Below are 54,154 nucleotides of genomic sequence, written 5' to 3' on the forward strand. Positions count from 1 at the left end.
GAATTTCTATCAGGAAGTATTTTCTACTTCCTTCGGATATACCAATTACTTCATTTTCTCTCAGCTACTGTGACTCCTTGTTTAAGAAGAATATCCTCTGTTATGAGTATGCAGTCATTATTAAAACAATTAAAGTCTTGTTTAGAGAGGAAGATGTTTTTGTTATGCCAGATTATAGATCCTAAGATTCAATATTTATGAACTTAATTTATTATAGAAATGAGGAGTTTCAAGCAAACATACAGATTCTTTCGCCCCTATTAAAGCATATGCAACTTCTCCTATCTTAAGCAGCCTCAAAAGCAAAATTTTTCACCATTTACTCTTGGTATGACATGTAAGGAAGGTCAGACTTCCTGTTGATAAAAAGATTTCTCCTTCAGATGCACAATGATTATTTCATTATCAGTTGGAACAGAGCTGAACTGAATGCTTAGTTTCATACTATGATATGATGCAAGCCTTATAACTAAAAATCTGTTGGTTTTGTTTTTTGTTTTTTGGTTTTTTTTTTTTTTTTTTTGAGACCAGGTCTCCTTCACAGTGTCACCCAGGCTGGAGTGCAGTGGCATGATCTCAGCTCACTCCAGCCTCCACCCCCCAACTTAAGCAATCCTCCTACCTCAGCTTCCTGATTAGCTGGGACTATAGGCATGTGCCACCATGCCCCGATATTTTTTTGTATTTTTAGTAGAGACGGGGTTTTGCCGTGTTGCCCAGATTAGTCTCAAACTCCTGTACTCAAGCGATCAATCCACCTTGGCCTCCCAAAGTACTGGGATTACAGGTGTGAGCCACCACACCCGGCAGAAAAGTCTGCTATTTTAAAGGGAAACAGAGGAGAAGAATCATTTGTAAATATCATCTCAGCTTTCTCCTTTGTGTGTCACACTAGATTATTTTACCCCTAAGCTTCTCTATGCCACAGGGACAATGCTGAGTGAAAAGTGCCCTGGCATGGACTATGAGACCCTAAGTTCCTAGTCTAAACCCAGCATTTAAGTTTTTTCTGGTCTGTTTTCTTCATATACAGGAAGAGCTTAGACTAGGTACACACTATGATAATATGCATTGTATTTAACTCTGTGATTATTGGATAATTGGAGTTAATAGGAAAGTGAGTGGTTTTCAAGTGACATTTCCTGAAAGCTGGAAAATGAATTGTTCCCTCCTCTATGTTCCCCTTCGATTTGGTGCCTACCTGTGGAGCAGCCTCTAACCACACTGTGTCATGGTTATCATGGTAAATGGGGCCACCACACATAGACCCCTTGCAACAGACCCACCCTCCTGTGCTGTCTGGAGAGCTGTCCTTCATCCTAAGGCCAATCCTTCCCCTGTGCTTTGAACATGCCTCCTCTGTCTCCTCAGGAAATTTAGGTGTTTTTTCTCTTATATTTTAACCTTGCCCTCTAACCTGGATCCTTCCTGTCAGCCTTTTTTTTTTTTTTTTTTTTTTTTTTTTTTTTTTTTTTTTTTTTTGAGACGGAGTCTCGCTCTGTTCCCCAGGCTAGAGTGCAGTGGTGCAATCTCAGCTCACTGCAGACTCCACCTCAGCATCCGCCTCCCAGGTCCCAGTGATTCTCCTGCCTCAGCCTCCCAGGTAGCTGGGATTACAGGCACCTGCCACCATGCCTGGCTAATTTTTTTGTATTTTTAGTAGAGATGGGGTTTCACCATGTTGGCCGGGCTGGTCTCGAACTCCTGACCTCAGGTGATCTGCCTGCCTCGGCCTCCCAAAGTGCTAGGATTACAGGCATGAGCCACCATGCCTGTCCTTTGTCAGCTTTTAACATGCACAAGACACTACCGTTAATTTTTTTTCCCTTCTCTCGCAACCCCTGCAGCTCCCCATCATATGTCTCTCCCTCTTCATGGCCAAAGTTCTGTGGCTGCAACCTCCACTTCTCCATCTTCCTTCCCTCCTCAACCCTCTCCAGTCAGGCTGAGAGTCCTACTCCAGGCGCCAGTGGTTTCCATCCATCCTCCTTTCTTTCTCCTCATCATCTCAGCCTCTCAGCAGCATTTGATGCAGTTGGCCACTCTGTCCTTGGCTTTTGTGGCACCACACTTTCCTGCTTCTCCCCAGTTTCCCTTCTCATTCCTTCTCAGTCTCCCTTACAGACTCATCCTCTTATCCCTGAATGATAAACGTTAAAGGACCTCAAGGCTCAGTCTTGTCCCTCTTTCAGTCTCTCTCCCTTCTCTCTCCCCAGGTGGGTTCTTCAATGCCTATATCAATGATCACCTACCCTCCTATGGCTCCCAAACATGCCTCTCCCTCCAGACCTCTCCTCTGAACTCCAGACCCTTCTATCCCACTGCCCACCTAACATCACCACTGGAACATCTCCCAGGCACCCCAAATTCTGCATGTTCCAAACTGAACACCTTCTTCCAGGTTTTCCCTGTCTTGGTGAATGACATAACCATCCTCCCGCTCTCCTAAGCCTGGATTCACCCCTTCATCTCCTTCTACCTCACCCTCCGTAATCATCAACTTCTGACCATTTTGCCTTCTGAATAGATTAAGATTCCTTCTGCTTTGTTCCATCTTGACAGCCAGCATCATGACTCACCTGGACTTCCTGCACCCACTCTATTCATTAAGCAGCAGCAAGTGGTATCTTTGAAACACAAATATATTCACATCATATGGCTAAACACTCAAGTGGGCTCCCATTGTTCCTAAGAGAGAGGTCAAATCCTTAAAAGGATGGCTTAACTGATAATGGTGCAGGAGTTGGTCATCATCCTGTTTGTTCTCACTTTCTCTGACTTTGGCCTTCTCTGATCTGTATCTCCAGGGACTCACGCCATACAAGCTCTGCAAGTGACATTTCCCAGCCTCGCTTGCCCTCTGGCTTCTAGCCAGGCTCTGCCAATGAAGAAAGACACCAGGGCATCTCTCCCCATCTCACTCAGCCTCATGTGTGACCTCTGGGAGTGGCTACATCTCCTATCTTTCAGCTCCCACGTGACAGATTTCCTGCGGTCCCAGCTCCTACCAGACAGCCCCTGTATTAGTTTCCTGTGGCTGCCATAATGAATTATCACAAAGTATTTTTGAAAAGCCAGCAAGGTTCTGTTTGTTTGTTTGTTTGTTTGTTTTGAGACAGAGCTTTGCCCTGTCGCCCAGGCTGGAGTGCAGTGGCGCAATCTCGGCTCACTGCAACCTCCGCCTCCTGGGTTCAAGTGATTCTCCTGCCTCAGTCTCCCAAGTAGCTGGGATTACAACTGCCTGCTACCATGCCCAGCTAATTTTTGTATTTTTAGTAAAGACGGGGTTTCACCACGTTGGCCAGGCTGATCTCAAGTAATCTGCCTGCCTCGACCTCCCAAAGTGCTGGAATTACAGTGTGATTAAAGCCTGTCCTAGAGGTAGGTATCAGATCCAACGGGCACATTTCAGGAAATGTCAGTTGAAAACCACTCACTTTCCTATTAACTCCAATTATCCAATAATCACAGAGTTTATAAAATGTCTGTTACCTTAGTGTTTACCTAATCTAAACTATTACTGTACATGAAGAAAACAGACCAGAAAAAAACATGTGCTAGATTTCAACTAGGAGCCACCTAGCGAGCCACTACACCCGGCCAACAAGGTAGTTTTGATTACTTCAAATTATTAAAAGTCTGGCCAGTTGTTGCTGGGAGGGTAAAGACCCTTTTGCTGTACTTTCCAGTAGAGGGCTTTTACTGAAAGAAAAAAGCAAAACAAAAACAAAAACAAACCTTTGCTGTGGAAGGATTCAAATCAGACATTGTCAAAAGAAGACATACAAATGGCCAGCAAGCATAGAAAAAATACTCATCACCACTAATGATCAGAGAAATGCCGATTACACAATGATACCACCTCACACCAGTCAGAATGGCTGCTGCTAAAAAGTCAAAAAACAACAAATGTTGGTGAGGATGTGGAGAAAGGGAATGCTTATACAGTTTGGGGGATAATGTAAATTAGTACAAACTATGCGGGAAACAGTATGGAGACCAGGCATGGTGGCTCACACCTGTAATCCCAGCACTTTGGGAGGCTGAGGTGGGAGGATCGCTTGAGACCAAAGGGGTCGAGGCTGGCTGCAGTAAGCCATGATCACACCACTGCACTCCAGCCTGGGTGACTGACTGAGACCCAATCTCAAAAAAAAAAAAAAAAAAAAGTAAAAACCAGTCTGGAGAACTGCCATTTGGTCCAGCAATCCCACTACTGGGTATCTCCTCAAAGGAAAATAAATCACTACATTAAAAAGATAACTGCACACATATGTTTATCACAGAACTATTCACAATAGCAAAGATATGGAATCAACCTAGGTATTCACCAATGGGTGACTGGGTAAAGAAAATGTGAGTGTGTGTGTATGTGTGTGTGTGCGCATGTGTATGTGTATACATCTGTACATGGAATACTACTCAGCCATAAAAAAAGAATGGAATCATGTCTTTTGCATCAATGTGGATGGAACTGGAGGCCATTATTATGTAAGTGAAACAATTCAGAAAGAGAAAGTCAAATATAGCATGTACTCTCTCAATAATCAGTAACTAAATAATGTGTACATATGTACATAGAGAGTAGAATAATAAACACTGAAGTCTAGGAAGGATGGGAGGGTAGGAAGGTGGGAGTAGGGGTAAGGGATAAGAAATTACTTAATGTGTATAATGTACATTATTCAAGTGATGGCTACACTAAATGCATAGACTTCATCATTATGTAATATAGCCATATCACAAAACTGTACTTGTACCCCCTAAATCTTTTTTTTTTTTTTTTTTTTTGAGACTGAGTGTTGCTTTGTCACCCAGGCTGGAGTGCAGTGGTGCGATCTAGGCTCACTGCAACTTCTGCCTCCTGGGTTCAAGCAGTTCTTCTGCCTCAGCCTCCCAAGTAGCTAGGATTACAGGCACCCGCCACCATGCCCAGCTAATTTTTGTATTTTTAGTAGACACGGGGTTTCACCATGTTGGTCAGGCTGGTCTCAAACTCCTGACCTCAGGTGATCCACCCATCTCGGCCTCCCAAAGTACTGGGATTATAGGCATGAGCCACTGCACCCAGCCCCTAAATCTATTTTTAAACAACAACAACAACAAAAGTTGTTGAACTATCAACAACTTGAAGCTAAAGAACAACCTGGGTTCTTTGGGTATTTTGTTTTATTTTATTTAATTAATAAATTAATTTTTCCCAAGACAGAATCTTGCTCTGTCACCCAGGCTAGAGTACAGTGGCACAATCTCAGCTCACTGCAACTTCCGCCTCCGAGGTTCAAGCAACTCTCCTGCCTCAGCCTCCCAAGTATCTGGGATTACAGTAATGTGCCACCATATGCAGCTAATTTTTGTATTTTTAGTAGAGATGAGATTTCACCACGTGGGCCAGGCTGGTTTCAAACTCCTGACCTCGTGATCCGCCCATCTCAGCCTCCCAAAGTGTTGGGATTACAGGCATGAGCCATCGTGTCTAGCCTCTTTGGGTATTTTAATGCTAACATATTAGTCTGCTTCACAACTTAACACTGCTCAAAATAGCTTCTCTGTGTTTCTAAGACCATATAGCACTGCCCTATATTACTTCCTAATTCTTGATCTTCAAATAGATGTGCTATTGGACCATGCAGAGAATTGTGCATTTTAAAGGATGGTCAGTTTCTTATTAGAAACTTAGCTTTACTATTTTCCTTAAACAGTTAACCTTAGGATGTATTTTCAGAGAGAAAATTTTAAAATTAAGAACACGTACATCATTAATAATGCTTTAAATGATGCAAAGGCTAATGAAAGACCTGGGCAAGAGCATTTTTTCTTTTCCCTAGGTTACAAAATGGGTCCCAAAAATACTAAAATATTTAAATTGCTTTCTACTGTCATAAAAGTTATGATTTTTCATTCAAAATGAAACATCCCTTAATCTAAAATAAAAGTTGAGGTCGGGTGCAGTGGCTCATACCTGTAGTTCCAGCACTTTGGGAGGATGAGGCGGGCAGATCACTTGTGGTCAGGCGTTCAAGACCAGCCTAGCCAATGAGGTAAGACCCTATCTCTACTAAAAATACAAAAATTATCTGGGCGTGTTGGCATATGCCTGTAATCCCAGCTACCTGGGAGGCTGAGGTACGAGAATTGCTTGAACCTGGGAGGCAGAGGTTGCAGTGAGCCGGGATCATGCCACTGAACTCCAGCCTGGCCAATAGAGCGAGACTTTGTCTCAAAAAAAAAAAAAAATTGAAAAAATAAAATAAAAATAAAGAAATATATCTTCTTTTCATATGACAGAGGTTAGTCTTCTTTTTGTGGTGGAATATAGTAAATTGTTGAGTTACAATAGTGTGTTAGAAATCTTGCATGATATTTAATAAATCTGACCTCCCTGTCTTCTAGCTGCATGGGGCATCACAGCTTTCCAAGGTCACGTGCAAATGCTGAATTGGCTGCGCTATACTAGTTGTGCACGGGACACAGGAACCCATCTTCTTCTGTATCGCTTAGGCCTTTGTCCTCTCCAATCTGCATATTAGAAAAGCAGAATTTTGGACTAAATTTTAATGATTGATCATCGTGATTTATTATTATTATTAATTTTTATTTATTTATTTATTTTTGAGACAGAGTCTTGCTTTGTCACCCAGGCTGGAGTGCAGTGGTGTGATCTAAGCTCACTGCAAGCTTCGCCTACCAGGTTCACACCATTCTCCTGCCTCAGCCTCCTGAGTAGCTGGGACTATAGGCACCCGCCACCACGCCCAGCTAATTTTTTTTGTATTTTTAGTAGAGACGGGGTTTCACCGTGTTAGCCAGGATAGTCTCAATCTCCTGACCTCGTGATCCACCCACCTCGGCCTCCCAAAGTACTGGGATTACAGGCGTGAGCCACCATGCCCGGCGTGATGGTCGTGGTTTAAAAGCTAATACTTTTGATCACTTCTTTGTGCCAGGCATTTGGCATTTAATTCTCTCAAAGCTTACCCAAGAATCAACATTTATTACCTGTTTTATAAATGATGAAACTAAGGCTCAGAGAAGTTAAGTAACTTGCTGAAAGTCACACAGCTAGGACTTGCTAAAGCCAGGATTCAGATTTCCCAAGCAGTGCTGGATTTAGTGCTTGTAACTCTTGGGCCACATCTCCAACCCCAGGTTTCTGGTACGTTTCCCCACTTGGTGCAAGGGATGTTGACTGTGCCCAGCACTTTTGACAAAGTGCGTGCTCTGCTTCTAATATAAGAATTCAATGCTGTTCTTTAGTTGAACCTATAATTACTGTTTCACTAAGTTGGGAAAAGCTCTGGATCCTATTGTTAGCAATCACAGAAAGTGTTCCAGCCGGGCATGGTAGCTCATGCCTGTAATCTCAGCAGTTCCAGAAGCCGAGGTAGGTGGATTACGTGAGGCCAGGAGTTTGAGACCAGCCTGGGCAACATGTCTCCACCAAAAATACAAAAATTAGCCAGGTGTGGTGGTGCATGCCTGTAGTCCCAGCAAATCGGGAGGCTGCGGTGGGAGGATCCCTTGAGCCCAGGAGGTCGAGGCTGCAGTGAGCTGAAATTGAGCCACTGCACACTAGCCTGGGCAACAGAGTGAGACCCTGTCTCAAAACAGAAAAAAAGAAAAGAAAATGTTTCATTTTAAATAGACCTTCAAGGAGTTCATAGCATACATATTCACCAGTGAAAGCATGTTTTTCCCCAGTGATAAGTTTAAATATCTCTGTGATATCGATGCTACCATTTTCTCAAGGTTCTACCCTCCTAGGCTGCCACTACATTCCTAAGAACCACGGGAAAAGGCATTTGCTCCTCCGAAGAAATTCTCAGACCAATTTTTCACTACTGAACAATGTGGACCGGGGTAACATAAAGAACAGAAAAGTACCAACATTTCCTGTGTGGGTTTCAAAGCAGACAGCATGGTTCAGAGCAGCGGGCACCAGTGCAGATCACCCAACTCCACGGCAGAGGTGATAGTTTCCAGCGCAGCGGTGCAAAGCCAAAGGGCACCCACGAGTTCATTACATAATTCCTGGTAGCATGAGGCCAAGTGTGTATCTGCTCTAGGGGAACAGTCAGAGGCTCTGACAGGCAGAGCAAGGCGGTCATGACTATGTTTTCACAAAGTGTATGCTAGCGGTTGTTTGTTTAGAAAAAGACTGACCAGCTTTTTTCCCCCTCCTTCTCCCTCTTTCTTTTCTTCCCCTTGTAAACACTCTGGCATAATACTGAATGACTTTGTTTTTAAGCTGCCTTAGCCTTGCTTTGTGAAGAAAAAGCCTGAGTATCCTTTCCCTGTGGGACACAGGTTGTTATTTTTGGAGCAGAGGTTCTTAGCCTGATCTCTGTCTAGATCAATTTCTGTCTTGATGAGGCTGAGGTCTGTGACAGCTCCAAGCATCGTCCGTTGAGGGAAGCTTCCTCGCTTGGTGGGGCGCATGGGCAAAGATGTCAAGGGACCACGTCTGAAACTTCACTGCTCTTGATCTCCTCGCGAAGGCTCCTCAGCATTCAGAGTCTGCTCGTTAGATTGTACCCTTGGAACAGTCGCGACCGCATGCCGGGAGTGACGTGCTTTCTGTCTTTGGGATCATGGAAAATTCTTGTCTCATTCAGAGCCCAGACACTCCGGGCCAACTCCCTTCATTTCAGGAATATGGCTTTTTCTGCTTATACTGCTTCACGGTACGTTTTGGGTAGAGATGGCCCCCTCTTTTAACCCAAGGTACTCCAGGTCACAGACTCCTCAGAGCTAAGAAGGCTGGAGGATTTTTGCAAGCTATTCAGGGTGCATCTGCACTGGCCAACACTGGAGTCCTTAGGGCCTCTGGGAACACATCTCGGGACTCAAAGCTCAAAACATCCCCTCTAACCTGCTCTTTGTGTCAGGCTGCTAGACCCTGGGAGAAAACTGCTCCGACTTCTCACAGTTCCTCTGCCTGACCTGCTATTCCTGGAGTTTACAAAGCTTGAGCCTGGTAGGAAACAAGTAAAATTAGAAACAGATTAAACTACTGCATCAGCAACAAATTAGATGACAACAGTATGATCACTTCCTTGAACAGGGTTCTAGCTAGATATTCAGGGTACAGGGCTATGTGGAGAAAGATGCTAAGATGAAGGGGCCAGTGGGGGAGGTGGCCCCAGCAGGTGTCCCAGCAGCTTTCCGCCTTGGCAGGTGGGAGCATGACCTGTCATGTGCAGTTCCCGGCGGGCTATATATAGCCAGTCAAAGCTTCTTACAAGAGAAACCTCTTTCACACCCTCCATGGGTCCTACCCGCAGGCCACAGGGCTCACTGTAAATCCCCCGGACGTTGTCTCACCCAGGGAAGGGAAAGCAGCCAGCAGCCCTCCAGTCCTCTTGTGCTTTCCCTGGGAGTGTGGCCTGTGCTCAGCCATGGTGGACATGGGGGCCCTGGACAACCTGATCGCCAACACGGCCTACCTGCAGGCCCGGAAGTCTTCGGACTGCGACAGCAAGGAGCTGCAGCGGCGGCGGCGCAGTCTGGCCCTGCCCGGGCTGCAGGGCTGCACGGAGCTCCGCCAGAAGCTGTCCCCGAACTTCCACAGCCTGTGTGAGCAGCAGCCCATTGGTCGCCGCCTCTTCCGTGACTTCCTAGCCACTGTGCCCATGTTCCGCGAGGCGGCAACCTTCCTAGAGGACGTGCAGAACTGGGAGCTGGCCGAGGAGGGACCTACCAAGGACAGCACGCTGCAGGGGCTGGTGGCTGCTTGTGCGAGTGGCCCTGCCCCAGGGAACCCACACCCCTTCTTCAGCCAGGCTGTGGCCACCAAGTGCCAAGCAGCCACCACTGAGGAAGAGCGAGTGGCCGCAGTGACACTGGCCAAGTCTGAGGCCATGGCCTTCTTGCAGGAGCAGCCCTTTAAGGATTTCCTGACCAGCCCCTTCTATGACAAGTTTTTGCAGTGGAAACTCTTTGAGATGCAACCAGTGTCAGACAAGTACTTCACTGAGTTCAGAGTGCTGGGGAAAGGTGGTTTTGGGGAGGTAAGTGTCTCCCAGTAGCCAGGCTAGAAGGTGAAACATAGAGCATGAAAGGGGGTAATGTTGCCTTTCTTTTTTTTAATCTCGTTACTTAGAACTAATTTCAGGACCACAAGTGGAGAATTTCTACCCCCGTCTCCCCAGCCCCCTTCCTTGTAGCCATGGTGTGAAATAAAATACAAATGGCATGAGAGAGACAAGCAAAATGTAGACTTGGCCGAGACTCTGTCATGGGTCTCCATCAGGAACGTGCTGAGATGCCCGGACACTTCGGAGAATGATAGCAATGTGTGACAGAAGATCTCCATTTCCCCTAAATTATGATTATGAAGGTACTGCGAGAAAAATGGATATTTAAGAAAACACTCTAACTAGCTGGGTGTGGTAGCATGCCTGTAATCCCAGCTACTCGGGAGGCTGAGGCAGGACAATCACTTGAGCCCGGGAGGTGGAGGTTGCAGCAAGCCGAGATCATGCCACTGCACTCCAGACTGGGCAACAGAGCGAGACTCTCTCTCAAAAAAAAAAAAAAAGAAAAAAAGAAAGAGAGAGAAAAAAAGAAAGAAAGAAGGAAAGAAAGAAAGAAAACACTCATCTTGAAGGAAGGTTGAGAACCTGTTTTGTACCACTGTTGTGCCCAGCTTTCTGTTTTTAAGTAATAAAAAAATTTCAGATAAAATTTGCTTGATATAAAACTAACCATTAACCATTTTGAAATGTACAGTGCAGTGGCACTTTGCACATATGCAATGCTGGGTAACCAACACCTCAATCTAGATCCAAGACACTCTCATCACCCCTGTGCCCATTAATAGTGCCTCCCCATCCCTCTCCTCCTCCAGCCCTGGCAACCACTAGTCTGCTTTCTGTCTCTAGGGATTTGCCTATTCTGGATGTTTCACACAATATGTGACCTTTTGTGTCCGGCTTCTTTCACTCATTAGACTGTTTTGGGGGTTCATTCACACTGTAGCATGTGTCAGTACTCCATTCCTTTTTATGACTGCATAATATTCCATTATATGGATATACTACATTTCATGTAGCCATTCATCTGTCGATGGACATTTGGGTTGTTTTCACCATTTGGCTATTGTGTGTGGTGCTGCTATTCATGCACAAGTATTTGTTTGAATACTTGTTTTCAATTCTCTTGGATTTATGCCCAGGAGTGGAATTGCTAGGTTATATGGTGATACTATGTTTAACTTTTTAAGGAGCCACCAAACATTCCACATTTTTTATTCCCACCAACAATGCTTAAAGGTTTCAGTTTCTCCACATCCTTGCCAACACTTGATATTTTCCTGTATTTTTTTATGAAGGTCTGCCTAGTGGGGTGAAGGAGTATCTTACCGTAGTCCCTACTTTTTCTTGAGAACACTTCTTATTTACAGCTTCTCCTTTCTCCAATGCCTGACATCTTTCCACCCACCTCCTCCTTTATCATCTTCTCTCTACCTCTCTCCAGTATCATGTACTTCTACCTCTTTCTCTTCTTTTCTTTCTCCTTTAAGGTATGTGCCGTCCAGGTGAAAAACACTGGGAAGATGTACGCCTGTAAGAAACTGGACAAGAAACGGCTGAAGAAGAAAGGTGGCGAGAAGATGGCTCTCTTGGAAAAGGAAATCTTGGAGAAGGTCAGCAGCCCTTTCATTGTCTCTCTGGCCTATGCCTTTGAGAGCAAGACCCATCTCTGCCTTGTCATGAGCCTGATGAATGGGGGTGACCTCAAGTTCCACATCTACAACGTGGGCACACGTGGCCTGGACATGAGTCGGGTGATCTTTTACTCAGCCCAGATAGCCTGTGGGATGCTGCACCTCCATGAACTCGGCATTGTCTACCGGGACATGAAGCCTGAGAATGTGCTTCTGGATGACCTCGGCAACTGCAGGTTATCTGACCTGGGGCTGGCTGTGCAGATGAAGGGTGACAAGCCCATCACCCAGAGGGTGAGTGACTCTCCACCTGCCCCAAGTGTGGGGCACAGAGTTGGAAAAGAGTGGAGAGGGCTTTTCTATTCCCAGGGCAAATAGAGCCTTGGACTTAATTCTTTTGGTTTTTTCCCCTAAAGCGCTTATGTTGTCATCTTGCCTTAAGAGGAGTGTTGTATAAGAGGATTGGCTTCATTGGCTATTTGGGGGCTACTTTGCTGTCCTCTCACGGGGGACGGGGGAGCCTCCTTTGTGAGTTGGGGATGGCCTGTGCTTTCATGATGAGATGGAAAGAGCTGAATCCATAGTCAGGGTCCGGGTGTGTCCCATCAATAACCACCTCTATGGTGCTGTGTTCCTGAGCCAACAGAGCCTTGGTTTCCTTTTCTGGAAAATGAAGGGGTTGGACTCTAAAATTCCATGATCCTAGGAGGTAAACTTTAATCAGATAAGAAAAAGAATGATCTGGCTGGGTGTGATGGCTCACGCCTGTAATCCCAGCACTTTGGGGAGGCCGAGGTGGGTGGATCTCCTGTGGTCAGGAGTTTGAGACCAGCCTGGCCAACGTGGTGAAACCCCATCTCTAGTAAAAATACAAAAATTAGCTGGGCGTGGTGACAGGTTCCTGTAATCCCAGTTACTCGGGAGGTTGAGGCAGGAGAATTGCTTGAACCCGGGAGGCTGAGGTTGCAGTGAGCCGAGATCACACCACTGCACTCCAGCCTGCTCAACAGAGAGAGACTCTGCCTCAAAAAAAAAAAAAAAAAAAAAAAAAAGAAAGAAAGAAAGAAGGAAAAAGAATTACCCTCTCACAACTAGAACATTAAAAGAAAAATCTCTCCTTTCCTCTTTGGTGTGGAATTGGCAAATGTTTTGCATTGGATGAAGATGAAATTTAAATGAAAATATATAGAAGAAAACAAAGGCAACTGATGTTTATTTTAATCAGTTTGGTTCAAAGTGACTTGCTGAAAATTCTTTGGTTAAAAAGGGAATTATAATGAAGCGATTATGTTAGGTGAACAATGGAGAATCTCTGGAATTCCAACATCTTTACCTCTGAGGCTCTGTGCACAAAGGTGGGAGATTCCACAGCAAGACAAGGGCTCAAATCTGGCTCTTAAATGCTTACTTAAAACCTTATTTTTGTACAGTTTTCAGCCTACAGGGCCCCAAGGAAATGAGAAAAATCATGGCAAGTTGGAGAAACTGCTGTGGTGATTTTTTTTTTTTTTTTTTTTTTTTTTGAGTCGGAGTCTCGCTCTGTCACCCGGACTGGAGTGCAGTGGCCAGATCTCAGCTCACTGCAAGCTCCACCTCCCGGGTTTACGCCATTCTCCTGCCTCAGCCTCCCGAGTAGCTGGGACTACAGGCGCCCGCCACCTTGCCCGGCTAGTTTTTGTATTTTTAGTAGAGACGGGGTTTCACCGTGTTAGCCAGGATGGTCTCGATCTCCTGACCTCGTGATCCGCCCGTCTCGGCCTCCCAAAGTGCTGGGATCACAGGCTTGAGCCACCGTGCCCGGCCTGCTGTGGTGATTTTATATAGCTGTGAGGGAAGGGATGTTGACAAGACTGAAGGACTGGGCTTCCACAGGCGCTGGAATGCCTTCATGTAGGGGAAGACGGGATCTTGAAGGGTTAATTTAAGAAGGGAAATGACATGATTAGATTTCTGTCTTAAAAAGACCAATGCAGCAACAATTTGGAAGGTAGATGGTATATGTAGGGAAGTTAGTTAGGAGGCTAAGGTAGTGAGTGGCCCAGGCAAGAGATAATGGGGGTCTGTACAGGACAGTGGGATGAAAGAAGTGGGAGCAAATTGGAGCTTTTGGAAAGAGATCTGATGGAACTTCAGGAGCGGCTGGGTATGGGGGTGAGGGGAAGGTGAGGGTCTCTAGCGCCAGTGGCCAGAAGGAAGAGCAGATTTGTGGGCAAGCTGGGGAGTTAACTTGTGATTATGTTGTCTATGAGGTTCCTGTAGAAGGGGCAGGCAGAGATGTTCACTGGGCATTTAGACCTATAGGCCTGGTGCTGTGGAGGAAGAGCTGGGAGAGATATGGAGATGTGGAGTCACCATGGTTTGTGAAGCAGAGGGCACTGCTGAGTCACTGGGAAAGAGTAGGGGAAGAAGACCAGGAACAGATGCTGAAAAACACCAACATGTAGGGGATACAGAAGAAAAGAGGCCCTGAAGAGGTTTAAGAAGTAGGAGGAAAGGCAGGAGTGATATAGTCACAGGAGCTGTATCAGTTAGAGATGGGTTTCAGGGGCATATCCTAGAAAACACAAATAACAGCAGATTAAACAAGACAGAGGTTTGTTTGTCTTATGTAACAGGGTGTGGAAATAAGCACTTGCCAGCATTAGTTCAGCAGCTGCAGAATAATGGGATCTGCATCTTTATAATTCTAGCCTTTTCCATGTGTTGCAGGATGGCTGCTGTAGCCCCAGCCATCAGGGCCCTGTTCCACAGAGGAGAAAGGAGGAAGGGTCAGGAGTCAATGGACATGCATGCAGCAGTTGAGTGTGGCCCCCTTTAGGAGCTTTCCTGGAAGCTCCATCCAACAAGCTTTCGCTTAGATATCACTGGCTGGGACTGTGATCTGGCCACTCCCTAGCTGCAGGGGAAGCTGACAAATGACATTTGTGAAATTTTTTGGTTAAAAGGGGAATTATAATTAAGCGATTATAATTACTGAATTATATCTGGGCTGAGTAGAAGATCACCCGGCTCATGTCCAGGCCGTGTGTGCCTACGTCGTAGATGTGGAACTTGGGGCAGGGGTGAAGGAGGGGGTTCTAGTTAGTAAGGATGAAGAAAGTCTGGATATTGAGCAGGTAACTAGCAGCCTCTGCCACAGGAGCCAGAGAAGAGGATTTCAGGGAGGAGGGTGTGGTAAGTGCTGCAAAGAGGTAACACCACCTGTGGGATTTGGCAATCAGGAAATCAGTGTCAGGGAAAGGTGAGGTCTCAACGCAGACTGTGGAGGTTGGATTGATCTTGAAGTAGGTAATGAGACTCTGGAAAGGGGAGACTGGTCCCTAGACGGGGACACAGTGGGGAAGTGGAGTTTTGAGATGGGGAGGGCAGAGCAGGTTTAGATGGTGAGGCAAAAGCCAGCAGAGAAGGTGTTGCTCCTGTGGGAAGGAAAGACAGTAGACAATGGCAGAGAATGGGGAGGAGCTGAAATAACACTGTCTCCTCCGTGGGCGGGAAGGGGGAGCAGACCAGGGAGGTGACAGAATGTTTGCCTTCTTGGGACATTCCTATGAACACAGGAACGCGGTGAATCATAGATCCACGTCCACCTAGGCTGGAGAAAACTGAAGTGCAGCACTTCACAGTTCGGCATTTGTGTTGTCCATTGTACCGAGCAGGAGCATTCCTTCTGAGTCGCCCATGGACATGTATCACACTAATGGTTGCTATATCTCAACCTCGCTGGAGGCTTAGGGGACACATAGAGTTTTGGCTCACTCCAGTCTCCCTTCTCAGTCTCCTCAGGCTCTGTTCATGGGCCATGGCCATTTGGAAGGACAGCTCCTCCTCTGGCTCCTGGGTGCAGCTCTCTGGCTCGTCTGGAACTTGCAGGAAGCTTTCTGTGCCTCCCCAGTGCTGTCCACTACCAGGAACGTATTTAGTAGAGAGGTTCACTGCCTACAGACCCTTGGCCCTTTCACCTCTGTGTCCCTCTCTGTCCACACTTCAGGGTTTAGGCCACTTGCCTCATCCAAGTTTTATGCCCCAGTTTCCGGGCTTGCCATGGAAGCCCAGGGGACCATCAGGAAGGGTGAGGGGAGAGAGATGGAGAACAAGATTTGAAGTCATAAAAAACAAAGAGAGGAGAAAGGAAGGCCTCCTTCCTTCACTGTTTACCCTTCTACACAGCTAAGTAAACCCCCTTAGTTTCCTATTTATTGCAGCTCCCACACATATAATTGGGCTCACAAGTAGATTGTAAGGTCATTATATTCACAACATTTCACAGAAAGAAAAGACAGATAACATAGTTACAGGGCTTCTGTAACACATTCAGTTGTGATGTCAAGATACTATGTTACAGAATTACTGTGAACATTAATTCTGTGGTTTGAATGAGTCCTCAAAATTTGATGTGTTGGAAACTTAATCTCCAGTGTGGCAGTATTGGAGAGGTGGGGCCTTAAGAGGTGAGTGGATCATGAGGGCTCTGCAGTTGTGAATAGATGAGTGGATTAACGGGTTATCACAGGAGTGGAATTGGTAGCTTTATAAGAAGAGAAAGAAAGACCTGAGCTAGCGCATCAGCACCCTCAGCCCCATATGATGCCCTGAGCCATCTCAGTACTCCTCAGAGAGTTCCCACCAGCAAGAAGGCTCTCACCCTCTCACCAGACATGGCCCCTCAACCTTCCTTTCCTTTTAAAATACTTTCCTTATAAAATACTCAGTCTCAGATACGCTGTTATAAGTAACAGAAAACAGGTTTAAGACCGAAGAGGTAACAAGGAAAAATCACCCTGATGATGGAGGTTGAACTCTAATTGAGTCTAAGCGGTTCTTCCAGAAAAGTTAAGGCATTGTGGCTTTGGAAATTTGGCTAGTTTCTTCTCATTCAGAGACTCATGTAGTCTTGTATAAGTTGGGATTTCTTTCTGCTAAATATAACAGAATACCAGATTTTGGTATAGATTTGGCAGTTCAGCAATCTCACGGACAAGACCTGTTAAAAATCTCCTGGCTTGGGCTGGGTGTGGTGGCTCAGGCCTGTAATCCCAGCATTTTGAGCCCAGGAGGACAAGACCAGTCCATAGTGAGAACCCCATCTCTTAAAAAATTTTTTTGTTTTGCTTTAGGCTGGGCATGGTGGCTCACGCCTGTAATCCCAGCACTTTGGGAGGCCAAGGCAGGTGGATCCGCTGAGGTCAGGAGTTTGAGACCAGCCTGGCCAACATATTGAAACCCTGTCTCTACTAAAAATGCAAAAATTAGCCGGGCATGGTGGTGGGCGCCTGTAATCCCAGCTACTTGGGAGGCTGAGGTGGGAGAATCATTTGAACACGGAGGTGAAGGTTGCAGTGAGTCAAGATCATACCACTGCACTCCAGCCTGGATGAAAGAGAAAGGGTCTGTCTCAAAAAAAAAAAAAAAGTTTTGTTTTAAACTTATCCAGGTGTGGTGATGCATGCCTGTGGTACCCGCTTCTTGGGAGGCCAAGGTGGGAGGATTGCTTGAGCTCAGGAGTTCAAGGCTTCAGTGAGCTATGATCATGCCACTGCACTTCAGCCTGGGTGACAGAACAATACCCTGTTTCAAAAAAAAAAGAAATCTCTTGGCCTTTTCCTCCTTGTCACAAGTGGCTGTTGCAACTCCAAACATTGAGTCTACATTCCAGGAGAAGAGAAAAGAGGAGAAAAGAACAATATCCACAGATATCTGCTTATAGCCCATTAGCCAGGACCATGTCACATGTTCACCTCTAGCAGCAAAGGAGGCTGAAAAATATAGTATTTCATTTTCCAGTCTCTGTTTTGGGGGATATTAAAGGAGAGGGGGAGTGAGATTAGGTGCTGGGTAAGCTGAGAGCGTCTGCCACACCAGGCCCCAGGAAAAAAATATTGATGAGGATTAGGAAATCAAATTCAGTTTCATTACTTGCACGACACTGGGACTAGAGAATGATTGTGCCAATGGTGTGGTAGACAGAATTCTAAGATGGCCACCCCCATCAATGACCCTTGCTTGCCCTTGTATAATCCTCTCCCCTTGAGTGTAGACAAGACCCATGAGTATGATGAGATATCATTGCCATGGTTATGTTATGTTACAGGGCAAAAGGGACTTCAGAGTTTTAATTACAGTTACTAGTGGCCGGGCGTGTTGGCTCACGCCTGTAATCCCAGCACTTTGGGAGGCCAAGGCAGGTGGATCATGATGTCACGAGGTCAAGACCATCCTGGTTAACACGGTGAAACCTGGTCTCTACTAACAATACAAAAAATTAGCTGGGTGTGGTGGCGGGCACCTGTAGTCCCAGCTACTTGGGAAGCTGAGGAAGGAGAATCGCTTAAACCCATGAGGCAGAGGTTGCAGTGAGCCAAGATCACGCCACTGCCCTCCAGTCAGGGTGACAGAGTGAGACGCTCAGAAAAAAAAAAAAGGTTACTAGTTAGTTGACTTTGAGTTCATCAAAAGGGAAATTATCCAGGTGGGCCTGACCTCATCACACCAGTCCTTTCAATATGGGTATAGAGGCTAGAGACAGCAGAAGTCAGAACTGTAAAGCACAGAGGGCCTCCGTGCACCCTGCTGGCTTTGAAGATGGAGGAGCAAGGTATGCAGGTGGACTGCAGGCACTCAGAGCTGCCTCTCCCTGAGAGCCAGCAAGGAAACAGAGGCCTCCTTTCTACAGCCATAGTGAACGGAATTCTGCCATCACCATGTACGCTTGGAAGAGGACCATGGGCTGCAGATCAGAATGTAGCCTGACCAACATCTCCATTTTATTAGCCTTGTGAGATCCTGACCAAAGAGCCCTGCCTTGCTGTGCTAGAACTTCTGACCTACGGAACTGCAAGCTAATAAATGAACTGTTTTAAGCTACTAAGTTTGTGGTAATTTGTTACACATCAGTAGAAAACTCATACAAATAGTTAATAAAGGAAGGTAGCCAGGGAAATATTGTAGGGTAGCATCAAAATTAATGGAGAAGGGCCGGGCGCTGTGGCTGATGCCTATAATCCCAGCACTTTGGGGAGGCTGAGGCGGGTGGATCACCTGAGGTCGGGAGCTCAAGACCAGCCTAGCCAACATGGCGAAACCCCATCTCTACTAAAAATGCAAAAATTAGCCAGGCATGATGACAGGCGCCTGTAATCCCACCTACTCAGGTGGCTGAGGCAGGATAATTACTTTAACCTGGGAGGCAGATGGTGCAGTAAGCTGAGATTGTGCCACTGCACTCCAGCCTGGGCAACAGAATGAGAGTCTGCCTCAAAAAAAAAAAAAAAAAAATTAATGGAGAAGATATCCAGGTGCTGGACATTGTTGGAGGGATAATGTATTCCTTTCTCACAGGGATCAGAATACCTACCACGAGTCAGGTGCTGTGACTCACACCTGTAATTCTAACACTTTGAGAGGCAAAGGTGGGAGGATCACTTGAGGCCAGGAGTTTGAGACCAGTCTAGGCAACATAGCAAGACCCTGTCTCTTAAAAAAAAAAAAAAAAATTACCTGGGCATGATGGTATGCACCTGTAATCCCAGCTACTCAGGAGGCCGAGGCAGGAGGATTGTTTGAGCCTGGGAGTTTGAGGCTGCAGGCAGCCGTGATCACACCACTGTACTCCAACCTGAGTGATGGAGCAAGACCTTGTCTCTAAAAACAAAACAAAACAAAACAAAAAATAATGCCTACTGCTTATTTTAATAGAACTGGAGGCTGTAATTGAATTTAGAACTCCAGACATGATTCTTCCAAGTGGGTAGCTCTTCCCTGGGTATGAGCTGTGCCTCCCTGGGGGACACAGGTCCTTTCTCACCACTGAAGGACACTCGGTGAAGTACTTTGATGTTGTTCTATAGGCAGCAGGGAGCCATTGAAGGTTTGTGAACAAGCAAGTACCAGGACCAGAGGAAGATGATTCTGACACTATTTAAAATGAAAAAGAAAGAGACTAGGGCTGGAGAGAAACGGGAACCTGCAAAGAGCTACTGTAAAGATCCGCACATGAGGTAATGCGGGCCTGAGGCTGGATCCTGGGCTCTAAACAGAGCTCAGTTCCGTGGCCTCTTACCTGGGCTCCATCAAGATCCAGACCTTTACATGCTTCTCTTAAAATGGATCTGTCCTCAGTGGAGGGCTAGGGGACACAGAACCGCTCCTAGAACACAGTGACTTCTGCCCTGTGGGGTCTCCTGGAAGCTGGTAGCTGGGTAGTGACTCCAGGAGGTGCTTCAAGGGTGGAAAGGAGCAGGTTTGAGAAAGACTGAGGCAGACTTGTGAGGAAAGGCAGGGGCTGAAGAGCATTGGCCCGAGGCTGAAACCTGAGTTCTTGTCCCGGCTTCATCACTCATTCACCATGCCTGCCCTCTCAAGTGGGCCTTAAGACATCTCTGCAACTGCTACCACTTTTGAGTCTATGAGATAGTCTTTGAATCACCTGGAGGAAAGAAGTTTGCTGGTTTGAGACAGTTTCATTCTGTCACCCAGGCTGGAGTGCAGTGGCGTGATCTCAGCTCACTGAAACATCCACCTCTCAGGTTCAAGCACTACCACGCCTGGCTGAGGTTCAAGCGCCACCACACCTGGCTAATTTTTATATTTTTAGTAGAGATGGGATTTCACCATGTTGGCCAAGCTAGTCTTGAACTCCTGCCCTCATGTCATCCACTTGCCTCAACTTCCCAAAGTACTGGGATTGCAGGTGTCAGCCACTGCACCTGGCCTAGGAGGAAGGAAATTTTAAACTCAAAAGATTAACAGATAGAGTAAGTTACTGTGATTACTGGACTATCAATCAGAGTTCTTATGGGACAGAACTATGTTACTTAAGAGAAATGAAATTAACGGTTTACATAACCAGGAAGCCCTGGCCTGATCCAGGTGTCTGAGCAGTGTCCCTGGGAGTCCCTGTCTGTTTCCCAGCTTCGCTCTTCTCTGTGTTGCCCTCACTGTCAGGCAGGTACTCCCTGCACGGGAGCCACAGACGCTTCATACACTTCCTACCAACTGAGCGACTCCCACAGAGGGAAAACATTTCTTTATGAATAGTTCCTTCACAGTTCCCAGAGAGGGTGCTCACTGGACAAGTCGGGTCACATGTCCAACCACAACCAATCCCATTGGCCGAGACTAGATCACTGCCTGTCCTAGGAGCCAGAGGAAGGTCTGTCCCACGTAGATCTCCTGGATCAAGAGCAGAAGAATGTGTTCTTCACAGGAAAATCACAATGCAATAAATGAGGACTGGATGCCAAATGGCCAAAAAAAAACCAAAAACAAAACAGTGGAGGCCCCTAATAACTGCTGTTACCTCAATGGTTTGAAAAGTTTAGAACCTTTCTGACCCCTTAATCACGGGATGATGGGACCTGAGAGTTCCAAGTAGGTAACTTTTTTCTACATATGAGCTGAGCCTCTTGGAACCCTTTACAAAAAGATTCTGAATGAGGTACTGTTCTTAGCTCCATTGTACAGTTGGGAAATTGAAACCCAAAGTCACAGTACTAGTATGTGATACGATTTCAGGCACATCAGATTTAAAAGCACTCATAGTTTTGACTCCACCTTATTGAGTTCATGCACATGGCAACACATAGCCTTATGTTTTTTTGTTTGAGACAGAGTCTCGCTTTGTAGCCCAGGCTGGAGTGCAGTGGCACGATCTCAGCTCACTGCAACCTTTGTCTTCCAGGTTCGAGCGATCCTCCTGCCTCAGCCTACCCAGTAGCTGGGATTACAAGCCTGTGCTACCATGCCCAGCTGATTTTTTGTATTTGTAGTAGAGACGGGGTTTCACCTAGTTAGCCAGGATGGTCTTCATCTTCTGACCTCATGATCCGCATGCCTCGGCCTCCCAAAGTGTTGGGATTACAGGCGTGAGCCACCATGCCCGGCCAGCATTATGGTTTTTAATGCTATAAAATGGTTTTCACTTAGTAAGACTCAGACAGAATAAGTGCATGTGATGACATTAGCATATCTTCCCAGTCTGGTCTGATGTGGACACCAACCACAAGCCTAACTGAACCTCTGAGAAAGGAAGACTTCAGAAAAGGATCAGCCCCAGCCTGACCTACACAGGGAATGATGGCCATTAATATTTCAAAGCCAGCTTCTTACCCATAGGTGCAGTACAATTAAACATGTTCCAGCCACTGTCTACGTGCACTTTTTCATTTATTTATTTATTTTTTTTTGCGATGGAGTCTTGCTCTGTTGCCTAGGCTGGGGTGCAGTGGTGTGATCTCAGCTCACTGAGACCTCTGCCTCCAGGGTTCAAGTGATTCTCATGCCTCAGCCTTCTGAGTAGCTGTCATTACAGGCACCTACCACCACACTCCACTAATTTGTGTATTTTTAGTAGAGTTGAGTTTTCACCATGTTGGCCAGGCTGGTCTGGAACTCCTTACCTCAGGTGATCTGCCCACCTCGGCCTCTCAAAGTGCTGGGATTACAGGCGTGAGCCACCGCATCCAGTCAACATGCACTTTTAATAGACGTGGTAAGCACTTCTGCCTGTGCTCAGTTGACATCTACATGCACACAGTAAAACTAGTTTGTATCATTGTTAAATATTCCATGTAAATATAATAGGAATATTGGGGAGTGAGGATCATGCTTGCACTTTTTAAATTCAGAATTCTATTTGGTGAGCAGTGACTTTCAGGTGTTATGCAACATGAGTCTTTAAAATTTGCTATTTTGTTAGGAATGGGAATGAGGTTACAATAGTGACCCAGAAGCTTGTTACATGTTTAGATACCTGGTCCTGTCTTGAAGTCTCTGACCAACTCCTCACATTCAGAAGGATAATGGGAGACAGAGGTTTGGTATTATATTTATTTTGAAGCATCTATTGTACCAAATACAATGCTAGAGACATACTGGAAAGGTGATTTTTAAAAGACCTCTGAACATGTTTTTTTGGGAGCTAATGCGTCCATACGTCACAACCATCGTGACCATGCTCCCCAGTTTTTTTCTGTGAGTGCTCACTTCTGAGATCTACCTTGAGAAAGCCACATAGGAGAGGCATTCTGGTCACATGAGGCATGAAGTCATGATCACACTTTGGCCTGACCAAAATGATTACCACCGGCATTGACCAAATTTAATTCCTACTAACTTTTGACCCCTACAGAAATTTGAAATCTATTCTTAAATTATTTACCACTACCAAGGGCATTCAAAAATATTCATTACAGTCTGTAATTACTTTTAACATTCCTTCATCCAAAAGTCATGCCTTTATTCATTCATTCACTCACTCACTTGTTTATTCCACTTTTATGTATCAAGTGTTTCCCACACGCCAGGACTGTTCTAAATATGAGGGATAGCAGGGCACAGTGGCTCATGCATGTAATCCCAGCACTTTGGGAGGCCAAGGTGGGCAGATCACTTGAGGTCAGGAGTTTGAGACCAGCCTGGCCAACATAGTGAAAACCTGTATCTACTAAAAATACAAAAATTAGCTGGGTATGGTGGCACACGCCTGTAATCCCAGCTACTTGGGAGGCTGAGGTAGGAGAATCGCTTGAACCCAGAAGGCGGAGGTGTAGTGAGCCAAGATCACACCATTGCACTCCAGCCTGGGAGACAGAGCGAGACTCCATCTAAAAAAAAAAAATTGAGAGATAGAAGGAAGAGCAGAAAATGGACATGATTCCTGCCTTCATGGAACTTATAGTCTAGTGAGGGAGATATAACTTAATAAACATTCAGACTGGGCATGGTGGCTTATGCCTGTAATCCCAGCACTTTGGGAGGCCAAAGCGGACAGATCACTTGAGGTCAGGAGTTCAAGACCAGCCTGGCCAACCTGTTGAAACTCTGTCTCTACTAAAAATACAAAAAGTTAGCCGAGCATTGTTGCACACAACTGTAGTCTACTTGGGAAGCTGAGGCAGGAGAATCGCTTGGACCCAAGAGACGGAGGTTGCAGTGAGCGGAGATCATGCCACTGCACTCCAGGCTGGGCAACAGAGCAAGATTTTGTCTCAGAAAAAAAAAAAAGAACTTAATCATTCAAATAAATATTAAATATCACTTATGATAAACACTGAGAAGACATGGTACATGGGGCTGTCCAAGGAGGATTTGACTTCATATGCGAAAATCAAAAAGAAAACCATATGGGAAATTCAACTTACATGATACTAGAAGGAAAAGAATTCACTCAGCAAAGAGGTTCTGGTGGTGTCTCAGATTGGGCTCCCTGGAAACAGACTCTGAGACAGATTTACACATGGAAGATATTGGGGAGCAATGATACTGTGAAATATGTATTTGGTCTTCATCCCATTTTCTGGCATCCAATTCCTAAAGTCCTTGGAATCTTTGAAGTGAAAAGCATCTTTTTGTATATTAATGAGTTGACTGATGGCTGGCAGCCCCTAGGAAGCTGCAGGATGGAGACTGGTCACCAGAAAAGCCAAGGCAGGATTAGAGGGTTAGGACTTTCAGCCTATCCCCCAATGGCCAGTGATTTTATCAATCGTGCCTATGTAATGAAGCCTCCATAAAAACCCAGAAGGGCAGGGTTCAGAGAGCTTCCTGAGAGCCAAACACGTGGAGGCTTCCAGGAAGATGAACAAGAACGCATCCACGTGCTGGGAGTGTGGCTCACCCCAGCTCCATGGGGACAGAAGCTTCTGAACTTGGGACCCTTCCAGACTTGGTCCTGTATGACTCTTCATTTGGCTGCTTATTTGTGTCCTTTAAAATATCCCTTGTAATAAACCAGAAAACATAAGTGTTTCCCCGTTCTGTGAGCTGCTGTGGCAAATTAATTGAACCCAAAGAGAGGTTTGTGGGAACCTCAATTTATAACTGCTGGTTCAGAAGTTTTGGATGCCTGGACTTGCCACTGGCATTCAAAGTCTGGGGGCAGCCTTGGGGACTGAGCCCTCACCCTGTGTGACCTGGCACTATCTCCAGGAGATAGAGTCATAATGGATTTGAATTAGAGGACATCTAGCTGTCATCTGCTGCAGAATGGATTGCTGACTGGTCTGTGTTTTGAGAGTATTGTGGGAGAAACTGAGTTTGTTTCTTCTACTCAGGAGTGCTCTCCTGAGACACAGCCATGAGGAAGGCAGGACTGGGCAGAGAGAGCCTCACCTCCAATGCGGCAGGCGGGGGGACTAAGACCTCAGCCATCCTTCAGGGAACTCTGGAGTTGGGATGACTCTTCTGAGTTGTCCCAAATTGAGGTGGGGTCCAGGCTTGTGTATCCCTAAGGATGCAGTCAGTGACCGTGAGCAGCTGCTGGAAGGGGGCAGAAGCCTGGGATGCTGTCCCTGCTGCAGAAGGCAGTTCCTAGGGAGGGGTGCAGCTGTGAGCCATCATCAAGCAGTAGCCCCAGCCAGGTGTGGCTACATAAATTTGGGGGCTCACTGTGAAATAAAAATATAGGGCCTCTTCTTCAAATATCAGGAAGAAGTCTCCTTCCATGCTCTATTTTTCAACCAGCCATGGGGTTTGGATTTGCTATTTAATGTCATACTCCCCTAGGCTCTGGGATACTCAAGGAGTGAGTGGAGACACTCACAGGCACCCAGGGCTCCATCCCATGCCTCGACCTGTGGAAGCATGTGCCTGACCCCAGCCCTCCCTGCTCCTGAGTCCAGGCCCCTACCAGGCAGAAAGTGGCAATAGTCACTGGGTGAGGGTGGGGTTAGAAGTGGGAGGTGGGGAAGTAAACAGCCATGAACCCATCCCTGGGAGGCAAGCAGGTGGCAGGAGGGGGACTGTGTGAGCTGAGGCTCCAAGTACGGCTCCATCAGCTTATCGGACTTCACTTAAAAGACACAAATTCAAAGATGAATGATTACAAACAGCATTAAACCCCAGTACAAGTATGCCTCTGAGCACAGGACCCTGTCCAAGGGCACTGGAAACTGGCCTGACCCCAGCAGCTGGAGGGTGGGGGCCAAGAACCTGAAGAGGGGATTGGAGCCAAGTACCACCGTAGCACCCACAGGTGGGGAAGAGCATTTCAGGCCATGGGAATAGTCTGGGCAAGTACCCGTTGCTTTAGGGGAAATGAAAAGGAAGCCAAGAAATGAAAAGCACATTGTCAGAGGAAATGTGGTTCAAATGAAGATGGAGAGGGGGCAGGGGCCAGACGGAACCAGGCATTACGGGCCATGTAAAGGACTTTGGGTGATGGTCTCTAAGCACTGGAAAAGCTGTGGCAGGGTTTCATGAAGGAGACATGTTTCAAATCTTGTTTTGAAAAGATTACCACGGTGAAGTGAAAAACAGATTCCAGGAGATTGAGGTAGTTTGTGGTCTTTGTCATCCAGATAAGAGGTGATGAGGCTCAGACCACAGAGGGAGTAGTAGAGACAGGACGCAGTGGATGAATTGGGGCAATATAATATTTCAGAGTGAATAGGCCTCAGTGATGGTTTGGATACGGGGTTAAGGGAGATGGGGTGTCAAGAATGATTCGTTAGATAATGCTGTGTCACAAGCACAGACTTAGACCCTGAGTACTAAACAGGGAACCAGGCAAACAAAAACCCTGAATACTAAACAGGGAACCAGGCAAACAAATGCCTGCCTTCATGAAGTTCCAGGAGAGGAAAGGGACGGATGAGGACATGGGCAGTGATAATACAGTATGATCAGGGTTGCCCAAGCTGGGTACATAGGAAGGGCACCCAACCCAACATGAGGACCTGGAGTCACAGGGTCAGGAAGGGCTTCCAAGAGGAAGGGACAACCAAGTTAAGACTTAAAAGGCACGAAGCTAGACAGGTAAAGAGGAAGGAGCATGGGATAGGTAAAGGGATCAGCAGAGCTCAATAGTCTTCAACGGGGGATGCTTTGCCAGACTTCCTGGGGATATTTGGCAATGTCTGGAGACAGTTTTGGTTGTCATGACTGAGGAAGTCCTACCAGCATCTAGTGGGTAGAGGCCAGGGATACTGCCAAACATCTTACAATGAATAGCACAGCCCCAACACAAAGCATATTCAGCCCACAACCTCCACAGTGCCACAGCTGAAAATCCCTGGCATAAAGTCCTCTCAGCACGAGGCCTGGGGCTCAGTCACAGAACAGAGTGGCTTTGCAGCTGGCTGGAGTGTGGAGTCATGAGGTGGGAGGGGCAACAAATGATACAACTAGAGAGTTTAGTAGACACCAGGCCCTAGGGGCTGGAGGAGTTGGACAAGGGGAGTTTGAACCTATTGGCAAGGGTGCTGGGGAACCAATGAAAGGTTTTCAGCAGGGAAGTGACAAAATCAACCTTGGGGCCAGGGGTGATGGCTCATGCCTGTAATCCCAGCATTTTGGGAGGCCAAGGCACAAGGATCACTTGAGCCCAGCAGATGGAGACCAGCCTGGGCAACACAGCGAGACTCTGCTCTATATTAAAAAAAAATAGCCTTGGAATTACAATCAAAGAGAAGGAGTTAGAATGAGCATAGAAAGGCTGGGAGGGAAGCAGAGTACTCAGGGAACTGTGGGCTTGCACATTGTCTAATGGAGTCACAGGAGTAAGGAGAGGCTGGGCCAGGAGTTCTGCAGGATGCGGCAGGAGGGGGCTGTCATCTGAGATGATACAGTTCAGGGACCTAATGGTTGCTGCATCATCTAATCTAATATAGACACATGTTAGAAGCTCAGAGCATTCATTTAGATCATACGCAGCTGATGGAATATGGTCCTGCGGGTCAAGGAGATAGGAGCTTGAGCATTTGAATCTTGGTTCTGCCATTTACTCTGGCTGCGGTGTACAGATGTGCAGGCTGACCCCCTACATGAGAGAGTGGGGGCTGATGTCACACTGGAGGCTGGTTTGCTCCACACACCAAGACATTTGGAGTGCCTTCTAATTGGCACAAACGTGCCACATGGGCTGGCCACAGCCCTGCACATGACCTTAGGCAAGTCAGACTGCTTCTCTGAGCCTGCTGAGTACTGCCTGCCTTTAGCGTTGATGAGAAGATTAAGAAACAAGGTAGATGAATGCCTAGCCGAGGGTCAGCCACTTGTTAGGCACTCAAGAAATGATTGTATAAGAAGCGCCAGACCTTCAGTCACAATCCCCACTGTTGCAACTGTTTCTGCCTCACCTGACAGGCACTGCAGTTGCTCAGGTGACCTCTGCAGCTGTGCTTTGTTCTCTGTAAGGGACAGGGAGCCTGCAGGACCCCAAGGCTGCAGCAGCGGGCAGTGGGTGAGCAGCTTGCATCTGGGTTGAGTCAAACAGACACTCACAGTTGTCTTGCTTCCTCACAGCTGCGTGAGGTTTCATTTGTGGTTTTCTTCTGAGCATCTTAGAGGCACCGTGGAAAGTATGCCTCAGCCTGCTGCCAGAGAGATTCACAGCACAAGACACCACCTTGAAGAACATGCTCAAGTGAAAAATGGGAAGTATTGATCTTTGACCACGTGCCATACCCTGCCTTTCAGTCTGATGGAGTCTTGTGTAGCTGTCCTGCCTCAGACAACCAGAACCCAGGCATGGTAACAACACCCGCTAATATCTACTGTGGTAGCAGGCCTGCTGTGCGCCAAGTTTTGGGAGGACACCCAATCTGTTTTACCGTTTTAATCTTCATCGCAGTCCCATAAGGCAAGAACTGTTGAGGCTCAGAGGGGTTGAGTAAGCTGCTGTGGGTGACCAGCTTATAACTGGTAGAACTGGGATCTGAACCACAGCAAATCAACACCAGCGTGGGAGCCATTTCACCCCAGACTCTATCCCTGCAAAAAGAGTTATAGCGAGGACCCCTCTTTTGGGTTCCCTGTGTGGGCTCTCTGAAATGGGTGTCCTTCCAGGGGTGTCAGAAGAGCAGGAAGCCGCCTCTGATGGGATGCGCCCTCCCCGCCCAGGAAGTGGCGGCAGAAAGCGAGCCCAGCGAAGCCAGGGGCAGGAGCGGCCTCCGCGCGACACTGCTGCGCTCTTGATTCTGCGGCCTGGGGCCGAGCACGCGGGGCGGGCGGAGCCTCGAGCTAAGTCCCCTGGGGTCCCAGGGCCGCATTCCTCCGAGGTCTGCAAAGGCCACTGCTTAAAGGCGCAGAGGAGCAGCTGGGAACGAGAACAAAGCGGCCAGGCCCCCCTCGGAGGAAGGAAGGAGCGAGCCCCAGGAAACAGCTGATAGCGCTAAGCTCAGCTTGTTTTTTTCCTCTGCTCAACAGTTCTCCTGCCACGGCAAACAAAAGATGTACATTCTGATTCCCTCTTCTGTTTGGATTGTGCTGTCGACTGGATCTGGTTTGTGATGAGCTGGGGGAAGAGGCATCCGCGGGCGGTTTCTGGCTCGGCGTGGCAGTGTGCTTTGCCGCGCCGGGATCGCGGAGCTTCCTCTCCCGCTCCTTTCTCCCCGCCTGCGTCGCTAATCCAGCCTGGCCCGGCCACCCCAAGGGCCGACACGGCCATTTCTTTTGATAGTGGAATTGAAGGTTGCCAAGTTTTCAGATTTAATGGGAGCTGGAGGGTTGCGAGTGTCCTTGACCTTGAAGGACCTGCACGCACACATACTTTTTCATGGACTTGTAAAACTGTTAAGAGGTGAACTGTGCCCTCTCAGCTCCACCAGAAGCCCCTCCCTGTTCTCTGCACTGCGAAGGTCACAGTCTGGTTCCTGGTTGTCCAGAGCCACACTGGGACTCTGTCCAGGGCCACTGGGCCCTGCCAGTTCGGTTGAGAGTAACAGCTACAGGGTCAATGGAAGAAGCCAGCACTCAACAGCAAGAACAATGTAGCGGGTATCTGGACAGGTCCCGACGGGCTTGGGATCTTAATCCCACCTTAAGGTGTCTACCTTCCCCAATGTCTCTGGACACCTGTAGGTGACAGGTGGCCCTGATGGGACTAAGCAATCCGCTTGAGATTACTGTACTAGAAGGACTTCCCGCTGCCCCTGAGGGGGTGGGGGAGGGGCACTGGCGCTGCCAGGCATCCTAAACCCCGTGAGGTCTGATGCTCGATGTCGCCCAATGCTGGGTATACTTAGTTTTGCCTGACCAGGTGTTGACCGTGTGGGTCTGGAAAGGTCACCTAAAACCCAAAGTAAAATAAGGTAAAACCCAGAAAAGGATACAACGCACACACACACGCGCGCGCGCGCACACACACACACACACACCTCCACTAAGAGGTGCTGACACTTGGGCAATCCCTACAGCCCTGGGCATGGCAGTTCTGGTCACATGCACTGAATGAGACGGTTCTGATGCCGCTGAGACGGAGGCACAGGGCCCTGTGTAACTGCAGGAGTTAAACTGAGCTGTAAGAGGTCAGCGTGGTTGGACCTGCTCCACGCTGCTTGGCGCGTTCTCTCCTCCCACCCTACTCTGAGGAGGCAGTTCACATGCAGAAGACAAATGGCATAAAGGGCAGGCAATTAATTTTTTCAGCTGGAGGCTGCGATGGAATGTGGGTGCTTAAAGTCTGGCGTGCGCCTCTAATTCCATTCTCCTCAGTGAAATACCTCTGCTCTTCAAGGAGGTGGTGCCCTTCAAAGTTCCATGGCTGACATTTTCTGTCTTTAGGACCAAGAGGTGAATTTAGTCCTGAAAATTATTTGGAATGAATCTGAGGCCTTCCTGCATGCTGTCTCATGCTCTTTCCACTACACCAGGGAGTCTACAGTGCTGTAAAGATGGCAGGCCAATTCTTTACTTATTTCCTTGGGGAGGTGGTTACAGAGCATGACCCAGGGTCTGGTTCCATCTCCCAGAACCCTCTGCTGTGTGGAGCAACCAAGCCAGCCTGAAACAGGCAAAGAATGGAGAATTCACTGGGATAAGGGGAAGGGAAACATCTTTAGTAAGAATGCTAAAGATCAAGGACTTAGTACTGGGCAGATAGGGAGAGGCAAGAAGGGGACTCTACAAGGGAGAAAAGAAATCCTGAAGGGAACTTGGAGGGATAAGAAAAAGTTACTTCACCTACTTCCATAGAGGTGGAATAATGTAGTAGTTACAAATGTAGTCCAGGGCAGGTGTGGTGGGTCACACCTGTAATCGCAGCCCCACGGGAGGCCGAGGCGGGTGGATCACTGGAGGTCGGGAGTTCGAGATCAGCCTAGCTAACATGGTGAACCCCTGTCTCTACTAAAAATACAAAATTAGCTGGGCGTGGTGGCAGGTGCCTGTAATCCCAGCTACTCGGGAGGCTGAGACAGGAGAATCACTTGAACCTGGGAGGTGGAGGTTGCAGTGAGCCAAGATCATGCCACTGCACTCTAGCCTGGGTGACAGAGTGAGGCTCAGTATAAAAAAAAAAAAAAAAAAAAGATGCACCCTGTGTGTGATTCTTAGGTTGGTGATCTTAGGCAAGATTTAACCTCTCTATGGTTCAGTTTCCTAATCTGCAAAATGGACGCTATCTCATGGGGTTATTATGGAGATCAAATGAGGAATTCACATAAAGCACTACGGAAAATATTTAGCATGGAATAAGCACTCAATAATGTTTTCCATTATTATTTCCAATTTTTCTCTCAGCATGTGTTTCACAATCCTTTGTTCATGGCAAGGTATGTTGTCCGCTTTCACCCTACACCTTCTACTGAGCAACTTAGGTTTATCCAGTATCCTCATTAGTAAATTTAATCCTTAATGTCACTCACCTTTGAAATGTGCTCATTGGATGGGTGCCACGCAGAGCAAGCTCACAATAAATGTTGCTGAGTAAAACTTACTGACTGCCACGGACTTAACTTCGTTTGGATGTTGTTTATAGTCTTTCTTTATGCCTCTGCACCCCAGCAGAGTCATAAAGAACCAGATAGAAGCAGGACCCGAGAACATGAGGCCCAAAGGAGAGCTGTGGGAAGTGAAATACTATATTCAGGGAGACCCTCAGCTGCTTCCCATCTCAGTTTCCCGAATGAAAGCAGGCAGGCTGATACTTCTCAGGTGGGGAATGGAGATATCCCACCTGATCCCTCTCATCAGTTGATAAGCTGGATACCACAGAGCTTATAGTCAGCTTTTTGGTGCTTCACTCTTAAATATGAATGAATAGACAAAGATCAATTGTCGTTTGTAAAAAAAAAAAAAAAAAAAAAAGCACTCTTCAAAATGAAAAACAGAACCAAAACAATCAGAGGAAAAGAACTTGTAGAAAATAGGAACAATGCGGGGACTAGAAGAGACCGTTTTTTAAAGCTTATAATTATTATCTTTTGAGATTAAAGAGAAGATAAGGCCCCCATGAAACAAGAACAAATGCTATAAATCGAACATTCAGAGAACAACAAGGACATTTGGAAATAAAAAATATGTAAATACATTTGCAGAAAAACATGGACAAATCTTAAAGATGTGTTAAACACATTAAGTTGGACACAAAAGAATACGTACTATACAATTCCATTTATACAACATTCAAGGACAGACAAAACTAATCTATAGTAACAGAAATCAGAAAGTGTTTGCCTAAGAAGTGGGGAGGACTGACTGGCAAGGGGCACAAGGGAACTTTCTGGACAGACAGAAATGTTTTATATCTTGTTTGGGTGGTATTTATGAGGGTGTATTTAATTATGAAAATTCATTGAGCTGAATATCTAAGAACTGTACACATTATTGTATGTTAATTATGTATCAATAACATCATAGGGGCAAAAATGAAAAGTTCAGTAGAAGAATTAAGCCTCTATATCTAGCCATCAATTTACAATAAATGCAAAGAAGAGAGGAACATGTTAAATGACACCACAGGAATGCAGTCAGCAAAATCTGACTGTGGGAAACTACAGTTTGGCCCCTATTTTTCAACAAAAACTTGCGAGGTGGGGAAAAAAGACAGAGGAGGAGCCTATAAAAGAGATTTAAGAGACAATCATTGTATGAACCACAATACATTGTATGAACCACATTTGATCCAAATTTAAACAAAAGTTTAATGATTGTTTAAATGATTGTATGATTTAAGTTTAAATTTTACTTTTAAAAGTATATAGGACAGTTGGTATACAAATATGTCCAGATAATATTAAATAATTATTCTTTTTTAAATGAGATAATGTTATTGTAGTGCTTGTTTTAGTGTGTTTTCTAAGTGACCTTATCTTTTAGAGATTCATAGTGAAATATAAATGATGCATGACTAGAATAGTCAGGAGAAGTGGGAAGGGACATAGATGAGACAATATTGGCCATATGTGGGTAACTGTTGAAGCCAGGTGAAGACTACTTTGGGTTTATTATTCTACCTCTGATTTGTATATATTTGAAGTTTCTCATAATAAAATACTTTTTTAAAAATAGAAGAATTGGAGAAAAAAATAGAGGAAGTCTCCCCCCATGCCCCTCAAAAAGAAATAAGAGATAGAAGTGGACATTAGGAGCAAAAGGTAAGAAACATAAAGGATAATAAGTTCAATATTTCTGAAAAAAAGAGAAGAGACCAAATGGAAGGGAGAAAATGATCAAAGAAATACTATGTGAGGCTGGATGTGGTTGCTCATGCCTGTAATCCCAGCACTTTGAGGAGCCAAGGCAGGAGGACCCCAGAACCAGCCTGGGAAACAGAGAGAGACCCCATCTGTACCAAAAAAAAAAAAAATTAACTAGGCATGGTGGCATGCACCTGTGGTTCCAGCTACTCAGGAGGCTGAAGTGGGAAGATTGCTTGAACCTGGGAGGTGAAGGCTGCAGTGAGCCACGATTGAACCACTGCACTTCCAACCTGGGTGACAGACTGAAACTCTCTTTCTCTCGCTCTCTGACACACACACACACATGCACACACACACGCACACACACACCCCACACACAAATAGTATGACATAATTTCCCAGCACAGACAGCCACTGGTTTCTGGATTGAGTGGCCAGCTGATAGCCATGATAGCCAGCACCATGGATGAAAAAAGCCCCACATCAAAGTATGTCCTTGAGAAATTTCATCATATTGGTGTACTGGACCACAAACCTCACGCATCTTCCTACATTCCCTCTACTGCCTCCTTTTCTGTCCCTCTTGGGCAGCTCTCTGTCAGCCGCACATCTAGGCTGGGTTGCCCCTCCACTTTCAGAACTGGATGAAATATCATCCTGTAGGGTATGGAGCCTTATTTCCTGGGCAGCTGCTAATCAACTGGATGACGTGTCCGGCAATATAGCTCTTCGGATAATCCTTGAGCAATGGAAACGGCAGATGGGAAGGACTGGGCAGCTGCATCCCCCTCGTCCACTCTCTCCTGTGCTTCCTCCTTGTGTCCCTTCCAGAAGAGTCCCTTGTGCCTGATGAACCAGCAGCCAGCTGGGCATCACATCCCCCTTCCCTCACACTCCTTTTCCCTTCTGCATATTCTATTATAAAAACTTCCAAGCATATAGCAAAGTTGAAAGAATTTCACACAAGCACCTTTGAAATTCCCATTACCTAGAGTTTATCATTGACATTTTAACGGCTTTATTGAGATATGATTTAAGTACCATAAAAACCATTCATTTAAACTGTACTGGCTGGGCACGGTGGCTCACGCCTGTAATCCCAGCACTTTGGGAGGCCAAGGAGGATGGATCACCTGAGGTCAGGAGTTTAAGACCAGCCTGGCCAACATGGCGAAACCCTGTCTCTACTTAAAAAAAAAAAAAAAAAAGCCGGGCATGGTGGTGCACACCTGTAGTCCCAGCTATTCAGGAGCTGAGGCAGGAGAATCGCTTGAACCCAGGAGGTGGAGGCTGCCGTGAGCCAAGATTGCGCCACTGCACTCCAGATGGCGAGAGATGTCTCAAGGAAAAAAAAAGTACCGGTTTTTAGTATATTTACAGAGGTGTGCAAACGTTACCACAATCGATTTTAAAATATTTTCTTCACCCTCAAAAGAAATCCCATATCCTTTAGCAGTCACTTCCATTGCACTGCACTTCCACCCCTAAGCAACCATTCATCTATTTTCTGTCTCTACGGAATTGCCTATATTAGATACCTCATATAAATGGAATTATGCAATACATGTCATTTGTGACTGGCTTCTTCCATGTAGCATGTTTTCAAGGTTCACCTATGCTGAAGCATGTATATCAGTACTTCATTCCTTTCTTCCCCATCCTCCCCTCCCCCAAGACAGAGTCTTGCTCTGTCATTCAGGGTGGAGTGCAATGGCGCCATCTCGGCTCACTGCAACCTTTGCCTCCCAGGTTCAAGCGATTCTCCTCTCTCAGCCTCCCAAGTAGCTGGGATTACAGGTGCCCCCGGCTATTTTTTGTATTTTTAGTAGAGATCGGTTTTCACCATGTTGACCAGGCTGGTCTCTAACTCCTGACCCCATGATCTGCCTGCCTCAGCCTCACGAAGTGCTGGGATTACAGGCTTGACCCATCACTGCCGGCCAGTACTTCATTCGTTTCTATGGCAAAATAATATTCCTTGTATATCATTAGCATTTTACTAGATTTGCTTAATCAAATGTCCATCTATCCATCCATCCTCTCCATCCATTTAATCAATCTTACATCTTTTATTTATTTTCGAGTAAACTCACTTCTCTTTTTTCCAAGCCTTTGCACTTTCAGCTTGCACACCTCTCAAATAAATCTCATATCACTATCCTATGTGCAAAGTCATAATGTGTTGTCTTTAGTCATCTGGCATTTTGTGATAGAGGGAGGCAAGGGAAAAGGGAGACTGGCAACAGATTTTGCTACCTAAGAATACAGTTTCTCAATCCCATCTCCCCTCCCTCCGTGGCATCCCCCAAATCATGTATTCTAGAAACACCAAATTCCTTAAAGCTCCCTGAATACCTTACGCTTTTTCTGACTCCATCTCTTGCACATGCTCATTACCTGGATAGCCTTCTAGGTGTTTCCGTCATATTCAGGCCAACTGTGGCTCTTCAGTGAAGTATTCTCAACACACACACACACACACTCTCACATACATACACACTCACATAACACATACATATACACACACACTCACATACATACATATATACACTCAAATACACACATACACACATTCACATACATGCACACACATACACACATGCTCTCACATATGCTCACATACACACATGCATATTCACACATACATTCACACCTACATACACACATACATACGCACACTCACATGCACACATACACACACACAGGCACACATACATACACGTTCACATACACACACATGCACACATACACATATGCTGTCATACACATATGCTCACGTACACTCACATGCACATACACACACATATGCATACTCACACATACACTCATATATACACATACACACCACACTCACACACACACTCGCACATACACATACACTCACACATACACTCATACATCCACACATGTATACACACATACACACACATACACGTACACCCACTCACATACACACACATACTCATACACCCACACACACACACACATATACACACAGAATCACATACATACACATGCACACACCGACCCCGTGGGCCCCCCAGCACGTGTTTCACACTCTGTTGAATCAACCTTCTGACTGTCTGTCTCTACCAGTCTCTAAATCCTCAAGGGCGGGGGCCAGGCCTTACAGGTCTCGGTATCCGTGCAACTCATTGCGGGGCATGACTCAACAAATGTTTTCTGCGTAATGAATGGAAAACATCTAGTCACCGTCTTCGTGGTTATTTAATTAAAAACATGGCATGCACCAGGTGAGGCCCTGTGATAAACGCCTGGATTTGGAGACAAAGATGAGTAAGACCGTATCCTGGGCCTCAGAGGCGCCTACAGGACTCTTTTGTCTGGACAAATGCAAAACTGGACAAGACGCCAGGGCAACAGATGTAAACCGGGACTGTCCCAAGCAAACCGGAACATATGGTCACCCAAATTATACACCAGCTTCTCTGAAAACAGCAGTGCCATGCTGACTCATGCACAACCCGTTAGACCCTAGTCACTTCCAGAACTTTCTTGTTCAGGCCAATCACTCTTCATTAGTACTTGGGATTGTTTATGTTTTTTTGTTGTTGTGAACCACGTAGAAATTATCCGTGAAATTCCATGTTTCTAAAGCCTTACATTAAAAAATACTTAAGCAACTAGAAATAAAACACGTAATGCACAGCTCAACACTTCCTAATGTTTTCTTCATAGAGACAGGGTCTCACTAAGTTACCCAGGTTGGAGTGCTGTGGTTTGTCTATCGCACCACAGCCTCGAACTCCTTGGCTGAAGGATCCTCCCATTTCAGTCTTCTGAGTACCTGGGACTATAGGCACACACCACTGCACCCAACTTTTCCAACCTTTCCTGAAGTACTGAAATGCATAGTTGTAATCAGTGGGTGACAATCATTACATATATAAATTCCTTGGTATTAACAATAGACTCTGGTTTATCATCTTATTGATGGACCTTTGGGTGTTTCCAGCTTGTGACCATTCTGAATTAATGAAGTTATGAACATCTCAATATAGATTCCTTTTTCTTTCTTCTGAGTCTCTTTGAGGTACATACTCCAAAGTTAGATAATCTGGTTGAAAGACAGGAACAGTTTGTTACTTTTTGTTTCCCATTGCTCTCTGTCATATTGCTTTCCGAAAAGTCCGAGTCGGCCAGGCACGGTGGCTCACACCTGTAATCCCAGCACTTTGGGAGGCCGAGGTGGGAGGATCACTTGAGGTCAGGAGTTCAAGACCAGCCTGGCCAACATGGTGAAACCCCATCTCCACGAAAAATACAAAAATTAGCCGGGTGCGGTGGTGGGCGCCTATAATCCCAGCTACCTGGGAGGCTGAGGCAGGAGAATGGCTTGAATCTGGGAGGTAGAGGTTGCAGTGAGCTGAGATCAGGACACGGCACTCCAGCCTGGGTGACACAGCAAGACTCCGTCTCAAAAAAAAAAAAAAAAATCTGAAGTAAATATATACCTTAAAATTGCAAGATATGTTGTAGATTTGATTAAATATTTGTTGAGTAAATACATGAATTAAAATCAATGCAGCCGTAAAAAGACAAATATTGCATGATTCCACTTATATGAGGTACCTAGAATAGTCAAATTCATAGAGAGAAAGTAAAATGGTGGTTGCCTGGGGTTGAGGGGAGAAGGAATGGCAAGTTGTTTAATGAGTGTAAATTATCAGTTTTACAAGATGAGTAGTTCTGGAGATTGGTTGCACAACAGTGAGAATGTACTTAACACTACTGAACTTACACTGCAAAATGATTTAGATAGTAAATTTTATGTGTAATTTATCATACATACAAGCATATATAAATATATATGTATTATATATAGAAATAAATATGTATGTATATATATAAAGTGAATATGTATATATATTTAATCTAATGATCATTTGGCATATATTGTCAGTAGAAGTGTGCCTGTAATATATAGTCATGCATGTAAAATGAAATTTCATGTGTGTGTGGAATTTCCTCAATTAAAATGGCAGTGTTAATTATTCAGTGCAGAGACAGGCAGGCAGAGGTGTGTGTGATGTTAATGTTATTACATAGCACATAGAATAAGAAACATCACAGACTAGACAATATATGAACATTTAATATTAGTAATAAAGTGCTCAACCTTAAAAAAAATCATATGCATCTAATTTTCTATTATCTGTGAACTTTAAAAAAGGCAGAGCTTGGGGGATCTTACAGACATCCACTTGAACTTTTCATCTTAAAGATGAGGTGATGAGCCTAAGAGAGGTAACGGATTTTCCCACATCAAGAGCAGCTATGGCTTCCCTTTTCATGATGACCTTAGCCACCAACTCTATCTCACTGGCCAAAATGGATCACATGGCCTCCCCTGGCTGCACCCAAAGCTGCTGGGAAAGCAGCAAAAAGTATAGGTTAGACACATTGCCACTCCAAACAAATAGGGTTCCCTGAACAAGGGAAGAAAAGGAGAATATGTATTAAGTAGGCAGTCAGCAGTGTCTGCTGCACTCACCTTAATGTCTTTGTTCTGTGTTGTCTTGTATTTTGTTTGGGATGTTACAGGCTGGAACCAATGGTTACATGGCTCCTGAGATCCTAATGGAAAAGGTAAGTTATTCCTATCCTGTGGACTGGTTTGCCATGGGATGCAGCATTTATGAAATGGTTGCTGGACGAACACCATTCAAAGATTACAAGGAAAAGGTCAGTAAAGAGGATCTAAAGGAAAGAACTCTGCAAGACGAGGTCAAATTCCAGCATGATAACTTCACAGAGGAAGCAAAAGATATTTGCAGGCTCTTCTTGGCTAAGAAACCAGAGCAACGCTTAGGAAGCAGGTAAATTAGCATGTAACAGAGAGGATTGCTGACACCAGTATTGTCCACAGGGATTGGGAGAATACTTTTGATTTGTGGCAAAGTCTTGGAATTAAGTATTATGATTTTCCTATTTTTACTTGCATATTATATGGTTAAATATTTCTAATACTTTCAAACACTATGAGCACTTTCTATGGAACGATCTCCAAGATGTATTTTAAGGTGGAAAAGTGAGGTGCAAAACAGCTTGTGTTAAAAAAAGAAAAGGAATACATAATTAAAATGGTTGTATAGAATATTTGAAGGAATTTATAGGATTGGTTATGTCAGACGAAGGGAAATTGAGGGCTGGGGATGGGGATGCAAATAAGAATTTTCACGGTATCACCTTAGTTTCTTTTGCATCTTGAACCATGTTGAGTAAATAAATGTATTAAAATCACATGCAGCCATAAAACAAAACAAATATTGCATGATTCCACTTACATAAGGTACCTAGAGTAGTCAAATTCATAGAGACAGAAAGTAGAAGGCAGGGCAGGGTGGCTCATGCCTGTAATCCCAGCACTTTGGGAGGCCGAGGTGGGTGGATCACAAGGTCAGGAGTTCAAGACCAGCCTGGCCAAGACGGTGAAACCCCGTCTCTAATAAAACTACAAAAATTAGCCAGGCGCGGTGCCTGTAATCCCAACTACTCAGGAGGCTGAGGCAGGAGAATCGCTTGAACCCAGGTGGCAGAGGTTGCAGTGAGCTGAGATCGAGCCACTGTACTCCAGCCTGGGTGACAGAGCGAGACTCCATCTCAAAAAAGAAGAAAGTAAGTGGAACGGCAGTTTCCTGGGGTTAAGGGGAGGAGAAATGGGAATTGTTTAATGAGTATAAATTATCTGTTTTACAAAATGAAGAGTTCTGGAGATTGGTTGCACAACAACATAGTGTGAAGGTACCTAACACTGTTACATACATTATCTATTCAAAAATAATTAAAACAGGCTGGGCACAATGGCTCACGCCTGCGAGCCAGGTATGGTGGCTCATGCCAGCACTTTGGGAGGTTGAGGTGGCGGATTACCTGAGGTCCGGAGTTTAAGACCAACCTGACCAACATATGGTGAAACCCCATGTCTACTAAAAATACAAAAAATTAGCCAGGAGTGGTGGCAGCCGCCTGTAATCCCAGATAATCAGGAGGTTGAGGCACGAGAATCACTTGAACCCAGGAGGTGGAGGTTACAGTGAGCCGAGATCGCACCACTGCACTCCAGCCTGGGCAACAGAGCAAGACTCTGTCTCAAAATAATAAAAATAATAATAATGGTAATAATAATTAAAATAAAAACATAAAACTACCAGTACTGATAGTCATAGCTCTGGAAAATTCTGTTCCTTTCAAATGTCTCCCATAGCATATCATCAGTCCTTCAAAAAATATTTACATCATCACAAATGATGTTGCCAGCTATTAAAACTGAAGCCAAGTTTTATGGTTTATGATATAATAATAAGATCAAGCTATTTTAGAAGGCCGGGCGCAGTGGTTCATGCCTGTAATCTTAAAACTTTGGAAGGCCAAGGTGGGAGGATCACTTGAGTCCAGGAGTTCAAGACCAGCCTAAGCAACATAGAGAGACCCTGCCTCTACGGAAAATAAAAATATTAGCCAGGTGTAGGACTGCATGCCTGTAGTCCCAGCTACTCAAGAGGCTGAGGTGGGAGGATCACTGGAGCCCAGGAGCTCAAGGCTGCAGTGAGCTATGATCATGCCACTGTACTCCAGCATGGATGACAGAGCAAGACCCTGTCTCTAGAAAAAAGATTCTATAGAAGAAAAAAAGAAGTAAAAGTTGGCCTGTGAAAAGACCCTTGGCAGTGAGTGACTATGTTGTGTAGGGAGAAAATCAAGAGCTTTAGATTCACAATAGATTCAAGTCCCAGCTCTGCTATAGACTGGTTATTTTACCTCAAGCAATTGAATTACTTTCCTTGAATCTCAATATCCTCATATATAAAATGGGGGGATTGTGGGTGTGATGGTTAATTTTATGTGTCAACTCGGTTAGGCCACAGTACTCAGATATTTGGTCAAATATTATTGAGATATTTATGGGCAGATTTTTAGATGAGATTAATATTTAAATCAGTAGACTTTGAGTAAAGTAGATTACTGTCCATAACGTGCATAGGCTTAATCCAATCAGTTGAAAGCCTTAATAAGAAAAGACTGACTTACCCAGAAGAAATGGGAATTCTGCCGGCAAACCACCTTTGGGGTCAAACTGCAATCCTTCCCTGGGTTTCCAGAGTGCTAAACTACCCTGCAGACTTTGGATTTACAAAGCTCTAAATGAACTCTCTCTCTCTCTTTCTTTCTCTCTCTCTCTCTCTCTGTCTCTCTCCCCTTCTCTTTATCTCTCTCCCCATCCCCCCTTCCCTTCCTCTCTCTCCCTCTCTCTTTCTCTCCCTCTCAGAGAGATTTATATGTGTATACTCACACATTGTCAGGGAGGAAACGCATTCTCTACCCTCTTACCCTCTTACATTCAGTTATTGGAGACTTACAAATTATTATTATTAGTTTTTGAGACAGAGTCTCACTCTGCTGCCCAGGCTGGAGTGCAATGGCATAATCTTGGCTCACAGCAATCTCAGCCTCCCAGGTTCAAGCAATTCTTCCTTGGCCTCCTGAGTAGCTGGGATTGCAGGCACCCACCACCACACCCAGCTAATTTTTGTATTTTTAGTAGAGACAGGGTTTCACCATGTTGGCCAGGATGGTCTCGATTCCACATGCTTCACACACACTTCTGTTGACCAGAACTCGTCCTCGGATCCTGCCTACGGGTGAGGGGGCTGACTAGTGTCTTCTATGTGCCCAGGAGTGAGAATCAAATAGGATATGGTGACCACTGACAATCACTAACAATCTCTACCCTCATGGTCTTCAGTGAGTATCCGAGGGTGCAGGAGCAGTGGCTGAGTCAGGAGGAACGTCTCTTTAGACGACTTCCCCAAAGGGAAAAACACCCACTTGGATGCCTCAATTCCCACGTTTGATTTAAAATCTATCTTGGCCGGGTGCGGTGGCTTACGCCTGTAATCCCAGCACTTTCAGAGGCCGAGGTGGGTGGATCACCTGAGGTCAGGAGTTCAAGAACAACTTGGCCAACATGATGAAACCCCATCTCTACTAAAAATACAAAAAATTAGCCGGGTGCAGTGGCGGGTGCCTGTAATCCCAGCTACTCAGGAGGCTGAGGCAGGGGAATCACTTGAGCCTGGGAGGCAGAGGTTGAAGTGAGCCAAGATTGCGCCAATGTTCTCCAGCCTGGGCAACAAGAGCAAAACTCTGTCTCAGGAAAAAAATTTAAAAATTAAAATAAAATAAAATAAATCTTAATACTCTATAAGCAGACTTTGGATTTACAAAATGAAATATTAACAAACTTCATGAAAATGCGACCTTAAAGCACTGTAAACACCACTTTAAAGCATACTAAACACTGGTCACTGCCTGAAGCTGCTTCCTCAAGCAAAACCTTTCTAATAAAGCATCTGTTGTTATGACTGTTTTGAATAAGACTGTTTACAACATTAGAGAAAAGGCATATAAAAAACAGCTGTTCAGTGAAACAGAAAATCTTCCAACATTTTTTTTTCTTACGGCCTCTATAATTGCAGAATCTTCCAACATTTTTATTTCAACTCTTTATATTTTTAAAAAATTTAATCAAATGAGATCACGTTGGATTAATGTAGTGGGCATCCTCCAAGCCAAGGCAAATGCCTCGACAGCATGTTACACAGTGGAGTTCACATGCTCCCTCCCTGTTGCCTTCTTAAGCATTTGAAATGAATTAAAAACCCTTCTCCTTTAGACATCACTGAAAAGGATTACCTTCTTTGCCTTTATGGGTCTGGGAGTTAATTTTGCAGAGAAGCCAAAAGCTTTTCTGAGCGTCTCCAGGGGCTCCAGATGGAATCAACTACAGGGTCTTCCAATGAAATAAATGGCGAAGACCACTTAAGTTTCTGCAGGTTTTATTCTGGTGAGCCAGTGCAGCGGAACAAGAGCAAATAATCGGGAAAGTCTCTGACTTAAGTGCTTCTCCAACACACAATTTCATGCCAATACCTACTGTTCTTGGCAGACCAAATTCCCTTGTGGGCCTCATGTATGGGCAGGTGGTATCTTTGCTTCATTGACTATTATAAGAAAATCCATTGTAATCTCTGTGTGGGGTTCCATAATACGAGAGCCTGTTAATGCTCTGAAATATATTCCACTCCAATGAGCAGAAGTCCTCCCTGCAGCTGCCACTTTGGCTGTTACAAAAGATAATGCCTCCAGCAACAGCCTCTCCTATTTGTTCAAAGTGCACCGCACAATGATGGGCCAAAAGAGCCCTGCACAGAACTGCCAGGGAAAGATGCAAGAGTGAAATAATCAGCCTGCTCTTTTAATGACGGAACTGTGGTGGGAGTTGCTAGTGCAAGAGATCAAAGACATCATCTTTGTGGTGGCCCAGCCACAAGAACAAGGAATGGAGATTGGAAAGCCCAGTCTTCACTGGTAGCAGCAGCACCCACAGACATTTCTTGGGAAAAGGTATACAAGGCATGAATCCTGCCCTCCAGGGGATTGTTGTTGGGTTGTTGAAGAACATAAAGGAAACCTCAGAGTGACCCATGGTTTCCTAGTCTTTTATAATTAGTTGCAAAAGGGCTGCAGTCAGCCACCACTGTTGGACAAACCAAGGCTCCCTGGGCATGATGGGCTTGAGATGCTATGTGAGAACTGTTCATCCTGATGTAAAGACTGGTCTGGCAAGTCTCCCAAGGTTACCAAGCTCCTGGGCAGTCTCCATTTACTGATTAGACTGAGTTTTTAAGGGCCCTTTCGACCCCTGGTACGGTGTGTTCAATTCATGCCTGCCAGTGGTCATGGAAGTGATGCAAATATCTTCCCTGTGGCACCTACTCCCACTCCAATGCCTTCATTCTCTTTTGAGACATGCAGGTCTGGGACTCATTCCTCATCTATTTGGATGGCATTCTAGCTCTATCCTTCTGCCACATTTAAAAATCTATCTGATACCTTTAAAAGGTGAATGTTTCTGTGTAAATTATACCTCAATAAACCTGACTTTTTTTTTTTTGAGACGGAGTCTCGCTCTGTCACCCGGGCTGGAGTGCAGTGGCCGGATCTCAGCTCACTGCAAGCTCTGCCTCCCGGGTTCCCACCATTCTCCTACCTCAGCCTCCCGAGTAGCTGGGACCACAGGCGCCGCCACCACGCCCGGCTAGTTTTTTGTATTTTTAGTAGAGACGGGGTTTCACCGTGTTAGCCAGGATGGTCTCGATCTCCTGACCTCATGATCCGCCCATCTTGGCCTCCCAAAGTGCTGGATTACAGGTGTGAGCCACTGTGCCTGGCAATAAACCTGACTTTTAAAAAAATCTCTTTTTTTTTTTTTTTTTGAGACAGAGTCTTGCTCTGTCACCTAGGCTGGACTGCAATGGCCCGATCTCGGCTCACTGCAACCTTTGCCTCCCAGGTTCAAGCAATTCTCCTCCCTCAGACTCCCAAGTAACTGGGATTATAGGCATGTGCCACCACGCCTGACTAATTTTTGTATTTTTTAGTAGAGACAGGATTCCACCATATTGGCCAGTCTGGTCTCAAACTCCTGGCCTCAGGAGATCCACCCACTTCGGCCTCCCAAAGTGCTGGGATTACAGGTGTGAGCCACTGTGCCTGGCCTAAATACCTATTTTTGAAGCTTACATGTATCTCAGTAACTCTCCCTCAAGGCTCTTAACCTACAAGATGTGAACCACACAGACACTGGGGCAGTCGGTTCTGGTAGATGGCAAGCCTGCATTTTCTTTCTTTCAGTTGGTGGAGACTTTGGGAGAAAAGACACCCCTTGTAGCATATTTGATCCAGGTCTCCATACACAGTGGGAAAAGTCCAAGAAGTTCCGGATAGACCTTTCTGGAAGTGGGTAGGGCTGGGTCACAGAACAAGAATCCAAGGAATCACTGGATCATCAGATGCCTCCAATTAAGTGTCTCTTCTCATAATAAAATTTAATTATAAATTTTCCTTTGAAAAAGTCACCTATTTACTGTGGCTTCCTCAGATGCACAGTTATTCATGAATGCAGAAGCACATAAAGGAGTCAAAAATACAGGAGTTAGAGACAGGGCTGTAGTACTGGTTGAATGTAATAATATAAGTGAAGAGCTGAATGTTGTGTTAACTGAGAGTAGGCCCTGAATAAATGTCAGTTATCCTCATTCTTGTTATTAGTTGTGCCATTATTGGATATTGCCTTTAGTCATCTTGCTGGGCAGATTCTGTTGTAGTTATCATCTGACATGGTGGGGAATCTCCGAAGGGAATATATGGGGCAAACTCTCAATCCTTTCCCAAAAAGCTTTTTGATATCTTGAATGGAAAATGTAAAGGACGGACCATGAATATAATTAATTTCTATTAAGGTTGACTTATGGCAGAAATTGACTTCTTTTAAAAGGAAGACATTTCTTTAAAAAAAAATCTTTTATTTTAGATCCAGGGAGTATATGTGCTGGCTTGTTACAAAGACATATTGTGTAATGCTGAGGTTTTGGATGCAATTGAATCTACCACCCAAGTAGTGAGCATAGTACTCAATAGGTAGTTTTTCAACCCTTGCTCCACCCCCTAAAACATCTAGTAGTCCCCCGTGTCTATTGTTCCCATCTTTACATCCATGTTTACCCAATATTTAGCTCCCACTTATAAGTGAGAACATGCGGTACTTGGTTTTCTGTTTCTATGTTAGTTCACTTAGAAAAATGGTCTCCAGCTGCTTCTATGTTGCTGCAAAGAACATGGTTTCATTCCTTTTTATGGCTGCACATTATTCCATATTGTGTATGTACCACATTTTCTTTATTCAATCCACCATTTATGGACTCCTTAGTTGAGTCCATGTCTTTGCTATTGTGAATGGTGCTGTGATGAACATATGAGTGTATGTCTTTTTGGTAGAACAATTTATTTCCCTTTGGGTATATACCAGTAATAGGATTGCTGGGTCAAATGGTAGTTCTATTTTTAGTTCTTTGAGAAATCTCCAAACTGCTTTCCAGAATGGCTGAACTAATTTACCTTCCCATCAACAGTGTGTAAGCATTCCCTTTTCTGTGCAGCCCCTCCAAGATGTTTTTGTTTGGTTGGTTGGTTTGTTGGTTGGTTGGGTTTTTTTTGTTTTTTGTTTGTTTGTTTTTGAGACGGAATCTCATTCTGTCACCCAGGCTGGAGTGCAGTGGCACAATCTCAGCTCACTGCAATCTCCACCTCCTGGATTCAAGCAATTCTCCTGCCTCAGCCTCCTAAGTAGCTAGGACTACAGGCACACGCCGCCACACCTGTCTAATTTTTTGTATTTTAGTAGATATGGGGTTTCACCATGTTGCCCAGGCTGATCTTGAACTCCTGAGCTCAAGCAATCTGCCTGTCTTGGCCTCCCAAGGTGCTAGGATTATAGGCATGAGCCACCGTGCCTGGCTGTTTTTTTGGTTTGTTTGTTTTGTTACTTCTTAGTAATAGCTATTCTGACTGGTGTGAGATGGTATCTCATTGTGGTTTTAATTTACTTTTATCTGATGATTAGTGATAATGAGCATTTTTTGATATATTTGTTGGCCACTTGTATGTGGAAGATGTTTCTTAATCAGACCAGGAAATCTATCCACATTTTTTTTTATTTTTTATTTTTGAGACACAGTCTTCCCTCTGTCACCCAGGCTGGAGTGAGCTCACTGCAAGCTCTGCCTCCTGGGTTCATGCCATTCTCCTGCCTCAACCTCCCCAGTAGCTGGGACTACAGGCGTCCACCACCACACCCGGCTAATTTTTTGTATTTTTAGTAGAGACGGGGTTTCATGGTGTTAGCCAGGATGGTCTCGATCTCCTGACCTTGTGATCCGCCCACCTCAGCCTCCCAAGGTGCTGGGATTACAGGCGTGAGCCACTGCATCTGGCTATTCACATTTTTTAGAGGAAAAAAAGTTTTGAATCTGATGCCACAAAACAGCCCACTTTTTATTTTGTTAAAACCTAGATTTAAGAGTAATTAAGAAGAGTATGGTAGGCAGCCCCTAAGATGGCTCCCAGTGATCCCCACATCCTGGCATTCATACCCATGTATGATCCCTTTACCTTAAGTGTGGTCTTCCTTCAATAAGAAATAGAATATGGCAGAAGTGATGAGATGTCACTTCTAAGATTAGGTTATTAAAAAAACTATGGCTTCTATTTTGAGCATTCTGTGTGTGTGTGTGTGTGTGTGTGTGTGTGTGAGAGATCACTGACCTTGGGAAAGCCAGCTGTAATGTTTTAAGGCAGCCCTGTGAAGGCTCATGTGATAAGGGATGGAGGCTTGACAATAACCACATGAGTGAGCTTGGAAGCAAATCCCCCAGCCTCAGCTGAGCCTTCAGATGAGACCACAGTCTCAGCCAGCAGCTTTACTGCAACCTCACAAGAGACTCTGAGACAGAGACACCCAGTTAAGCCATGTCCAGATTCTTGACCCTCAGAAGCTGTGAGATAACAAATGTTTGTTGTTTTAAGGCACTAAATTTTGGAGCAATTTGTTACACAGCAATAGATAACTAATATTACTAGTAGAGGTTACACAGTTGGGAACATGCTTTTTTCTTTAGATACTGGAATAATTTCTAGCATAGAGATGGAGGGTTTGATAATAATAATCATAGTGTTGAATACTAAATTTATGCTAATTCCTACTACTGCAAATTGCTAATGGATTTTTTTTTAAGTCTTTAAAGAAATAACACCAAGATTATTGTGGCAGTTGGGGAGTTAAGTGGGGCTTCTAGAAATCATATCATGTTACCAAGAAAGGGATATGAGTGCTGCCTTCTAAAATGGGCGTGGTGGTTGTGTGGGACAGAGATATGCTTAACTTTTTCTGTGTGACCCTGAAAAGGCAATGGCTGGAAACTGCAGGCAAGCAGGTGTGGTTCTACAGAACTTTCCCAGTATTTCCATGAAATACCAAGAATAAAAGTCATGTCCAAAGCTTCACTATTTAAAAATTGCATCTACAGGTGAAAGCTGTCTGCAAATAATGAGTGCTGTCTATTTATATGGGAATTTGGGGTGATTTCAAAAGCTATTATTTTTCAGTTATTCTTTATGTTATTATATTGTCTTTGCAATTAAAATAAAATGTAAGAAAAGAATGCTACACACTTTGTATTGTTAGAACGTGTCCCATTTTGGTTTGTTAATTCTGTCTCAGGCTGATGTCTCCTTTCTTCACAGAGAAAAGTCTGATGATCCCAGGAAACATCATTTCTTTAAAACGATCAACTTTCCTCGCCTAGAAGCCGGCCTAATTGAACCCCCATTTGTGCCAGACCCTTCAGTGGTTTATGCCAAAGACATCGCTGAAATTGATGATTTCTCTGAGGTTCGGGGGGTGGAATTTGATGACAAAGATAAGCAGTTCTTCAAAAACTTTGCAACAGGTGCTGTTCCTATAGCGTGGCAGGAAGAAATTATAGAAACGGGACTGTTTGAGGAACTGAATGACCCCAACAGACCTACGGGTTGTGGGGAGGGTAATTCATCCAAGTCTGGCGTGTGTTTGTTACTGTAAATTGCTCTCTTTACCAGACAGGTGGCAGGAGTCTCGGCTGACATAATCCTCGAATGTTCCCAACACGTGGAAATCTGTGGAATGAGGGATAATCAGTTAGGAGGGACATCGCAAACACAAAACAATTCAAAGGACAGGCAAGCTCACTACTAGGACACATTTTATTTTCTTTCTCTTTCTTTTTTTCATAAAGATGAGTAAAGTCTCAGTTTTCACTGAGGGCTGGGAAAAGGAACACTCAGGTTTATTTTGATAAACTGAAAGCATCAGCCTTTTACCATCATGTCCCTGTGTATTACGCAAAGTCCTAGGAACAGAGAATGGAACTTTGTGGTGTGCCCAGAAAATGAGCATTTGCAGCTCTTAGTAAATAATCATTTTAGTTTTTCTTTGTTTATATCTTTTTTTCCCTTCATCTTTCTTCTGCTTCTATAGTTATAAAAAGGATTTTGAAGCTGGAAACAAATGTTCCTGACCTTCTCCCTCTAAAAAGGAGTGGGTTACAATATTTTGGCAATGTTTTAGATCACAGAATACTTTTCAATTTCACTGACAGTTTCTTTTACAATTTTTTGGAAACAATTTACTATCCTCATATTGAAGCATTTTAAATGTAAACATCCATGAGGTCTGTGAAGTAAAGCATTCTCTAAAGTTAGTTGAGTCCTTTAAGTAATATGGTAAACTTGCACTACCATATGCCATCGGTTCCCAAACTCTGCTGAACTTTGGAATCATCTAGGGATCTTTTAAAAAACTAATGCCTGACTCCCATCCACAGACATTCTGATCCCCACTCCCAGGTATGGGAACAGCTTGACCATTTAGAATTTCAGAAGCTCCCCAAGTGAGTCTACTATGCAGCAGAGTTTGGCAGGCACTGCCATGCACATTTGAATGTTATTACATTCAATCTTATTTTGGTTGCTCAAAACTTCAATCATACATTTTGATGGCAACTTTTCAAATGTCCCCAAGGCATGTCATTTTAGCAATTGCAGTATAAATGAAACAAGACAATCTATTCATCTTATAGCTTCTCTTGTCCTTGCACACTTTAGTTTCTCACACATATCTTGGGAGCTTGGTCTCTTGGCTATTTCAAAGCCTGAAGCAGACCTAGGGGCTTAGAAATTGAGTTAAACAGGCCAGGTGCAGTGGCTCATGTCTGTAATCCCAGCACTTTGGGAGGCCGAGGCGGATGGATCACGAGGTCAAGAGTTCAAGACCAGCCTGGCCAACATGGTGTAAACCCTGTCTCTACTAAAAATACAAACATTAGCCCAGTGTGGTGGTGTGCATCTGGAATCCCAGCTACTCGGGAGCCTGAGGCAGGAGAATTGCTTGAACCCAGGAGGTGGAGGTTGTAGTCAGCCAAGATCGCGTGCCATTGCACTCCAGCCTGGGCAACAAGAGCAAGACTCTTGTCTCAAAAAGAAAAAAAAAAAGAAAGAAAAGAAATTGAATTGAAAAAATAGTAGCCCTCATTTCAAGTGGCTGCCCAGCCAGCACTGTATGGTAGAATTAGCACTTCTCAAAAGCACAGCCGAAGTGAGAATTCTACAGCTGCGAAAAAATATTTGGGATACAAATATAAAGCTGGGTGATATTTTTTAAAAGGATATGTGTGTGCATAATAAAATCTAAATTTATCCCAGTGGTAAAAAAAAAAAAACCTGGCTGAAGTCAATTAAAAAGTTTTGTCCCTTGAGTTAGGGATTCAAAAACTGCAAAAGTGCTGGTCAAAAAAAATGTTGGTTAATGGGAATCCAGCTAACAGTAATACTCATCTACAAGACAGCATTAACCATACCTGGAACAAGTTAAGAAGAAGCCCTCTGAGAGTTGAGGCCTAGGCTGTGCACCCGCGGCTCACTTTCCCACTCCTCCTCCATCCTCAGCATGCTCCCTAATGCTCCAAATCCTAACCTAGAATGCTTAGAGTTCTGTGTCACCAAAGCAGGATACAAGTATGCCCAGGAGATTTTCTTTTTTTTTTTCCTGAGGTAAGAAAGTAAATTAAAGTTTGGTTAAGTTTTGAACAAGTCCCTTTTAACAAAAAAACTGATTGGTGATTAACAGAAATCCAATTAACCAGAGCACTCCAATGGTAGATTCTTAGGATTGGGCTTTATAGATATTTAAAAACAACATCGTGTTTATTTGTTGATTATGCCTTAAAGCTGGCAGAGGGACAAATGCAAACTAACAATTAAAGATAAATATCTCAGTTTTAAAAAGGACAAAAAAATTGGAGAGATAAAAAAATAAAAAGGTCTTGTTGCATTGTTTCCTTAGTGTGAATTGCCTCTGCTTTCAATAAGGTTTAAATGGAAATCTGTTTTATGTCTTAGAACTAATTCAGGAAAATAATTGAATAAGTAGTTGTATTAATCCATTCTCACACTGCTGTAAAGAAATACCTGAGGCCAGGAATGGTGGCTCATGCTTGCAATCCCACCACTTTGGGAGTCCAAGGCAGGCAGATCACCTGAGGTCAGGAGTTCAAGACCAGCCTGGCCAATATGGTGAAACCGTGTCTCCACTAAAAATATAAAAATTAGCCAGGTGTGGTGGTGTGCGCCTGTAATCCCAGCTACTAGGAATGAGACAGGAGGATTGCTTCAACCTGGGAGGAGGAGGTTGCAGTGAGCCAAGATTGCACCCACTAGACTCCAGCCTGGGTGACAGAGCAAGACTCTGTCTCAAAAAAAAAAAAAAAAAAAAAAATCCTGAAACTGGGTAATTTATAAAGAAAAGAGGTTTAATTGGCTCACAGTCCCACAGGCTGTACAAGAAGCATGGCTGGGGAGGCCTCAGGAAACTTACAGTCATGGCGAAAGGCAAAGGGGAAGCAGTCATGTCTTACATGGCCACAGAACAGGGAAGAGGGGGGACAAAGGCCACACACTTTTAAACAAGTGGATCTTGTGAGAACTCACTCATTATCATGAGAACAGCAAGGGGGGAATCTGCCCCCATGATCCAATCACCTTCTACCAGGCCCCTCGTCCAACATTAGGGATTACAATTCTACATGAGATTTGGGTGGAGACACAGACCCAAACCATAGCAGTAGTCAATAATTATAAAAATAGTAAATAAAAATCACCAAGTAATTGTGTCTTGAGATCTAATTATACACTGTGTGGCGTTGGGGACACCACAGAGAAAAGACAGCCATGTAAGAAAGGTAGTGTGGTATGGAATACAGAGCGTAGGTTCCTATTGTGTTAATATTCACGTTTTAAATCAGGAAATGGAAGCTCATAGAGATTTTGTACCTCAAGTCCCACAGTTTCACAAGGTTGTTGTGAAGACCAGAAATTATCTATATGAAGCCAGTAGTGCATGACTTGCACAGAGTAGGGGCATAATCTGTTGAAGACTGTGGCCAGTAACAGTGGGTTGAGAGGGAATGATCAGGGGACAAAACCACTAAGGCCTGAACCAGGACGCCTTAATGAAAAGTTCTACAGGAAATAAGAGAAGAAAGAGATCTGGGTCCCTGGAAGTGGTTGGGAAGGAAAATTTTTGTACACAGTGAAAGAAAAATCTAAGTAGAATGAGTGGGGAAGTTAGGGTCCGAGGCTGCTCCCAGGCCTCTCTGTCATATGTGGGCTCCCATGTAGATCAAATCCGAGTACAGGAGGGTCACCATGACATAGGCAGGTGAGGGGCAGGCCTGACACAGGAGGTTAAATGTTGGAGGGTAGAGAAATGCAAAGGGATAGGTGCAGGGTGTTGTGGAGGTTAAGGAAAGATTTAAATCACATGCAGCCAGATGCCTCATCAAAGGAACGATGTAATTTTTGAAAAGACATGATGCTGGACCAGGCATGGTGGCTCATGCCTGTAATCCCAGCACTTTGGGAGGCCGAGGCAGGTGGATCACAAAGTCAGGAGTTCAAGACCAGCCTGGCCAACATGGTGAAACCCCGTCTCTACTAAAAATACAACAAAATTAACTGGATGTGGTGGCAGGTGCCTGTAATCCCAGCTACTTGGGAGGCTGAGGCAGAGAATTGCTTGAACCTGGGAGGTGGAGTTTGCAGTGAGCCAAGATCGCACCACTGCACTACAGCCTGGGCGACAAGAGAGAGACTCCGTCTCAAAAAAAAAGAAAAAAAAAAAAAGAAAGAAAAAGAAAAATAAAAGACATGATGCTTGCTTATTTTTTAAAAGTTAAAATGACCTTATATTTTAATAGAAAAGCTCATTAAACATAATGAAATATTGGGGGAAACAAAGACATATCTGAGTTAAATATTTAGACAAAGAAGAACCAGGGAGAAGTCATTTTTATTCTTCCAGTTTATCAGGGATTATTTTGAATGTTTGTTTCTCAAATGAGGAGATGGAGTTAATAAACTGCTAGAAGGGGCTGAGAACAGCTGTGCAAGGCAGAAGATATGAATGATGTTTTTATAGGAAATAGTATGACGTTACTAATTTTACCTTTGCAAGCCACAAAGGGTGAAAAATTATTCTCAATTTTTTATTTTTATTTTTAATTTTTGTAGATATGGGGTCTCACTATGTTGCCCAGGCAGGTCTTTTGAACTCCTGGCCTCAAGTGATCCTTCCGCCTCAACCTCCCAAAGTGCTGGGATTATAGATGTGAGACACTGCACCCAGCCTCAACTTTCTGTTTTAAATATAATTTTTTTTTTTTTTTAGACTGAACTTTGCTCTTGTTGCCCAGGCTTGCATGCAATGGTACGATCTCGGCTCACTGCAATCTCCACCTCCCGGGTTCAAGTGATTCTCCTGCCTCAGCCTCCCAAGTAGCTGATATTACAGAAGCCTGCCACCACACCAGCTAATTTTTTGTGTTTTTAGTAGAGACGGGGTTTCACCATGTTGGCCAGGCTGGTCTTGAACTTGTGACCTCCTGTGACCCACCCGCCTTGGCCTCCCAAAATGCTGGGATTACAAGCGTGAGCCACCACGCCCAGCCTGAATATAAATTTTAACATGTTTCTCATTTAGGTAATCAGGCATAAATGTGAAATAATTCAACAATTTTTGCTTCTCAGAAATTGCAAGTCATATCTTTTGAAATCATTAAAGTCTACCAGATGGGCTAGGTTTGGTGGTGCACACCTGTAATCCCAGCACTTTGGGAGGCCAAAGCAAGAGGATCACTTGAGCCCAGGAGTTCAAGATCAGCCCGGGCAAAACCCTGTCTCTGAAAACAATACAAAAATTAGCCAAGTGTGCTGGCATATGCCTGTAGTCCCAGCTACTTGGGAGGCTGAGGCAGGAGGATTGATTGAGCCCGGGAGACTGCAGTGAGCCGTGATCACACCACTGGCACTCCAGCGTGAGTAACAGAGCAAGACCTTGTCTCAAAAGTAAATAAATTAATTAATTAAAGTCTACTAGATCAATTTTTAAATATCACTATACTGCATGTATCATTAGGGCAGTTTAATAATAAGACAATTTATGCAAATTGTTCAGACAGTAAAATGTGATGAAAACTAATGAACACAAATAATCCTTGCTTCTTAAATTGTTTTTCTTGGCAATTATAAATCTTTTCTTTCTTTTTTTTTTTTTTTTTGAGACAGAGACTTGCTCTGTCATGCATGCTGGAGTGCAATGATGCCATCTCGGATCACT

The 54,154-nt window shown here is 44.7% G+C and overlaps 1 protein-coding gene across 1 annotated transcript; it reads left to right on the forward strand.

Annotated features, from left to right (window-relative positions):
• Window positions 1-9,226: 9,226 nt before the first annotated feature.
• GRK7 (G protein-coupled receptor kinase 7) lies at window positions 9,227-49,951 on the forward strand. Its single transcript, XM_010378271.2, has 4 exons — window positions 9,227-10,010; window positions 11,525-11,962; window positions 38,590-38,864; window positions 48,190-49,951. The coding sequence occupies exons 1-4, from the start codon at window positions 9,399-9,401 to the stop codon at window positions 48,524-48,526; spliced, it is 1,662 nt and encodes a 553-aa protein (XP_010376573.1). The 5' UTR covers window positions 9,227-9,398; the 3' UTR covers window positions 48,527-49,951.
• The last annotated feature ends 4,203 nt before the right edge of the window (window positions 49,952-54,154 follow it).

The sequence above is a fragment of the Rhinopithecus roxellana genome, chromosome 1 (genome assembly GCF_007565055.1).
Source record: "Rhinopithecus roxellana isolate Shanxi Qingling chromosome 1, ASM756505v1, whole genome shotgun sequence".
NCBI classification, from domain to species: Eukaryota; Metazoa; Chordata; class Mammalia; order Primates; family Cercopithecidae; genus Rhinopithecus; species Rhinopithecus roxellana.

Excerpts from the sequence above, each read along its gene's own strand:
- GRK7 (XM_010378271.2), top strand. The coding sequence starts at position 9,399 with ATGGTGGACATGGGGGCCCTGGACAACCTGATCGCCAACACGGCCTAC. Across the intron at positions 10,011-11,524 it reads GGAAAGGTGGTTTTGGGGAG|GTATGTGCCGTCCAGGTGAA; the intron begins GTAAGTGTCTCC and ends TTCTCCTTTAAG. Across the intron at positions 38,865-48,189 it reads GAGCAACGCTTAGGAAGCAG|AGAAAAGTCTGATGATCCCA; the intron begins GTAAATTAGCAT and ends CTTTCTTCACAG.